Source organism: Hippopotamus amphibius, chromosome 10, assembly GCF_030028045.1.
Source record: "Hippopotamus amphibius kiboko isolate mHipAmp2 chromosome 10, mHipAmp2.hap2, whole genome shotgun sequence".
Lineage (NCBI taxonomy): Eukaryota > Metazoa > Chordata > Mammalia > Artiodactyla > Hippopotamidae > Hippopotamus > Hippopotamus amphibius.
Window position 1 is genome coordinate 102078979 of NC_080195.1, and position 71747 is coordinate 102150725.

Genomic DNA, 71747 nt, shown 5'->3' on the forward strand with positions numbered 1-71747 from the left:
TTCCGTATTCTGAAAACTAGCATCTAACTAGTTAATAACTCAGATTTAAATTTAAGTTGGGATAAAAATCTCTTGGAGAGTTGCACACTAATAAATGTGTTTCCATCATATAACTGCAGAAGTACAAAATCCGCTGTGTCATCATCTCCCTTCTTCATGCTGTCTATTCTCTTCTTAGAATCAGCAAATTGTCTATATGTCTAAAATATTCTTGGCTTCCAGAATAATGAAGCTAATACTTATGCAGTTTGTGCTATGTGCTGTACTAAACGCTCTCTGTACATTAATCATTTAATATTTACAGCTATCCTAAGAGCATAACCCTCTTTATAGTTGAAGAAACAAGGTCAAACGGTTAAGAAGTAGAGCTGGGATTCAAACAGTTCGGCTCTGGAGTCCTTGTTTGTAAACTCTATGCTGAAATGCCTTCCTACAAGGACAGGATTCCCTCCCAAAGCAGCCTGCATTGATTTGTGTTCCATCCACTTTCTCATCAATGACTCCCTGTCAACCTGTGTTGGACTAATAAGGACTCAAGGCTAGTATATACTTAGTGCCTGAACTTGGTCATTAGAAAGGAAGAGCAGCTTAGCAGGTGGCAGGAAGCCTAACTTAGCTTCCTCTTGGCTTCTGTTCTAGGCCTTCCCTGGCTTGCTCCATACGCCCTCCCAGCAGGACTCCACAGAGGCCAGGCTTTTGCCATTTTTGACCATCACAGGTAAAGCTGATTTACAGATCTCCTAGAAATCATTCTATAATAGAGTCGATAGACAATTTTTGCAGAAATGATCACAAATCATACCTAAAAAATAAAGGCTATAACTGCACATTGTACTATGTAAAGATTTAAAACATGCATATAAATCAGTGTAAGAGGACAATACTGAAATCCATGGATACAAATTTATTTACTTGTACTAATTTATGGGCTCCTCTGGGAAACTATTTCAGGTAGAGGAAAGGGCTCTTAGTCAAGGAGCCCAACGAGCTGCATGGCATCCTTCGCTAGCTTTTGGCCTGAAAACTCAGCTTCCTCATTTTAAAAATGGATGATTTCTGTATTATCTGCCTTAGAGGGTGGTGTATTAAATGAAATGAAATCTCTGAAAATGCTTTGTAATTTATCAAGTATTAAACACACACACTAGTATGTTGGTTGATAGAGATAGCTGAATCTTTCCTGCTTTTTGCACTTTTGTGGCATCTTGTCCTTTATTTTTCTACTAATCATGATGAATTTATAACTTCTTAGGATGCTATTTTCAATATCATACTCAAAGATGGATTTTTCATAAAAATTTTACTGAATAGGTAATACTTGTTTCCAAAAGCTGTGCCAGCTCTTGCAACAATCCTGAATCAGTCTCTGTCAGTATCCTACTATTTAGCACTTAATCCCCTTCTACTGTTCTTCCTGGCCCCATCATACCACTCTACGTGGCATGGCTCCCAAGAATAGCTTCTTTCTTCTACTTACTTCTACTTTCCTATAACAAATGCATTTGAACCCCATTCACCATGTGTATTTTTGTAAGCTTATTCTCACTAGAGTAATTGTGATTGTGCTTGAAGTTGGCTTAATGTACTTGCCCTTTGAAACAATTTTTAACAGAGAACTTCTGAATATTAAAAACCTTTATTCCTTTAAATTAATCTCCAAGGGATTTCAGGAACCGGGTAGAGATGTATGAAAGGCAAAGCTTGATCTCTCTGGATCTGGTAACATAAGTATGGATTTTTGTCTATTAAAAATGGTAAAAAATATCTACGATTATTTTTGGTTCCTTTCTATGTACATCATGTGGTGCTTGCAAATGGTTTTATGCTTGACCTCTCATTGCTAAGGATAAAAAGTCAAATTATGTTAGAGCTTGTTTTTGAAAACCCAAGGGGCACATGTAGTTTATTAGAAATATGCCCTAGGTTTCCTTTCCTTGTTTATCCTAAAGGATATTAAAAACATCCCAATAGAGTTTCTTCTGGAAATCTTGTTTAGCCAGGAGGCAGTTTTTAATGGTCTCGTCAATTTAAATTGATGCTTTTAGAACTCTTAGCTTAATATTAATTCTAAAGCCTCCTTTCACTTAGGAAAAAATTCTCAAATTATTAGTATAAAAAGATATTTCCTTCTACTAAATGGAATTCAACATCTCCTAATTCCTACAGCTTCATTGCATAGATGTAGATTTCTTTATTTTGGCTGCTGTAAGTCGATATGCCTCTTTCAATTCGTGCAATCTATGATGCAGACTTTGATCATTCAGTTATAAAATGCACAATAAAAGAGGAAGAGTTTACCGTATCAGAATAATTCCATACAATTTCTTATGCTTCCCAATGTTTCTGCAGAGCTAAAATCCATCAAATTGTTTTAAGAGATTTTGACTTCCTTTTTAGCCCCCTTTGGCAGCTGTCCCATGTTTCAAAGGAGCCATTTCCTGGAATTTTATCAGAGTATTTTTACTGACTGAACTGCATCTCTGTTTTCTTATTTGTGACCTAGTTATATCTAAGAGGATATGGCAATCCAGAAGTCACTAATATATAATATTCTTTGTAATTTCATAATAAGATCAATTCTTTGTCCTTCTAATACTCTCCACATGATCATACTGCTATTTACTACTATCTGTTTGCTAGCTTCTGGGCTCACATGCATAGTTTGTATATAAGTATAACAACTCTTTTATTTCCACATAACCTAGGATGCATGACTTCAGGGTTCTCAGTGTGTGCATTTACACAGAATGATATAGGGGACCTGGAAAAGCCTTGAAAAATTAAGAAAACATCAGTTAAGGCTGCATTTGGCTTCATGTAATATACGCTCACCTCTATATGCCTAACTAAATAGGGTTTTCTTCCTCTGGTGTGGTAAGAGCAGTGAACCCCACAACCATGGCTGGTCAGCTGCCCAAGGAAGCTGTCAAGGACCTGAGCTTTTTTCTAGCTTCCTGGTCTGCTATCCTTAGAGTGTGGTTCTCATCCACAAGGATGAAAGAAAAGAGCCCCACCGCAACTACACAAGGTAGAGAGGGCAGAAGGCAAAATTGCATACCAGCTGATTTGGTCTTTTGTTATCATGAAAGTAAGCGCTTTCCTAGAAGTTCTATTGAGTGCGTATATACTTCTATCTGGTTGACCAGAAGTAGGTCACATGCCTAAGGGAGTCTGGGGAGGTGTTTTCAAGTGTTTTTAAGCACACATCCAATCAGGAATAGAAAGGAAGAAGGGGGAATGGATACTGAGTAGACAACTAGCAGTGTCTGCCAAAAAGGGATTTAGAGACAGGGAAGTAAATGGGGAACAAAGTGTCCCTGATCTAAAGGTCACCTGTGATGAATATGGTGACCTTCACAGGAGGTACCACCTGGACCAGGTCACCCTGGGCTTTACCTTGTCACACTCAGTACGATTTTGTACTTGCAGACCAGAAATCTGAACTGTGGACCTATCAGCGGCGATCTGTCTTTCGGATGCACACTCAGTTGCCCAAAGCTGCAGAGGCGGGAAGAAAACTGGAAAGATGATTTATTAGTTTATGATGAGAATAGTTGCCAGCGAATGTACCAAATGTTGATGCTCATTAATCAGAGGGTCTCTCCTCGTAGGCAGATGTATGTGCAAAGCAAATCATTAGAGAGAAATCAAAGAGCGATGTAAATGGGGTGACCTAGGTGGCTAATCTAATGGAACCAAGACACGTATCGCCCTCAGCTTCCATCCTCCCCACGTCCTGTAGGTAACAGTACCCGAAATAGAATACAGGTACCCCACTTTCGGAAAAAGTTGAGTGTTTCTATGAAACCTTTCATAAGCTGAAATGACATAAAGTGAAGAAGTAATTACTTTAGGACACATCTTGCTAACAAATGCACAAAATAAACATGCTCAGACACAGGTCCGAGCTATAGTGGCTCAATGCTGAGATGCTGGGTGTAGTTCCCGGGGAAGCGGCTGGGTGGCGCCACTCGATGCTCAGGGTGCGCGCTGCCTCTACAGCAAAACAGAAGCGGAACGCTATTTTCACTTTTCCCTTTTTTCTCAAAAATAAAAATCCTCTTTAGATTTCTTTTGGTTATCAGAAATAAGTACTAATGTAGGTATTTGGTAGAATCAAAGTGGTGTAAAACGAACTTTTCAAAAGCAGGGGCTACCTGTACTGGGTCCTTGGCTGACACACCCTCACCCTCAAGTGTTGCCTGTGTTTGTGCCTCTGGCTCCCCTCTAGTTGGCTTCAGATTTTGACGTACTCCTCTTTTTGACAGTCACATTCTTTCCTTGTATGGGTTAATATATTTACTCTGGTTATCCCCAAGTCTTGACCTGGTGAATAAGCCCCGGAACTGGCAGGAAACAGGACTGCTTACAAAGATGAGGGCAGCTAACCGGCCAAGGGACAAGACGCACCCTGGGACTAACCAAGGTGGGGAGTTATCACCACACCTAGAAAGATGTTGCTTTGGCTGTCGCTCTAGGTAAAGGTTGCCTGAGAGCTGCTGGGCCTTTGTTAGAAGAACATAGCCAGTGCCAGTCTACCGCCGGGGAAGGGAGACAGCTGTGTTTGGGCTGATACCTCTGGTTACCCAAGTACCACCACGAAGTGAGGGAGCAGGGGTTCCTCTGCATGGCGCGCCTAGAGACCAGCCTCCCGGGCACAGAGCAGGGTGAGGAAGACTGGGATCAGGAGTATTCAGCGGCGAAAATCGAGCACCCCCAAGTGACGGTTCTATCTCTTTATGGTAGTATGTATATCTCTCCTCTGACCCCACAGACGTCTTATATGATAAATTTTAAATCTCAGAGGTTAGTCATTCTACTCTGTTTTCAAAGTACTTCCTACATATGGCACTCCAGTCCAGGAAACGTGGTATTGTGATGGGGGTCACAGGCTGTGTCCATTTTTTCTTCTCTCACAGTCCAGTACTTCTTCCTCCCACGGTGGTCAAGCCTATATAACCCCTAGTTAGCTCATTATCGACCTAACAAGTTTCCCTTTTCACCTGGCTGCTAGGAGAATTCTGGAGGTCATCGTCAAGGATACCTGTGTTGTAATACGTACTTCTAGCTCCTTCCCTGGCTCCATTTGTATTTTCTTTCCACTTACTTATTCCCCTTTATTCCTTCTTTTAATTTATATACACATTTCTCATATTGGAGCATGCATACATCTAAGTTAGGGTTTTTCAACCTTGACGTTATTGATGCTTTGGGCTAGAGAATTCTTTGCTGTGAATGGAGAATGAGTCTTTATTCACAAAGTATTTTATCCATGGGGACTTGCTGGTGCATTGTAGGATGTTTAGCAGCATCTCTGGCCTCTACCCACCAAATACCAGTTGCATTACCCTCCTCACCGCCCCCATGACCCCTGTCCCATATCAATGCCAACATCTCCTGGGGGGCAAAACTGGCCTCTGTTGAGACCCACTGCTCTAGGTGAGTGAAATGATGCATGTTGGAGGTAAAAAAAACTATGAGTTAAAATACGGCACCTCTACTAGTTCTGTCAGTTTTACTTAAAAAAAAAATTTGAGAACACTTTTATTAAAACAAATATATTATGAAGTAGAATTTAACCCCTGCATAAATTTTAAAGATAAAAGACCAAGAGCTGCAGGTATAATTCCAGATGTAAACATCAACAAATACATGTAACAAAGCTATCAGGTTGGATTTTTCTGCCCTTTGCAGACATGCGACTGTGCTTGAAGGCTCTACTTGCTGTTTCTGACTTAGCACCAAGTACAAACATCACTGGCTCCACAGGAAGGCACCTGCACCACACATTTAGTAACTTTACTTTGGGCTTGAGGGACTGGCTACATGAAGCTTTGTGCAGTCTTCTGCCTTCAACTCTCCTCTCTCCTCTCTCACCTCCCCAGTTGGGTGCCAAGCAGTCAGGCTACACTCAGAATCCTGAGGGTCTCACCTTCTACCCATAAGCACTTCTGTGTGTGTATGTATATATATAGATGTATACATATACATATGTGTATATGTGTGTGTATATATATTTTAGGTACAATTTTTAGCATTAGCTTTTGGGAGAATAACAATTTCTCTACTTAATTATATAAATATATACAGCAGAATGAGGGAAATTTGGGGCAAAATTAATTTGTAAAGGAGGAAAATCTCAAATGCCAGCTCAGATCAAGGAGCTTGACACAGGTTTAAAATTCAACAGTCTCTTCTACATATTTTCTGTTTTATTTATCTGAACTTTCCTCTAAGCCTTGACCATTGGCCTTGTGGGTCTTCTCACAAATTTAACTACATTTTCATGCTCTACTCTATCATCAGATATTGTCTTTAACCAAATCACTCCAAGACTTAGTGGTTTAAAATAGCAATCATTTTATTATCTTATAATTCTATGAGTTGACTGGGCTCTGTTGGGAGTGTTTTTTTTTTTTGGCTGGGGCTTGAGTCATGTATAAACTTGACTAGAATAGAACATCCAAGGTGGCTTGCTCACATGACAGATTTCATGCGACTCCTGGCTGGTTGCTCTGCTAGGGCTGTTGACTGGAGCAGCTACACATGTCCCTGCTGGACTTGTCACAGCATGGTGGCTTGTTTCGGAGAGGGAGGGACCCAACAAAGAGGAAGTGGGAGGTGCCAATCCAAAGACTAGACTCAGAACTAACAGAGCATCACTTCTGCAGTGTTCTCTTGGCTATGCAGTTACAGGGTCAGTCCAGATTCAAGCAGATAGAAAATGAATTCTCTTCCTTGATGGAGAAAGTGACAGAACAGTTGTGGCCACTTTTAATCCTCAGTTGGTGTTTGAAGGCACAAGAATTTTTCCCTACTAGGACCGTACATTGAACCATTTTGGTTGTCATTAAATCTGATATTTGAGTAGCACCTTTTTCACCAATTTGGCCCCTGTCACATTAAGTTCTTCTGCTCCAATATTGTCTTTGTTCTTTCTCTTTTACTGCCTTTTAAAAAAATTGAAGTATAGCTGATATACAATATTATATAAGTTACAGGTGTACAATATAGTGACTCAGAACTTTTTAAAGGTTATACTCCATTTATTGTTATTATAAAATATTGGCTATATTCCTTATGTTGTACAATATATCCTTGTAGCTTATTTTATAATTTCTGCCTTTTTTAAATCTTAGAAGTTGTGAATATTCCAAGTCAGAGGGTACATTCCTTCACCCTACGTTTCATTTTAGATAGCAGATAAAAACTAGGGTGTGTTTGCCCATCCTGCTCCAGGAAGCCTGTCTTCTATTATGTTCATTTTTCATAAAAATCTTTCAACCTGGGGTAGGGGTAGTGGGCTTTAATTTATAATTATTTTTGAGGGAAGAAGTGTGAATGGGCAGTTCTTCAAGTTGTGGCGACCTATTCTTGTTTTATCTTGGTAATCTCTTACAATTTAAAACTTAATTTGTTCCATCCCCAAATTTCATTGATTTAATTAGTGAATGAATATTTACAGACAAAAGGAGTTCAGGCAATGGAAACTGAATGAGTTTCTCTAGAATCAGCTTCTAAAAGCAATCACATGACTTAACTACCTTTACACACTCCCTTCAGCCCATGGTATGAGGTTCAAACTCTAGGCATGGTGCATGAAGCCTTCCCATTGTGACTTGGTTTTATTTCATTCTCTAGCTTTATTTTATTTTTTGCCCTGCACCTACTATACACCATAAGCTTTAACTCAGTGCTTCTCAAGTGCATTTTGAAGACCATTTGCATCACTACTAAAAATGCAGATCCTTGGGTCACATTCAGACTTACAAAACCAGAATCTTTGGGGGCAGAGCCCAAGAATCTGCATTCTTAACAAGTACCCCAGATTTTTTAAAAAAAATTTTTATTGTTGCTTTACAATGTTGTGTTAGTTTCTGTTGTACAGCAAAATGATTCAGTTATATGTATACGTATATCTGCTCTTTTTTGGATTTCCTTCCCATTTAGGTCACCACAGAGCACTGAGTAGAATTCTCTGTGCTATACAGTAGCTTCCCACTAGTTATCTATTTTATATGTAGTGGTGAATATATGTCAATCCCAATCTCCCAGTTCATCCCCCCTTCCTCCCCTCTTGGTATCCATAAGTTTATTCTCTACATCTGTGTCTCTATTTCTGCTTTGCAAATAAGTTCATCTGTGCCATTTTTCTAGATTCCACTTATATAATAAGTGATATTATATATTTGTTTTTCTCCTTTTTACTTACTTCACTCTGTATGATAGTCTCTAGGTCTATCCACACTATTTTTAATAATTGCACTATTTCATTCCTTTTTATGGCTGAGTAATATTCCATTGTATATATGTACCACATCTTCTTTATCCATTCCTCTGTTGATGGACATTTAGGTTGCTTCCATGTTCTGGCTATCCAGAGATTCTTACAAACACTAATGTTTGAGATTAACTCCTAACAGCCTTGATATTCTCAACACCTTGATATATCTTTGTAAGACTTTTCAAATACTTTAACGTATCAGAGAACATGCTAGAAACTTTCACTGACATTTAGTGAGAGTACAGAAGGAAGAGTTCCTCCCAAAGAAGAGGGTCTGTTCTTCCTCTAGAAGAAACTGCAAAGGCGTGGGAGGAAGACTAGGATTCCACTGGCTTTGGGTGGAAGGTGAGTGAAGCCTCAAAAACTCTCAGGTGCGTGTAAGAACCCCAGTTCTTTCATGTTTATTCCCAACTGTTCTTTCCTCCTTTCTCACTAAATATTTTTACCCCACCATGAACTCAGGCAGCCTGAAATGCCATCTACCTCCTGCGTCTGGACTACACTGCATATGTTCTTTCCTCCCTGGACTACAGGGCCCTATTCTTCCCAGTTAAGACCCAATGCAAATGTTACCCCCTGCCCGGATTCTGGGTCACAGTGAATCACTTCACCCCTCGGACTCCCACACAATTTCACTTGTAATTTTCTCGTGTATTTTTTAAAAATAAATTTATTTTTATTGGCTGCATTGGGTCTTCATTGCTCCAGGCAGGCTTTCTCTAGTTGCAGCGGGGGGCAGGGCGGGGGGGTGGCTACTCTTTGAGTGGTGCACAGGCTTCTCAGTGTGATGGCCTCTCTTGTTGCGGAGCATAGGCTCCAGGCGTGTGGGCTTCAGTAGTTGCGGCACTCAGGCTCAGGAGTTGTGGCTTGCAGGCTTAGTTGCTCTGAGGCATGTGGGATCTTCCTGGACCAGGGATGGAACCTGTGTCGCCTGCATTGGCAGGCGGATTTTTAACCACTGTGCCACCAGGGAAGTCCCCTTCTCATGTATTTTGGATGTAACTCAAATGTCCCTAAGTCTCACAGCCTGTGAGTACAAACGCAGTCATGTTAGTTATAATACCTGATTTTATTAACATGGTACCCTTTTCTTTTTTCTATTTTTTTTTTTTTTTTTGCTCTGGAAGGTCCTCCTGTGTGCAAGAATGAGCTCACACATTCTGGTGCTAATGCTCTCCAGCCATCAGTTTCTTTCTGTCTTTCCACCCGAACCCAAAAACCAAAGGCAAAATCCCTTTGCAAGACCCGGAACTCCAATCAGGTCGGTTGGCACACTGCCAGTGCGGTCGGGTCTCCCTTTAGATTGATTGGTAAGTGTAGGCTTTGCCAGGTGTGCATCTTTTCGCACAGTCAGTGCTTTGAACTCCACAGATGCTAAATGGCTTGGGAACTTAATTTTACAACTGACAGTTGGATAAACCGGAATAAGCAGCAGACGATGAAAGCCTGACCAGGGCTTGAGATGAGCCGGCTGACACCACTGGGCGCTGAACCTGGCTCCAAGTTTCCTGGCAGCCACCGCTTAAAGGGAACACCTGTTAGCCGACGCCATTGTTTTCACTGTCAGACAACAGCGGGGCTGCCAGATGCTTTCTACAAAATCCTGGATGCTCTTGGTGCATCCCTATCAGCAAGCTCAAATAACTTGCGCTCCGCCACCCCCGGGAGAAGGCAGCAGAGGAGCTCTGCCGCGGGGGCTGCCAGAAGCTATCCCCCGCTGAGGGGGTCTGGTCTGTGGAGGGACGTGGCCGGCGTTCGTCCTCCCTGCTGGTGTCCGCTGGCACTCGATTCCGGGTGTCCGGACAACACTGAAAGCGAGCAGGCCATCAGGCTTTTCCTTTCTGCTTTCAGCAGGAAGGGAGGAGGTGGTCCTTCGGTGGCTTTTTTCGTTCAGGCTGCGGGCTGTGCTCTCAAAGAGGCGCCGCCCACGGAGGCTGCGGGACCCCGCCACCGCCTCCCCGAGGCCTGCTCAGCCCCGGGCTCGCGCGGTCCCCGGCTGCATCCCCGCGCGTGGGCCTCAGGTTGAACTGAGGGAGCCGCAGGGAGTCTCGGGCGGAGGATTCCCGGCCGGCGGGGCGGGGCCGCTAGTGAGGGCGGTGTTTAGGCGCTACAGAGAGGGAGGGACGGGGCCTCACGAGGCAGGCCTACGAGGCGGGGCCTCGAGCGGGCGGGGCGGGGCCTCGAGCGGGCGGGGCTTCGGTGCAGGGAGGGGGTGGTGGCCGCGGCGGCGGAGGGGAGGGGAGGGGAGGGGAAAGGAGGGGATGGGAGGGGGCGGCCGGCCGCTGGGAGGGAGTGAGTCACCTGATCGCTGCCCGCGCGGCCCGCCGGGTTCGCTCGCTGCCGTCAGTCGGGCCGCGCAGCGCCTCGGCTCTGGTGAGTGGCTCCCCTGTCTCGGGCGCCCTTTCCCGGGAGGGTCCGCGCGGCGGCGGCGGCGCGCGGTCGGGGCCGCCGGCCTGTGAGGGGCGGTGCGCGGGCAGGCCCGGGGGAGGCGGCGAGGGCGCCCCGGGCGGCTGCTTTCCGGGCGGGGGGCAGGAAGCGGGGCCCGCGGGGGGCGGCCGCGGCTCCCGTCCCTGGAAGCGGCCGCCGGAAGGGGTGACGGGTCGGCGCTCCGTGGCCCCGCGCGCGGCCGGCGCCGCTGTGTACCCGCCCGCGCTGTACTTTACCCCGGGCCGGCGGGCGGGGGGCCGGGATGCGCCGGGGCGGCGGGGGCCCGGGCGCCCGCTCCGCCTCCCCCACCCCGCCTCTCGGGCACCCGGGTCCGAGCCCGGCCTCCCCCCGCCGCGCCGCCCGCCCGCCCGCCCGCCGGGGCTGTGACACATCAGCACCGCCCGCGCGGCCGGCGCGACTCCGTATTGTCCTCCCACCCACTCCCAGCACCCTCGGCCGCCGCCGGGTCCGGCGAGCTGTTTGCCTCCCGTCTGCCCAGCCCGGGTGCAGGTCGCGCGTGTAATCGCATAAGAAAGGCCGAGGTCGTGGGCCGGAGCAGAGATCCCACCTCGCGGGGCTGGGCTTAGCGAAGGTGGGTTGGGGGGCCCGGAGATCCCGGGGCTCCCCTTTGTGGGAGTTCTGCCCGCAGGTTGTAATTGAAGACTCCCGCAGTCGGGTGTAAGTGGCTGTGGATCGTGGAGACTCCAGCTTTGCGCTCGTCTCATGCAACGCGAGTGCCGCGGCTTTCTCATTCTTGCACGGCGGGTTTATGTCATTGAGTAGACTTGTGCAGAAGGCTTTTGTGCAGAGAACCTTCTGCGCTGCGTTTGGGCTGATTCAAGGTATAGCGTAGTAGTGATTGTGAAAGAACGTGTGTGGGAAAAACAAGCTACCATGTCACGCTTGAAGGAACAAAGGCTGTGTTGTAGGGATGCCTGTCTTTGGGGAGAATTCTGTCAGTATTGGGTCCGGAGGGTGCCAAAGACTAGGTCTTTGTTCACGTATTCTAACACTCCTTATATCCAGGAGGGTTTGCCTTTAGAGCGGCTCCGAAAGATAAAGGGTGGAAACACCGGACGTGTTAGTGACAGAGCCCTTGAGCGCTTCACATGGTCAAGCAGAGAAATGGGAAGAGGCCGGCTTGCTTCCTGGTCTTGGGTAGTGGTGCAAGGGCTGGGCTGGGCTGGGCTTGAAGGCGCTTGCCACCGCAGCCTTTGGATTAAAGAAGCCTGGGGGAGAAAGACACTTGGTGAGTCAGCTTGGAGTAGGATGGCCTTGGTTCAGGTGATCGCATGGCATCGTACGTTACTGTTGTTGTTTAACCAGTGGCTGTGTCAAGTGGCTTACCATTGTTCAGTTTGTTGGTTGGCTAACAAGGTAGATGACTCCTTAAAAAAAGTTGGGTTGCTGAGTCATTCGCCCCAGCCTGAGAGGTAATTAGGAACAGCTGGTGCTGATACGCTCATCACATGCCTGCACTATAAAAGGCCAAGGAGCACTCAAGAGGGGTTGCTTCAGAGGCCTGAAGCTGGGGTTGTCTGTGTTGATACAGGTAGTCAGTGGGTGAAGTGCCAGCGCTCTTAGGAAGTGGCCAAGTAGCGTTGAGGTGGTGTTTAAACACAGCGCAGCCTCGTGACCTGCCTGAGAAGTTTGTGCTGCAGAGAGCTTAAAGCTGAGGAAGAAATTTGCAGTTAAGAGTCAGCTCTTAATAGTATTGTAACAAAAATATTTACTCTTCTTATTGTACTTAGTTTTTTGTTTCCCTTTTGTGGTTTTGTTGTTGTGTGGTTTATACATTTGAGAAAGTGAACTTACTTTGTTCTTCACAAAGATTTGTTTAGGAGAACACAAAAGGAGCCTTCCTCTTGGTTTTCAAGGCCGCTGACTTTTCATGCGTACACTGGTAGTTTCTGGTGGCAGAGAGGAAGGAAGGGAGAATGTGGGTGGAATTAACGGGTCTCTTTGGGTCAAGTCTTGAAAGCGCTGTCTGATGAAAGGCAAACCATATGGACATCTGTCTCGTCTTAGTGATGGCACTGGTGTCTTTCCATCTTGGGTGATTACTTTTTTTTTTTCCACATCTTTATTGGAGTATAATTGCTTTACCATGTTGTGTTAGTTTCTGTTGTACAACCAGGTGGATCAGCTATATTTATACGTATATCCCCATATTTGGATGATTACTTCTTGCTTTAAAAATGAGCACAGGACCCAAGCATACAGTCCCTATTGCCAACAGAGTTTAGGGAAGGGAAATGTGGAGTGGGGAGATCTGGCCCTTATCTGTGGTCAGAAGAATGACTGATTCTTATTGATGGTAGTTCATCTAAAACATTTTGTAGTAGAAAAAGGTGCTTTATGTTTGGGACTAGAAGAGATTAGAAATCATGAATTTTTTAGGGATTAGGGTTTCTAAGGTGATGTAAGATGATTCATTTGGAAGAAAATAATAAACCGTTGATTTTTTGAAAATTCACTTTTCTATATAATAAGAAAGACATTAATCTTCAAGATACAGATTCACAGTAATACATGCATGTTATATAATGTGTATTTATGCTCCCCTTTTCTGTTGGGGAACATAAAGAGTTTGTTAACCACTGCCAGTAACACTCTTTCAACAGCTGAGGTACTTTTTGTTTTTTTAAAAAACTTGCGATTTCCTCTTAAAAGCTGTCATTTTTTTCAAATGTTCTTAATTCGTTTTAATTATTATTTCACATGTAGTTTTATTTTTATGCTGTATTTTAAAGATTAGCAGCTTGAGTGTAGATTTCTTATTACACTGTTGATGTAGAGAATGGAAATAACAAAAAAATACAGAGTTGCCCATTACATATGATACCATGTATTTTGAATTTGGAGACAAGCCAGGCGGTTGGTTTGTTTCATGAATACGATCTGAAGTGTAGTAATAGGTAAAAGGGTGTAATGGGACCACCAGAAGATAATCTACATATTGGAGTATAATTTGTATATAACAAATCCTTTGAAAAATTACTCTATACTGATACTCCTTGAAGTCTGCATTTTTTGGGGGCCAAGTTTACCAGGGGCCCCTTTAACAAGGATTAATAAGATTACATATCCAGCAGATCACTTAAGTGGCATTTCCCCCCTTAGGAGAATGTGATTTACTTGAAAATCAACCATACTGGGTGATGGTTACGTTTATCATTCAGTTAAATCCCATAGGCCATATGCCCTCCACACTCCTGTACTGGAGAAGTGATGCTGAGAATAATGATTGCAAAGCCCTGTAAAATGAGCAGTTGTCAGAGATTCTCTTCACAGTGCTGACCCTCTCCGAGACTTATGTTTTAGGAAACATCTCTTCCTCCCAATTTTCTGACTTATGTTCTGTTAATGGCAGAATTGCTTTAACCCTAAACTCACATTTCCTGAGAGTTCTACTAAATGAAGGGAGTATTTTATGTGGCGGAATGGATGACTAATGAAACTAGTTTGATTTTTAAAAATATGCCAAATAAGGTAATCTACCGAAGCCCAAGGTATGGGGATTTTGAGCACTCTTTGCCAGAATCCAGGCCCCTTGGAGAGAGTAAACATTTCATGACTGCAGATAAAATATAGCCTTACACAACCATGAAACCTGGGCTTCTGGCTTAGTGCATAGCATTAACAGAACTGAAGTTGTCGGTTTGATCACTGTACAGTTGACAGAGAAGCAGTAAGCAAAGTCATTCAAAGTGGGAAATCTGGAGCCAGACTGCTGAAGGTCAAGTTCTCGCTCTGTTACTTACTGGCTGTGAAGCCTTAGACAAGTTTCTTCACTTAGTCGTGCTTCTTTTTCTCATCTGTAAAATGGGATGATGATAATAGAATCTATATCATAGAGGTTATTGCAAATTAAGTGCATTAATATGTGTTAAGTGGTTAGTACAGTGCTGGCTCCATATTAAACAGCAATATGCGTTAGTCATTATTGTCTGTTCTTCAGAATCAGGGAAGTGCTTGGCTACACAGCCACATTTTGCGGCCTCCTTGAGCTGCATTTCAACCACTGATCAGAGGAAAGAGTGAGGAGAAGCTTGTGAGTGTGCAGCACGTGGCTGCTACTGGGAAAACAACTCAAGTGAACATTCTGACAGATCAGTAGCAGCCTCTCAAACAAACACCCAGCTTCTGAGCGCAAGGAACACAGGACATGGCCTTTTATTAAAGGAGTCTAACAGTCTCAGCAAAATGCCCTAGAGGCCGTTATTACCAGTTAATTGGAATTGGCTCTTGAAGAAATAAAAACACCTGCCATCCTGCATCTAATCTGTTCTCCACGGTGTAGGTGAGGACACTGGGGTCCAGCAGGGTTAGTAACCTGCCCACCCACTTCCTGCTTATTAACGTCAGGACGGAACTCAGTTCTTGATTCTCATTCCCAACTTGTAGTGAACGTTTGGAATGTAAATTTACCTGCCCGTTACTTCTGAGTATTGTGTTTTCTTTAAATGACATGTTTGTGCTAATATAGAAAAATTATCCATGATAAACAGTAGGTATGTTTATCATGTGCCTTCTTGCACCTGTTAGTAATTCAGAAAGGTTGTGTCAAACATATTGACCATCCTTTTGACTGGAGTGTGAGTTTCTTAGTGAAGATACCTCTGCTGTTTTTATCTCCGTGGAACACTGAATGTGCTTTGGCTGTGTTTGTTCAGTAAACTGTCATTTGCTGCACTGGTGGCATAATATGGATTCATTTTAGTTCTGTGGTTTTGAAACTTGGGAATTTTTAAAAGAATGAAGGAGAAAACAGTATATGTTGTACTTCTTAAATTATTTTAAATGTGAACCGAGTTGAAACTCTGGATAATTTAGAATTCTGCTTTCTGTTTCCGTGATTGGTGTGAGGATTGAGGAAGCAGCTGGATTTAAGTCATTCGTTTAGTTCGTCTCCTGGGTTAGAAAGAAAATTTGTCTTCTGACTTTTTTTTTCCTTGTAATTGACTTAGAATTGGATTGAGCAAAAGATAATTTGGATGGTGTAGATGTTAAACCCCTTCTACACCTCATACTTTCCTTTAACATGATCGCTCCTCTAGAACAGATCCTTTGTTTTATTTAGGATCAAGGACAGTGTAGAGAATATTAATAGGATCATAAAAATTGTCCCCGGGCAAATATAAGGCACAAAGAAATAGTGGTTGCCAGGATTTTGGTTGTTAATGGCTGTCGTAGGAGCACAGTGGACAGGCGGTAGGGTTGGTGGGCTGCTGGCTCCTTTCTCAGTACTGGCACTATTTAGAAAATGTTACCTCAGTGCAGCTGAAGCTGTGTGCAAATCATATTCTTTTAAAAATAAATTTATTTTCTTAATGCCTTAGGAAAGCTGGCAATCAAAGGATGTTTTTGTAAGAAGATAACTATTCCTAGCTTCTATCTGGTAAAGTCATTTTCACTTTTTTAATGTGTCATTTCTTAGATTGGATCAGAGTCATCGTGGTTAGCTGCGCTCCACTTCCCCATCCCCCACTGAAGTGAAATTGCATTAAAAAGTGTTTTACATAGTGGGGTCGTCTTTTCAATTCCTTTGTAGCCTGGACCTTGTCAGTAACCCCCCTCTAAGGTTATAGACTAACCTCAGTATGGGGAATGTCTTAACCTCCCTCTTCTGCCTTTTTGTTTGTTTGTTTGTTTTCCACCATTAATCTCTTCTTTTTACTGACTGGTCAGCCTTTAGGATTCCCAGGGGAGATGTTTTTGTCCTAAGGAGATGAACTCAGGCCCTTGTTGAAGAAATGGGAAGACCCATCCACTCAGCTTCCTACTTGCTGGTATCTTCATATCCTTAATGCCTTATTCCTCCTCTAAAATGTGCCAACGTCTTTTGGAAGTCAGTTAAGTCAGTGAGGAGACATACTTATCCATCAGAGAGTTTGCTATAAAATAGGTGGCTTTGAAAGATTTATTAGTCTTTCAGTGAATTTATTAGGTTGTAATTATTAGGTTGTCATTTTGGAGTAAGTGGGTTTTAGTAAGACCAGTAATTTCATTAGTGTGTATTTTACACTGAAATATTTTATAAAATGTAAAGTGGTTATCAAATCTTGGCCCAAGACACTGTTCATTTTCAAAGTACCTAATGTCTCTTTATTTACTCTTGTTTTTCTGAGGCATGTTCCCAGCATGGCTCAGTGTTGTCCTCTAGATGGGATTTATTAGTAAAATGAGAAGGGGGAGTAAGAAAAGAGCCATTGCTCTTTTAATCAGTTTTTTCCACATTAGTAAGAGACTTTTGAAGTAGAAAAGCATTTTGCCTGGCTGAATAGGGTTCTTTGCTTACATACCTTCATTCCCAGTTGTCATCCAGAGATACCGAAGGCACTGCTGGTTAGGGAGCAGTCTGCAGTGTAGACCAACTTTGCCTACTTCATTGTCTCTTGGACTGTTACAAGTACTGTTCAAGGTGTAGGTATATTTCTTTGGGTTTTTAAAAAAATGTGTTTTGCCTTTGGGGGCATGCCTTTTGTGGCTGGCCTGGCTGATTGCCTGTTCCAGACCGAGGGGGGCTGGGACACCTTTTCCTCTCTAGATCAGGTTGGCAGCAGTGCTCACCGGTGGCAGAGTTGCTCAGATACTAGCACGGCTCTCTGCCATTGCTTCTCAGACACCAGTGTGGAAACATCCTCCCCTTTCCTATTGAGTTAACTTTGACCAGCTCTCTGATTCCTGGAAAGTAAAGAATAATTGTTTTTAAGTTTCAAGACACTTGGGTCTCTTATCTCGCTGTCCATGCTGTTATTCTCCCCAACTGACACACAAACACATATTCTGGTGTGTGTAGATAGTAGGGTTGCTAAACTCATTTCAACATTCGCGGTATGCCTATGTGTTAGGTGTTGGGTTTACATTTGATTTATGAAACAGATGTTTGTGCCTTTATATGCCAGGAACTTTTCTAGATATTAGCAATACAGAACTTTTCAGAGGTTACAATCTGACCAGCAAACCATTACCATAATAGCATGTGTTAATTGCTAAAATAGCAACGTATAAGATGTGCCTTGAAACCATAGGATATGAGAAGCTTAAGTTTTGGGAAATTAAGAAAGCCTTAGGAATGTCAATGATGAATGCATAATTTAGTGGAGGAAGCAGCTTGTTTTGACCACTCTTTTGAGAAGCGTAGTTGTGAAGAGTAGAGAGAGAGATTTTAGTAGAGGGAGGTTAGGTCAGGAAGGTTGCATGTCTGTGTCTGTATGTATTTAAAAATAAGGTCAGCGGGAAAAGGTTGAAACTGCAGGATATGCCTTTATTTTGTCCATGGCTAGTTCCTCTTATGGTTGCAAGATGACTGCCACAAGTTCAAGCGTACAAGTAAATATGACTAAGTTTCTTGGAAGAAGACATTTTTTTTTTTTTCCTGTGACGTCTCTTCATCAGTGATAAAAGTCTTTTCCAAAGACCTCATAGTAGACGCCACCTCAGCCTCTCCTTTGTTGGGCCAGCATTGCATAAGTTTATGCTTAAATCAGTCAGTGTCAAGGGAAGTGGGACCACTGTGATTGGCTTAAATGGATTGCGATTCGTCTCAGTTTGGGACTAGGGTTTGCTACCCCAGAAGCTCATGGCCTCAGGTAGAGAGTAGATTTGTGGGCACAATCAGGATGTGGTTAGAAAAGGAGGGGGCGAATGGTGCTGGATGGCCAGCAGTGTCATCCTTACCTCCTACGTGTACTTATACCAGCACTGCATACAGACGCATACTTCTAAGTAGGAAAAGAAAATGTGGTTGTCTGTGGATTTGGAGTTTTAGGTGATTTTTTTCCTCTTATCATATTTCCTACTATCATCAAGTATTATTTTTACAATCAGATTAAATAAGTTTTATTTTAAAATGACTTAAAAGTGAAAAATTTCCCATTTTACCCAAAAAATTACATGTAGAGGGAATATATTTCTTTCAGTACTCTAAACAGTTCTAAAGTTTGCTGTTATTCTCCTAATACTTTCAGGGAAAGGAGAATATATAATTGTATCTTGTAGGTTCCAATTGTTTCTATACCAAGAGGACCACTCTCTCTCTTACGCTGTAGGGCATGCCCACCAGTGGTGTCTGTGGCTCTTACTGAGTGGTGAGGCCAGTCTGGCTTGAATGGAATGGTTGATTCATTGCTTGGATAGGCCAGGTTTCTTTGGAACCCACATTCTTGAATCTGGGATACAAACAGGAACATCACTCCCTCTTTACACACTTATTCTTCTTCTAGGAGGGAAATCTGTTCTATGGTTAGCTTATTTGCCATTCCTTTAAGACTTAAGAATAATTCCAGTTTAATTTTATACAGTGTTTCTGTAGCACTCCTAAACTGCTTACAGCACTTTGATATGTTTAGAGGACTTTACGTTTCATTCTTGTTCCTTCTCAGTCCCAGGTTTTGGTGCTTTGTATAGATGGGAAAGGCAAACAGACAATGTAAATGCATAAATACTTAGTGTTGTAAATTCATAAAATAGAAAATAATTGCTGATAGTTTTTTTTCTATTTGAGAATAACGAATAGCTGTGATAGATGGTTACGGAATGCTTCTGAAATGGTATTACTTTTTTGGATAGAACTTAGAAAGACAATACTGCCAAAATACTTTTCATCTCAGATAAAAAACAGTAGTATTTAGCTACTCAGTTTTTCCTCAGATAATATTTGAACTGAGAGATATTTCAGCATTTTTTTACAAGCCTCAAATGATTACTTATTTGACTAAATCTTGTGACTGTATATTGGAAAGCAGCTATTTGAGGGCTCAGGTGGAAAGTCTATAGCTTGTTAATCTCCATTTTAGAGATGGTAATTTTGACTTCCAAGTTAACATCAATAACAAGAAATAGATTTAAAAATTTTAGTTTTAGCTATGTATATTGAGATACTAGCCCTATAGTGCCTACTAGGGATTAGTGGATTAGGTTATCTTTAAATAAAGCATTTCCATTTAGTACCTCTACTGAAATTAAGAAGTTTCATATCTGTGATTCATTTTCTAATTGCTCTACTGTAACTGCTGTCTTATTTAATTAACGTAGGTACTGAACATTGTTTCCTCTTAACCTTTTTTTTGTGTGTGACTTAAATGTATTATGAATTGGGGTAAGAAGGTGTTTAAGGAATGGTTAGGACTTTGAAGGACACCTTTTTTGGTGGTTTGCTTGTTTTTCTCAGTTACTTTGCATACTATATTTGTCAACTCTTAGAGCTACAGAGGTCATTCTGACCTAGATCTAGTTTTAGGGCTTTCACTTCCTCTAGACAATCAGAAATAAATAATGTGAATTCACAGTTATAATTTTTACAGTTTGAAAGCAAAATGACATATGAATATTTCATTATGAATGTAGGACATGAACACTAATTATTCTATATTGAAAGTGACTTTTGGTGAAATATCTGACACTGTGTCCTACATAATTTTCCATATGTAGTTGGGTGTAACTGCAGACTTCGATTCAAGTTCAGCATAGTTTAGTGTCACATTATTTTAATGGTATATGAGATTGTTTATGTAATCCAAGAAGTGTTAATCAGAAATTAAACTAAATATTGAGTAATAAGGAAAATTTTCTATTCCTTAAATGCCCTTTTGATCTGTTTGTCTAACGTTGTTCTCATCACACACACAGAATACTTGAGGCATTTCCCTTTATTCTTTGTTTTTTCATCCTCTTCACTTTTACCCTCGCCTTCAACACAGCATTGCTGTTTAGGTCATGTAGTATGAGTTGAAATGTAATATTTGGACCTAGGGACAGAAGACCTTTTTAACCTCTAAGTTGCTGGACCCTCTCAGGGCTTCAGTTTCCTCCTCTGTATCAGAAGTGCACAAGTGGATTGTATTGGATGAATGTGCTCTTTTAGTTGGGAATTCTTTGGGTCTGTGAAATTATCAATTCTCTTGAGCAGACGTGTATAGCTTTAGTAGTTTCTTTTTATCTTGTTGAGATCTTTAGAGGCTTACTGACATTTCATTCTTAAAAGGTTCAGGAATCTCTGTATTTTGTAGCTTAACTCTTGGGTTTGTAGAACCTCTGAAAATGCAGTTTTCTTCTGGTCACTTGCATAAAGATGGCAATGATTATGATAAAATGTTAATGATCTTATGCTAGGCAGTGTGCTGTTAAATGCACCCCACCATTCAATTCTTAGAGTTAAATGTTGATTTTGTGTTCCTTATGGAGAACCTGGTGGGCGAGGTCAGGTATCTTACAGATCACACCATTGGTAATATCTGCAAAACATTAATTATATCCCAGTATTTCTGTTCTTTCCAATATCATGCTGCTGGTGGTATTAAAATACCTGAAATTGGCTTTCTTTTGCATTTCATAATTCTGTGTATTTGGTGTTTAGCACTTTATCCTTTTCAAAGGGCTTTGTGATGTAAGTAGGGCAGGGGCTCCCTCCTTAAGTCTCAAGGATGCACTAGCTTCACAGAGCTAGACCTGACCTGATGGGTCTTTTCTCCTTATTTTCCCATTACAGAGTTCTCTTTTTCCACATCAAAGCATCTTTTTATTTTAAATTTCTGTAAAATTTAATTGATTCTTTTGTGATTACTGTGACGATATCAGTGGAGGCTACTGTGTTTTAGAGTTGCCTGTGAATTTTCCAGATAGTGACAAACCAATATCTATTGATGAGTGGAGGAAATATCCATTATAAATGGGAATAAAAGTAATCCCAAGTAATTCCTTGGGAGCCTTCAAGACAGCGGAAAGAAATGTGAACCGCATTTTTTCCGAAGGCACATTTTTTTGTTTATGGTCTGTTGTCTCTTTGAACATTTTTCTGATTACAAAGTAATTTGTTTATGGTTAAGAGTTTGCAAAAACAAACAAACAAAAATTACCTAGATGTAACCATTGTTAATATTTTGATGCACATCCTAACTAGAGGTGGAGGAACCAAGGTTTCTGGACATGTTAAATGAGAGTTGCCTATTAGACATACAAGTAGTAATTTGAGTGTGCAGTTGGATACATGAGTACGAAATGCAACAGAATAGTGGAGATTGGACCAGATATAAATGAGAGTGTACAGCAAGTCCACGAGTGATCGTGTCCTCACTGTGAGTCTGGATGAGTTCTTGTAGGAAGTATTACAAAGAGGAGGAGAAATCTGAGGACCAAGCCCTGGCTCTCCAGCATTTAGAGGAGAAGGAGGATCTGCTAAATTGACAAGGGGCTGATAGTGAGGTGGGAAATGAGAAGCCAAGTGAAGAAAGGATTTCAGGGAGGGAATGATCAACCTGGCAAATGTTGCCACAGTGCTGTCTAAGAAGACTCAGAATTTGCCATTTGGCAATGTGGAGGCCACTGATCCTCACAGAGTGATTCCCATGGAGTGAAGGGGAAAAGGCCTGATTTTAGCAGGCCCAAATGAAATTGGGAGAGAGGGAAGTGGAGACAGTGATTATAAACAGGTTTTTGGGGGAGTTCTACTATAAAGGAGAGCAGTGAATTTTACTGAAGTTAGAAGGATGTGGGGAGGGTCAAGAAATTTTATTTTAAGAGAAGAGTCATGACAGTATTTTTGTATGACAGTATTTTTGTATGACAGTGGGAATGTTGTGTATTCATTTTTTCTCATATTTTCCTTGTCGAGACTTTGTAGAAATTTGTCAATTTTACTGGTCTTCTTAAAGAATCAGCTCCTGGGGGGAAAGGGGTGTAGGAGGGGTTGGGATTGACATATATATGTTATTGATACTATGTATAAAATAGATAACTAATGAGAACATACTGTATAGCACAGGGAATTCTACTCAGTGCTCTGCGGTGTCCTAAATGGGAAGGAAATCTAGAAAAAAGGGATATATGTGTACGTATAGCTGATTCACTTTGCTGTTCAGTAGAAACTAACACAACATTGTAAAGCAACTATACTCCAGTAAAGATTAATTAAAATAAAAAGAATCAACTCGTGGTTTAAGTCATCAGTTCTGTCAAAAGCAGCTGCAAAATTTTATTATGTGAGTGGTTATCTTGGTGGAAATATAGTAGATTTCTTTAGATTCTGTAAGTTGGAGAACCAGTGCTCTAATTTGGCAGTTTAACAGCTTGTTTCCCTAAAAGATATCCTTACATTTTTAAAGAATCTATTTGAATTGATATCTTTGTCAATATAAAATATTAAACAGTATGTATAACATTGTTGCCAAGCAAAAAGAAATCTTGCTTTATTTTTCTACCCTTCCTATCTCCTAGTTTTGTCAAAATGATCTAAGATTTTGGTTAAAGACTGATTTTTCTCTTTATCAAATTCCTTTTCTATTTGAAGAATCTGAGTTTCACTATGTTGAAATAGATGTTAAGTTTATGTTCTTACGAAGTATTACATGTTCTTGATTTAAAAACAATAGATTTATCATAAAGCAACCTCATCTGTTGTACACCTAATTCTGCTTCAAAGATAATATTCATCTTTACCCATTTCTGCTATTTAAATTTTTTGGTGGTTACCTCTGTGTCTCTAACATGTTTATACCTCATTTTATTTATGAACCTAAGATATTTGTGTACTTCCTGTCACCATAGATGTTGCTTTTCTTTGCTTCTACCATCCCATCACCTGTATTTATAATCATTCCATTTCTGTTCTTGGTCACCTCTACAATCCACCCCCCCAACCCCCGACCTTTTTTTTTTTTTTTTTTTTTTAATTCGGTCTCATTAATCTAAGGCAGTATCTTTTGACTCTGTACAATGTAAGTCATATAGAAATGCCACCTTTCCTTTCAGTTCTGTCTGATTCCATCTCTCAGCTGGTCACTTTTATTTTGCCAAGGTTAATAATTATATTTTATTTAATGACCATTAATTAAATCTTCCATTATTTGTTCTGAAAGTTGAAAACCAGCTAACAGTGTTCATCTTATTATACCTGTGTCAATATTAGTCACTGGAAAGCCAAGTAACATGCTGTTACACTTCTTTCTTTACAGTTTCACTGCCACCCTGTGCCACTCAAAAACATTTGTTTCTTTCTTCTTTTTTTAAGTGAAGTATAGTTGGTTTACAATGTTGTGTTTTAGGTGTACAGCACCGTGATTCAATTATACATATGTATCTATATCTGTATATCCTTTTTCAGATTCTTTTCCTGTATAGGTTATTAGAGAATATTGAGTATAGTTTCCTGTGCTCTGTGGTAGGTTCTTGTCAGTTGTCTATTTTATATATAACAGTGTGTATCTGTTAATCCCAAACTCCTAATTTATCCCTCCCCCACCTTTCCCCTTTGGTAACCATGTTTGTTTTCTATGCCTGTGGGTCTGTTTCTGTTTTGTATGTAAATTCATTTGTATCTTTTCTTTTTTTTTAGATTCCACATATAAGCGATATCATATAATGTTTGTCTTTGGCTTACGTCACTTAGTATGATAATCTCTAGGTTCATCCATGTTGCTGCAAATGGCATTATTTCATTCTTTTTTATGGCTGAATAATACTCCATGGTGTGTGTGTGTATATGTGTGTGTGTATGTGTGTGTATCACATCTTCTTTATCCATTCATTCGTTGATGGACATTTAGGTTGCTTCTGTGTCTTGACTGTTGTAAATAGTGTTGCAGTGAACACTGGGGTGCATTTATCTTTTCAGATTATGGTTTTCTCTGGATATATGCCCAGGAGTGGGATTGCAGGATCCTAAGATAGCTCTATTTTTAGTTTTTTAAGGAACCTCCATACTCTTCTCCATAGTGGCTATACCAGTTTACATTCTCACCAACAGTGAAGGAGGGTTCCTTTTCCTCTACACCCTCTCCAGCATTTATTATTTGTAGAGTTTTTGATAATGGCTTTTCTGACCGGTGTGAGGTGATACCTTATTATAGCTCCAATTTGCATTTCACTAATTATTAGCAATGTTGAGCATCTGTTCATGTGCCTTTTGGCCATCTATATGGCTTTGGAGAAATGTCTATTTAGATCTTCTGTCCATTGTTTGATTGGGTTACTTTTTATTTATTTATTTTTTGATATTGAGCTGTATGAACCGTTTATATGTTTTGGAGATTAATCCCATTGGTTGCATCATTTGCAAATATTTTTTCCCATTCTGTAGGTTGTCTTTTCATTTTGTTTATGGTTTCCTTTGCTGTGCAAAAGCTTTTAAGTTTGATTAGGTCCCATTTGTTTGTTTTTATTTTTATTTCCATTACTGTAGGAGATGGATCCAAAAAGATATTGCTGGGATTTATGTCGAAGTGTTCTGCCTGTATTTTCCTCTAGTTTTATAGTATCTGTTCTTACATTTAGGTCTTTAATCCATTTTGGTTTATTTTTTGTGTGTGGTATTAGGGAATGTTCTAATTTCATTCTTTTACATATTGCTATCCAGTTTTCCCAGCACCACTTATTGAAGAGACTGTCTTTTCTCCATTGTATATTTTTGTCTCCTTTGTCATAGATTAATTGACCATAGGTGTGTGGGTTTATTTCTGGGCATTCTATTCTGTTCCATTGATCTATATTTCTGTTTTTGTGCCAGTACCCATACTGTGTTGATTACTGTAGCTTTGTAGTGTGGTCTGAAGTCTGGAAGCCTGATTCCTCTGGTTCTGTTTTTCTTTCTCAAAATTGCTTTGGCTATTCGAGATCTTTTGTGTTTCCAGAAACATTTCTAACATCAAATTCAAATAATAGTTAACAGAGCACTCATATGTGTTAGGCACTGTCCTAAGGGCATTATGTATATTATTTTATTTGATCCTCACAAAAAAAGTACTATTCTTATCCCTTATTTCTTCCTCCCCCCCCCCCCCCCAAAAAAAAAGGAATTGTTAGAGGGATGTAAAGTAATTTGCCCAACTGCAGCGTTCTCATCAAGCTATAAAATACTATTCTCTGCTGTGCACCTCTGGTCATCTCTAGAGCAGCCAGCTGCCATCTTCGTGTGGTTCTGAGTCAGTCAGTCTCAGGTATGCTCTCTGATGATTAATCTCTGTTCTTCTTATCTCTAGCCCCTGATTGTGGGATCTTATAGATGTCTGGGGTGAATACTTTGAAAGAGGTGAGGAATGAGGGTGCCCTTGGAAGAGGCTGAGTGAGTTGGGGAATTTTACTCTTTCAGGGAATTTTTGGAAATTTTCACACTGCTCCCCACACCCCCCACCCCCCCCTTGAGTTTCTTATAGGAGTCCTAAGTTAACTGAGATAGTAACTACTGCACCCTCCTTTCTGCCCGTGAGTTGCTCGGCTTATAAAACCTACAGTCAACATCATATTTCATGGTGAAATATTGAACATTTTCCTTACAGCGGAATAAGGCAAGGATGCCCTTTCTCACCACTGTCACTATTCAGTCGTTGCAATAAGGGGTAAAAAAGAAGTAAGTGTAAAGGTGGGAAAGAAGTAAAACTGTCTCTACATGCAGATGACATGATTGTGTACCTAGAAAATCCTAAGGAATCTACAAGAAACTATCAGAACCAAGAAGTGAATTAAGTATGGTTGCTGAGAATTCAAGGTTAATATTAAGAAAAATCAATTTTATGTTTACATAGTAGCAACAGGAAGCCAGAAGTGAAGTTTAACAAAAAAGTCCATTTATAGTTACTATAAAATGCCATAAAATACTTAGGAATAAATTTAACAAAAGATATGCAAGACCTCTTTACTAAAAACACCAAAGTAATGCTGAGAGAAATTAAAGAAGACAAGTAAATGGCGAGATATGCCATGTTCACGCATCAGAAGGCTCAGTTTGTTAGATGTCGGTTCTCCCAAAATTGCTGTATAGGTTCACTGCAATTCTAATCAAAACTCTTCTGGCTCTTAAAACTGAAGAAGACAACAGCCCAGTTAAAAATGGGCAGAAGAACTGAACAGACATTTCACAAAAGAAGATATACAAATGGACGAGCATATATAGAGATGCCCAACGTCATTAGCCATCAAGAAATGCAAACTAAAACCACAGCGCTGTACCACTATATATTTATTAGAATAGCTAAGATTAAAAAGATTGACAATACCAAGGTTGGTGAGAATGTGGAGCAACTGGAGTTGTTATACATTGCTGGTAGCAGTGAAAATGATACAGTTAGTTTGGAAGAGTGTTTAGCAATTTCTAAGACGTTAAACAGAAACCCACTGTATCACTCAGCTTCTCTACTCCTAGGTATTTAGTTACCCAAGAGAAATGAAGTAATGTCCATGAAGATGTTCACTGAAGCTTTATTATGTTAATCCCAAACTGGAAACAATGTAGTTGTCCATCTTTTTTACAATAAATAGTCCATCCACCATTAATTGAATATACAGATGGTGGTACATGCATATAATGGAATAGTATTCAGCAATAAAAACCGCAGACATCTAATATATGCAACCTGATTGTCATTAAGCCGAGTGAAAGAAACCCAAAGCCAAAGTGCATAATGTGTGATTCCATTTGTATAAAAATCACAGAAAATGCACGCTGATCGACAGTGACATATAGCAAATTGTTGGTTACCTAGAGCCAAGGGAACAGGGAGGGAGAGACCTCAAAAAGGCATGTGGAATTTTGAGAAGTGATGGAAATTTATCTTGATTGTGGTGATGGTTTCATTCACATATACAGGTGTCAAAACTCATTGAATTCTCTACTTTAGATAGTGCAGTTCATTCAATGTAAATCATATCTCTAAGTTGATAAATAAAATAGTGACTGACAAGTGCATGACAGAAAATATATAATTCAGTAAATAAGTTGCATTGGTATGAGCCAATTCTTGTTGCTAGTTAGTATTTTCATAACATAGTCTTATTCCATTGAGGTATAATAATAGTCCTATTAAAAATCATATAGCTGCCAAGTGTGTTAAACAAAAGACTTCATTGTTTCTTAAGTTCTTTGTAGTGAGAAGGTATAACAGAAGAATCTATTACTCTTGTTTTGGTTCTGGTACTTGGATTTCCTGTGTTCTTTTTTCTTCCTTTATTCCCTTCCAGGCTATTTTAAACTTATTACCCAGAATTTAACAAATTTGAATTTGTTAAATTGGGAAGTAAAAAAACCTTTTGTTTCTGATCTGTTACTAGGTGAGTCCATAAACAACTTTAAACTGCTGTTGTAACCATTCAAACTTCTCCCTTCTAAGTATAACTTTAGCTTCATAATTTCACATATGGAATTAGACCAAGTATAACAAGATCCATGATTAAATATATAATTTTCAATAATAGGAAAGGTAAATGGAAAAAAATCCAGCTTTCCATGTATAGAACCTCCCATTTGCTGTAGTAATCATGAGCTGCAAAAGTGATCCCCTCACCCCTCCACCTCCATTTTTAAAAAGCTATAGCATCTGTTGTTACATAATTTTAACATAGATTGCCAGGTGGTTTTCTCATAGGTCACTGTAGAAGTCCTTGAAACACAATGTCATCATTTTTGGTGCTGCTGTAAGCACCTGTGCTACTTGCCTTAATTCAGACTTATGTTTTCCGTTTTCATTTAGCTTGTTATGGTATATGCATCCAAGTACCTTATCCGGTCATATTTAAGATTATTTTCATAAGGCTGAAAGATGTGGATTTAGAAAATGTGGTTAATGTTTAAGCAAGTGTGATATTTAGGATCTGCAGATGATGAAAGAAAATAGCAAATGTTGGTTCTGAGTTATTCCTACTGGCTCTTTCTGGCTGGCAAGTTGGGTCTTAGAACATCAGAAGAATGCAGATTTAAGTTATTGTCTGTGATTTCACTTCCCATATTTTTTGATGTTGAGGTTCTTTCAGAATTGGGGATGATAACAAGAAGATTGTTTTTCTTTCCTATGAGCATCTTTCCTATGAGCATCTCCACCTTAAGTTAAAAAAAATGTGTTTTAAAGGCCTTCAAAGAAAAGATAAAGGACTAAAGATGTAAACACATGATACTGTTGGGTCTTTGCTGTCCACTTGAAAAACAGAAGATAAGGCTCACCTAATTTCAGAACACTTAAACTCTGGGTATCTGGGGTATATTGTAACAGGTACTGGCTTAGAGGATTTTGAAGCTAAGGAGGGAGCCAAGAAGGGAGGCGTGGTAGGAGGAATTTTCCTATCTTCCGAAGATCCTGCCCTGAAGTTGAGTGAGGCGGAAGTAATTGACAGGGTGGTGGGTGATGGCAGGCAGAAACAGTAAGGAGAAAAAGGCAGAAATTGCAAGTGGCCACAAGAAAGAAGGGGAAGGAAAGTTGGGAGGGCACCGCTTTTATATAAAGGCCAAGACAGTTGCTCACTGCGCCATTTCTGATGTCCACGGTCACTAATCACTTGCGCCCAGCCATACACACGTACCCCGTTGGTAACAACTATTTTGAAAATAGTCGTTCTCATTAATCGAATATTATGGTTAAGTGAGAGTTGACCAAAAAGTAGTTTTTAGCTGAAGTCCTACTGCAGATACCTTTAGGAATGCCCACGTTCCTGTGTAAGTTGATTGTAGTGATTACTGCCATCTTTCACCCCAAAGTATCATTCACATTTTGAACATCTCCAGGGTATGTTCTTCTTGAATGTAGGGGCTGTCTTTTGTGTATTCATGGCAGCTAGTCTGTTGTGGGGCACAGGTAGGCCACAAGTGTAGAAAGAACATCCGTCATTGTTCAGTGAAGATGAAGGATGTTTAGGTGGTAAGTTTTTCTCTTTTGTATGAGTCCTTGGTGTCAGGTTACTCCCTGTGCCCTTCTACATCCAGAATTAAAAGACAGTGAAGTCCTGTGAGACCTGAGATGAATAAAAGTCCAGCTCTTTTGTACACATGGAACTTCATCATCATTCTGAATTTCTGTTCTGAAATACTTAGATCTGGCTTCATGATCCAGTATTCACCTCAGGATTTTAAAAGTTTTTTTTTTTTTTTTAAAGTAAATGATCTTTAAAGTTATTAAAATGTGATAAAGTAACAGCATCTTGTTTCTTTTAAAAAATGGTTTTGAAAGCATCAAGAGGTAAGTATTGAGACTTAAATTTATATTGTGAATATTGAGCAGAGAGCAGAAGTTATTTCCAAATTGAGATGCAGGAAGCTTTAAAATGCCTGCTCATCCTGTGTCAGCGTTACCGGGTGAGTCAGCAGTTTGCTCAGGTCAGTGAACCTTGATTTTGAACTGTAACAATAGTCTCTATTTCTAAGAATATAGAAAAATTGAGGTGTAACATAGGAATCTGAATTTGGTGTTAATACATGAACAGAATTTTAGGTCTGGAAGGCTCTGTGGGGGTGTTATATCTTACTGTTTAGGTTTGAGAAATGTTAGAAGGTGACAGGTATTAGAAGGATGTGTGCCATCCTTACTTGGTTTACTCCTTCCTTAGTTAATGCTATTTGGTAAAAATGGATTACTGCCCACTTAGTTAGATGGCTTTCAGAATTAGGAAAATTGAATTTCAGAACAACTTTTTGTAGTGCTCCATGCAAATGAGGCCAAGGTCACGTAGTTATATTGGCTGTGTTTATAGCTTCCAGCCTTTGCTCTTCTCCAGCCAGTTGTCTTGCAGGCATGCTTCTTTCTCCCAGAGCTGGGCCCCTCTTTTCTTCTTCTGACTCTGGAAAAGCTGTCCAAGGAATTTTCTCTTGAGTACTCGGCTCAGTGGCATTATTTCCTTATGTACTTGAATAGCTGACTGTGCTGTGTTTGGAAGAAGATGTAGATGATTGAGGTGTGGGGTTTATACTAAAAATGCCAAGTCATTCATTCAGAAGCAAGTACCTGCATTGGGTCAGGTATTCTGTAATATGCTTGAGTTGTGGCAGAGAACAAGTCAGGCAAGTTTTGACATTTAAGCTGAGACCTAAAAGGCGAGGAGTTAGCCAGCTGAAGAGTAGAAGTCCAGGGACTGGGGAGAGCATGTGCAAAGGTCCTGAGGTCAGAAGGAGCATGGTGCCTTTGGGCCAGAAGGAAGCATGGTCAGACTGGAGAAGAGCGAGAGAGGGAGACAAAGGCTTTGAGGTAAGGCTGGATTAATCGAAAACCTGACCATGCAGGTCTGGAGTACATGCTAAGGGTTTAGAATTGATCATAAGAAATTTGGAAGACATGGTGGGGTTTTCAGCAAGGGAGACATAACTTTGATGTAGGGGAATAAATTGGAGGGGATCAAGAGGGGTCTGAGGGCCTGAGGCTTTTGTTATTTATATTATCATCATCATTAATAGCTAATATTTGTAACTTGTTTGCTTTGGATCAGACACTGTGTTCAACCCTTTACCCTCATCTTCTTCATGTAAACCTCGCAACAACCCAATGAAGTGCTGTTGTTATCCTTGTTTTGCACGTGAGGAAACCAAGACCCAACCTAGCAAGGTTAAGCAGGTTGTCCAAGGCCATATAGCTAGTAAGTGGCAGAGCTGGGATTTGAACCCAGATGGTGTATGATTCTAGACCCTGTTCTGTGAGCCAGCGGGCTTGTGTTTTCAGTGTACAAGGTCGTGGTCCATTATTGGTTCTTGAAATGTGAGTGGATCAAAACTGGAATTAAAAAAAAAAATAAGAGTAGAAATTAGATTACTGTGCACTAGTAAGGATAAAATATTGATTTGTGAAACTTTCTGTCACTTTTCATTTTATATAACTATACTTGTACATGTGTGAACTTGTAAGGCATTGCAAGAGGATGAACAGCATTTGTCTAGGCAAGATAGTGATGCTTGGACTGGAGTTGTGGTGGTAAAGATGGAGACAGTGGGTCTCAGCTGTAAGAGGCTGAGGTACCAGGTCTTATTAAGAGATTGGACACTGGGGATGAGTGTGGGAGGTGTCAGGGATGAGTCCCAGGTTTCTGGTGGGAGCAAGATCAGTCCATTTTAAGGGAGACTGACCCTTCTTAGAGGGGTCGTCCCGGGTGGCCGTTGTACTATCTGCTTCTCTAGCTTCTCTCAGCTGCAGCTGATGGGACTTGGTGTTGGCATACGGCCCAAATCTGTAAGTTGGCCATGAACCTGTCACCCAGAACTGCTCAGCAGGGTGGTTGAGCTAAGAGTAAATTGTCTCTCTTGAATTTGAGGCGAGTAGTAAGCAAACTGGTGGCAGTGGGCCACAGAAACACATGCTCTAGAGTGAAGGTGTGGGAATTGGTCTTTGTTCTTTTTGTTTGTTTGCTGTGTTTTTTTTTGTGGTGCCGCGACACATGGGATCTTCCCGGAGCAGGGATCGAACCCGTGTCCCCTCCATTGGCAGGTGGATTCTTAACCACTGCGCCACCTAGGAAGTCCCTGGTCTTTATGTGAACTTGTCTCTCCATTTATTTAGCTGTTTTTTATTATCTTTCAATATACTTTTTTTTTAAATTGAGGTAAAATTGGTATATAAACAGTATAGAACCTTTAGCAGCTCTAGAGTTCACCATTATAATTCCACATCTACAAGGGTGAGTCAAAAATAATCTGCACTCTGGCTGTAGAATTTACAGAAGTTTTAATATAACTGGAGTACAGATAATATTTGACTCACTCTCATATACATGTTACAGAGTAATTACCACCAAATACCTAGTTTCATCGCCACCCATACAGTTGACCCTTCTCATCTGTTTTGCTCACCCCCACCCTGTTCCCTGCTGGTAACCAGCAGTCTGTTCTCTGTATATACGCATTTTATTTTGTTTGTTTTCTTTTAGACTCCATGTATGAGTAGGATCATATGGTATTTATCTTTTTTCTTCTGACTGATTTCATTTAACATTATACCCTCACGGTCCGTCTGTATTACAGCAAATGGCAAGATTTCATTTTTTATGGCTGAGTAGTATTCCATTGTGTATTTATGCCACATCTTTATCCATTCATCTGTTGATGGACATTTATATTGTTTCCATATTTTGGCTGTTGTAAATAATGCTGCAGTGAATATGGGGGTGTGTATATGTTTGCCAATTAGTGTTTTCATATTCTTTGGGTAAATACCCAGAAGTGGCATGGTTGGATTGTATGGTAGTTCTATTCTTAATTTTCTGAGGAATTTCCCCACTGTTTTCCATAGTGGCTTCACCAATTTATATTCCCACCAACAGATTATGAGGGTAGGACTTGTATAGTTTTAAGGGTTTGCAGGGCAGATGACAGGAAAGAATAGGAGGCTGGGGACTTGTGCAGGGACATAGCAAGGCAGGTGGTCAGCTGTTGAACCTGGCTTGGCTGGGGAGGGCATGCAGCCTCAGATAAAGTGGAGGCCAGCACCACACCACACACACAAGATACATAATTTCTTTGAATGATGGTTCCTCCTCACTGCTCCTAACACTAATTCCTTGTGTTGATAACTGAAAAGTTAAGACCCATTGCAAAAGGGAATTTACTACCTTTTCATATGAGCACAACCCAAAGGTCGAGTTAGGCCTAGGACATGATTTTGGAGTTGCTATGATTTCATGTGGTATGCTGAGTCAGTAAATGATAGGTTGTGGTCCTTGACCTTGGGTAGCATTTAACCACATGGTGAGAGATTTTATTTTCATTGACTATTTCTGAAGAACTTAACATTTCAGCTATAATGAGCACCTTAAAAATAAACACATAAGTGGAACAGAATTACTAACACCTTGTCTTCGAGGTGGAATTCATCCATGATTTGGGCCTGGTCTGTCTGAACTCCCCTTTCATTTTTCTTGGGAATATAGTGACTCTGAAAACAGTAACATTTATTCAGTCACTGAACACTTGTGGACCTTCAGGTTTCAGGCAGTAAGTAAGGTGTCCGAAGAACAAAAGTAAACGACACAGGATGACCCCCGTGAGGAGCTTCTCAGCCTCCACTGTGGTTGCCATGCCTGGTGGGGTGTGCCCACACACCTCCGGGTGCTCACTCCTGGCCATTGGGGACCGGAAGAAAACATGAGAACTTCTCTTTCAACCTCTTTACTTTCAGTCTCTGTGTGTTTTATAATGTACGTAATATATAAGAATGGTACATGTCTGAAATATATGGACAAACATACACGTATTGGGGCTGCCCTTTTTTTTTTTTCCCATAGTGTGTATGTGATCAAAAAGGTTTGGAGGCTACCGTATGTTAGTATGTATTTTTAAAAGTATATATTTTTGATAACTTCCTCTTACGTTTTAGCATTTTGAGAAAACCAAGAGTTTCTGTGTGTAGTAAACCATGTTCTTAATGATGGAGTAGTCCTGTTTGTTGCCTACATTTTATAGTGTCAAGTAAGATGTATTATGTAAAAATGACTCATTACTAAGATCCGGCCTGACAGACTTGAGGCTTTCAATCAAGGAAGTCCTTTTCGTCTTCGCCTTGGAGGGACTTTACCTTTTGTAGAACGTGTCCCCTGTTCTGCAGCACCAAGCCCTCCTACCTGCTGTCCAATGTTGGGGAATGGGGCATGGAGAATGCGGAGTGTCCTATGCCTGCTTCACTGTTTAGTCCCGGCCCTAAGTGTGACCTCTGGTGACACACATACACACACCCCCATTAATGTCTTAAAGCAACAGGATGGGGATGTGTCCCAGAAATTTCTCGGCCCTATCTGTCTGCCCATCGGAGCTGTTTTCTCTGTAACAAAATGTCTCATTTTTCAGAGAGCCATGAAATCCTTGTTTCCAAAAGGTCTTCCCTCCTTCACCCCCAAGAACTTCGTTAGAAAAAGTGCGTATCAGGAACCTATTTTAAATGCGGTCAAGTGAATACATGCTCCCAGGCTCCGGAGAGGCTGTCATTTTCAGTTGGGTGCTGGTGACGAGCGTCTTAATGCTTATTCGCCAGGGTCCCCTTAGCGAACCTCTTTCCCCCGGTTTTCTGTGAGTGACCCCTGGCCTGTGTCTTGGCAGGATTGATGACCGTCAGAAGCATGCTCTCTCGGACTCTCCCGACGCCACCTGTGCCGCAGAATGTCGCTGGGTGAGAACGCGGTGTTCGCCTACGAGTCGTCGGTGCACAGCGGCCACGTGCTGCGCAGCCTGGACGAGCAGCGCCGGAAGGACGTGCTGTGCGACGTGACGGTGCTGGTGGAGGGCCAGCCCTTCCGCGCCCACCGCGCCGTGCTGGCCGCCTGCAGCGCTTACTTCCACGCCAGGCTCGCGGGCCAGGCCGACGCCGAGCTGCGCATCACGCTGCCCGAAGAGGTGGGAGAGGTCGCCCCGATTTCACTTTAATCCAGTTGAATCCCTGCCAGTTTATAAAGTTAAAAGGAGACCCGGTCTCCTCGTCATCAGGCCGAGGAGCCGTTCCCGGCTTGTGCAACAGCACGTTGCTTTAACTTTCTTCGCACAAGTGATGATATTTTTCCACGTAACATGATTAGCTTGGGAGGGGAGTTAATATTTGTTGAGCAGTTGAATGACTTCACCACCTGTAATGTTGTTTGTTTGTTTGGCTGTGCTGTGCGGCCTGGGGGATCTTCGTTCCCCGACCGGGGATGGAACCCGGGCCCTCCTCAGTGAAAGCACAGAGAGTCCCAACCACTCTACCGCCAGGGAATTCCCAACCCCTTGTTATTTTTAATGAAATGATCCAGCCAGTGGATAAACAGACGTTCTGAGAGGTCATGCTGGGAGAGGCCACATCACCTGCAGTGCTCTCCCTTTGGACCCATTTCCTGTGATGGGAAACTGTGGCAGGGATTAGGTTCTCTAAAGTCTCCGTTTCTGTAGGACCCGCCCTCATGGACATGGGCTGGGAGTGAGCTGCAGGTGACAGCCTCCCTGTGATGCTCAGTTTAGTTGTTTGCACTGTGATGTCAGATTCGGAGATGCCAAGATCTATTAGTTTTTCAAGCAGCTCTTAGCTAAGGATTTTAGAATTGGGAGGAAACCTAAAAGATTATGCATTCCAGCCTCCTCATTTGGTCTACATGTGGCTGTTAGGTATTCCAGAAGTGTTCTTTCTTTCCCTTTCTTCTTTGTTAAGATTATGGCCGTGCATTGGTAAAAGAAAGATGATTTTGTGCCATATTTATAGAGCCTTGTTCTTACACACCTTTTGCCCACCAGCTTGTTGTGGAGCTCATGCACCTAGACATGTAAGTCCTTGTTACCATATAACAGCTTGCTTGGTTTCATTAGTAACTACAACTAGAAGAGTGCTGAGCCTGTGACATTGGGACACACATTAAAAGGAATTTGGACAAAGTATGTAGAACTTCTCAATGTACAACAGGTGTGTGTGGGCTGCTCTGTGATGCCACTAAGTCTACAGTTTAGCTTATCACTGGCCACATGTACATCCATGAAATTGTAGCTATAGTTTGGGGAGTCAAAAGATTGTCAGCTCTGTGGCAGAGGTGAGAGCAAATAATACAATACCCAGACAGGGACAGGAAGGGCCAACTATAGGTTAGCCATTGTTTTTTAAAAGGTAGTTACATGTATCATAATGGAGATATCCTTGTTATGGTCTGTAGTTTCAAATTACTTAAATAAGACTTTACAAGTAGACTTTCCAAGTAGAGTTCCAAATTACTTAATAAGACTTTCCATTCATGTGCATGGAAGGAAAGGTAAATGTGTGTGTATATGCCTTCATTCATTCTAATTTGAATGTAAATCATAACTTTTCAAATATGTGCAATTTCAACACAGTGACAGATTGAAAAGATCATTGTGTAACTCACAGTCTTAAAAGCCTCTTTTATTTTAACTTATTTGAAAAGTTTTTAATTGAAATATTTATTGAGCTAATTGTAAATTCACATGCAGTTGTAAGACATAATGCAGAGAAATCTCTTGTTGCACTTTGTCCAGTTTCTTCTAATCGTAACATTTTGCAAAATTATAGTACAACATCACAGCCAGGATTCTGACAGTAATACAATCCACCCATCTTATTCAGACTTCTCCAGTTTTACCTGTACTGAATTGTGTGTGTCTATGAAGGTCTGTAGAGGTTCAGTTTCTGGGTGGGACCATGTGTCCACCACCACAGTCAAGAGACTGAACAGTTTCAGCACCCACCCAAGGATCCCTTGTGTAGCCCTCTTTTAATCACACCGACTTCCTTCCTGCCCTCTGTCTGCACTCCCTTACCCCCCTCTCCATTCCTAAGCCCGGGCAACCACTACTGTCTTTTTCTAAAGTCTTCTCATTTCAAAAATGTTATAGAAATGGAATCATATAGTACGTGACCTTTTGCGACTGGCATTTTTCCGCTTAATTCCTTTGAGATTTATGAAAGTTGTATGCATTGGTAGGGTGTTGCTTTCTGTTGTATTCCATAGTGTGGGTGTACCAGTTTTTATTTAGCTATGGAAGGAAATCAGGCTAATTCCAGTTTTTGGCTGTTACAAATAAAGTTGCTGTGAACAGCTGTACGAACATGAGTTTTCATTTTTCTGGCATGAAAGAACAGGAGTGCAGTTGCTGGGACATATGGTGGTTGCGTGTTTAGTTTTATAAGAAACTACCAAACTGGTTTTCCAAATGGCTGCACCATTTTACATTTCCACCAGCAATGCATGAGTGATCTGATTTCACCACATCTTCACCAGTATTTGGTGTTGCTGTTTTTTATTTTAGCCATTTAAAAGCTAATTAAGTACTCCCAGTTTAGCAGGTTTTTAAGAAGATCACAAAAAATTATATCTTGATTGCTCTGATAGGAATTCAGTGTTTTAATTTTGTATTTTGTGCCCAGAATGAGGCTTTCCCTGCACTGCAGTAGGTTTCATTTGCCCCTCACTTTGCAGAGGCAGGTTCTGTGTAAGTGTACAAGTTTCTGCTTAAAGATTTTACTTAGATCACTTTTTAAATCTGAATCTTTAAAAATTTTATTAGAAATTTTTGGCATGAAATAAAGATAATAATTACCACTTACTGTGCATTCACCATGGATCAGGACTACTTTAAGTGCTTTTGATATGTTGCTTTCCATTCTTAAAAATTTCACTCTTGTAGTTTATACAAGTTGTAGTTTATAGTTTATAGTTGTTTGGAAGATAGTGACCACATGGAGCTGGAATGGCAACAGACACCTGGCCCTTGACTATGTGTTGACTATGTGTTGCAGATTTTATCCGTGTTGCTTTATTCCATAGATGATTTCTTTCAGCTAACGTGGAAAATTGTCGTAATGTTTATATCTTTACCTCATATGAGTAAGTCATAATCCATGCGTCATTAGGAGTGGAATCTATAAAGTGAAGGGTGTGGTACCAGTAAATAAAATGTGAGAAGCATGCTTTTCTAAATTCCCTTAGCTTTACATTTCCTAGAAGAATGTTTTTTTCTTACCAAATTAAAATACCCGTTTTATAAATATCACAAAGAGGTTACTCATCTTGCCACCTCTTTACTTCTCTTGTACTTATCTACTAGACAGCTTTCATGTGATGCATTTGTTTTTATTTTGTATATTAACAGGTGACAGTTAAAGGATTTGAACCTTTAATTCAGTTTGCCTACACTGCGAAACTGATATTAAATAAGGACAATGTGGACGAAGTGTACAAGTGTGTGCAATTTTTAGGTGTACCTGATATTGAGGAATCCTGCTTTCAGTTTCTCAAATATAAGTTTTTGGACTCCACTGCAGATCAGCAAGAAAGCCCAAGAAAAAAATGCTTCTCATCACCCTGTCAGAAACCAGATTTTAAATTTTCACTTTTGGACCAGAGGGATTTAGAAATTGATGAGGTGGAGGAATTTTTGGAAAATAAAAATGTTCAGACTCCTCACTGTAAGCTCCGTAGGTATCAAGGCAGTGCAAAAGTGACTCCTCCTCTGCAAGACAGTGCCAGTCAAACATGTGAATCCATGTGCTTAGAAAAGGATGCTGCTCTGGCTCTGCCGTCGTTATGCCCCAAATACCGAAAATTCCAGAAAGCGTTTGGAACTGACAGAGTCCGTACTGTGGAATCCAGCGTCAAAGACCTTCACCCTTCTGTGCAGCCAAATGACACGTCCGAAAATGAGTGTCTAGGAGGAATCCAGGAGTGTGCAGATTTGCAGGTGATTTTAAAATGTGAAGAAAAAAAATTAGCAATGGAACATGAAGAAGCCAAGAAGAAAGATCCTGCTCCTCAGTGCCCATCAGAAAAAACAGAAGCGACTCCTTTTCCCCCCAGTTCTACAGACCCCCATGGGCTCTATTCTCTGTCTCTTTTACACACATACGACCAGTACGGTGACTTGAATTTTGCTGGCATGCAAAGCACAACAGTGTTAACAGAAAAGCCTTTGTCGAGTTCAGGTGTTCGAGAAGAGAAAACTCTCAGTGAGCGTCAAGATTTGAAATCTGACTCTGGCCCCAGGGAGGATAGTAGCCTCACCTCGAGTGATCTGAGCAGTGTGGAACGAGAAGTGGCAGAACACCTAGCGAAAGGCTTCTGGAGTGACATTTGCAGCACGGACTCTCCGTGCCAAACGCAGTTATCACCTGCCGTGGCCAAAGATGGCTCGGAGCAGATCTACTACCAGAAACGGTCTGAGTGTCCCTGGTTAGGTATCAGGATTAGCGAGAGCCCAGAACCGGGTCAGAGAACTTTCACAACATTGAGTTCTGTCAGTTGCCCTTTTATAAGTACTCTGAGTACCGAAGGCTGCTCAAGCAGTTTGGAAATTGGAAACGATGACTACGTTTCAGAGCCCCAACAGGAACCTTGTCCCTACGCTTGTGTGATTAGCTTGGGAGACGACTCTGAGACGGATACTGAAGGAGACAGTGAACCCTGTTCAGCCAGAGAACAAGAATGTGAGGTGAGCGGAAAATGAGTGTGTCAAGTCATTGTTTTACCACCATTAATTGGAATTACTGTGTCAGCTCCTGTTGCATCACCGGGAGTGTGAGCTGGCTCAGAGAGGGTGGAGGAAACCCATACACAGTTCATTATACAACCACATGATAAATACCAGGAGTGTGTGATGAAGTTTGAAGGACTTAAGTGTTCATTTATTTCAAGTAGGTGTATTTATTATGTTAACCAGGGAGTGGATCCACACACTGGCAGTTTAACTGTTTAAATCAAATGCCGGGTCCCAAGAGGAAAAGGAATAATGATTCTGTAATCAGTACGTGATAGCTCCTGGTTAAATACAGCATATATTCAGTCTTATGCACTGCCACATGGATGTCTAGACGTGGGACTAGTCACTTGGCAATGACTTAGCAGTGACTGGTTGTAGGAATGTGGCTTCTGATCCAGAGTTTTCTTTTTTCTTTTTTTTTATCACCCCTCTTTTTTTGAGTACAGAACTAGTTAATAATTTTTAAATTAATTTTTATTGGAGTATAGTTGATTTACAATGTTGTGTTAGTTTCTGCTGTATAGCAAAGTGAATCAGTTATATATATATCTCCACTCTTTTTTAGATTCTTTTCCCATAGAGGTCATTACAGGGTATTGAGTAGAGTTTGCTATACAGTTATTCTTATTAGTTATTTATTTTTTGTATAGTAGTGTGTATATGTTAATCCCCATCTTCCAATTTATCCTTCCCCCCTCCCCGAGTTTTCTTTACACTATTTTCTCATAGCTATTAATTTTTTCTTATTTTCCCTTAGTCATTTCACCTATTAATTTAACGAATGTCTTAGTAATTTAGCTTGAATTACATGTAGCTGGTATGGTATTAATTATAATAAACTTGATCTGTATACTTTGTGTACAAATGTTTGTATTTGATAGAAGCTTTTTTTGTAAAACATTACTGTAGTTCCAGTAATAAGGGCGTGTTAGTTCTTTATCATGTTCTTTGGTTTTATAGCTGTTGGATGACGTAGTTTGAAAGAATGAAAGGTTTTTTTCCCCCTTGGCTTCAGAAGGAGTTTATTGGTGATTTAATTTAAGAAGTAATATGTATGCATGAGTTACATTTATAGATTTTTTGGGGGGGGCGTTGAAAGGGATCTTTTATTTATTTTTAAGAACTTTTATTGAGATACAGTTAACAGGCAATAAACTGCATATATTTAGAGTGTACAATTTAGTATCCCAATGTCCCAGTTCATTCCCCCCCAGCCCTCCTCGCTTTCCCCACTTGGTGTCCATATGTTTGTTCTCTGCATCTGTGTCTCTATTTCTGCCTTGCCAACCGGTGGATTTGTACCATTTTTCTATGTTCCGCAATATTTATAGATTTTTATATGATATTTATAACTCTAGTGTTTGGAACTATGAAAAGAATGTTAAAAATAAAACATTTAAGAAATTTAGAGTATTTTGTGTAACTAATTTTTTGTCAGCTTGAAAGACTTAAGTTGCCAGGGAAACTGACCAGTGTTTCGTTTGTGTTTTTGATAATTAATACAATTAAACTGTCCCACAGTTTTTTTTTTCTTTTTTAATTATCTTATTATTTTTTTCAAATTTAAGTATGTTGAAAATGACTTTAAAATAGTCATAAAGTTTTTTAACCATTTCTACATTGGCAAGTAAAATGAGTTATGTGAAACTGCCCTTTTCCTGACAGAAAAATAAATTTTCTGAACTGCTTTAGAAATTACTAGTGTTGTTATACCAGTATTAAATCTGTGCTACACAATAATATAAATGAAAGGATAAAATAGATTTTTTTTTTTTTGGTTTGGGGAAAAATACATTAAAAATACTTTAGAAGGAGCCTTAAAGATATCTATGGGTTATTAACATGCCCTAGTAAAATATTTAAATTGTTTTTCTTCTTAAATACATTAATATTTGTTAATAATGTTTGATTTGTTGAAAAAAATCTGCTTCTCAATTTATTTGTCTTCTGAACCCTCTCTGAAATAGAGTAGGAATATCAGTTAGATTATCAGTCGTTATTATAAAGGATTGTATAGAAATTGGGCATAGAGGTCTTTTTTTTTTTTTAAGTCTAAATGAAGTTCCCTGGAAAACATAGGTGCATATCTTTCTCTTCCTCGATTTAAGCAGAACTACAAAATATAGCAACTACTAATGTTTATTTCACCTTCTAGGTAAAACTACCATTTAATGCACAGCGAATAATTTCACTCTCTCGAAATGATTTTCAATCCTTGTTGAAAATGCACAAGCTGACTCCAGAACAGCTGGATTGCATCCATGACATTCGGAGAAGAAGTAAAAACAGAATTGCTGCACAGCGCTGTCGCAAGAGAAAACTTGACTGTATACAGAATCTTGAATCAGAAATTGAGAAGCTGGTAAATATACACGTTTCTTCTTATTCTTTTTTTTAATTTAAAGTGTACAATTTGATATATTTTTTCTTATTAATAATGTATATATGGTAATCCCAGTCTCCCAGTTCATCCCACCCCAATCCCCCCTGCTTGGTGTCCATGTGTTTGTTCTCAGCATCTGTGTCTCTATTTCTGCCTTGCAAACTGGTTGATCTGTACCATTTTTCTAGATTCCACATATATGGTATTTGTTTTTCTCTTTCTGACTAACTTCACTCTGTGTAACAGTCTCTAGGTCCATCCATGTCTCTACAAATGTTTCAAATCTGTTCCTTTTTATGTCTGAGTAATGTTCCATTGTATATATGTACCACATCTTCTTTATCCATTCATCTGTTGATGGACAGTTAGGTTGCTTCCATGACCTAGCTATTGTAAATAGTGCTGCAGTGAACACTGAGGTGCATGTGTCTTTTTGAATTATGGTTTTCTCTGGATATGTGCCCAGTAGTGGGATTGCTGGGTCATATGGTAATTCCATTTTTAGTTTTTTAAGGAACCTGTTCTCCATAGTGGCTGTATCAATTTACATTCCCACCAACAGTGCAGGAGGGTACTCTTTTCCCACACCCTCTCCAGCATGTATTGTTTGTAGATTTTCTGATGATGCTCATTCTGACTGGTATGAGGTGATACCTCATTGTAGTTTTGATTTACATTTCCCTAATAATTAGTGATGTTGAGCAGCTTTTCATGTGCCTCTTGTCCATCTGTATGTCTTCTTTGGAGAAATGCCTATTTAGGTCTTCTGCCCATTTTTTGATTGGGTTGTTTTTCTGATATTGAGCTGCATGAACTGTTTATATATTTTGGAGATTAATCCTTTGTCTGTTGATTTGTTTGCAAAAATTGTCTCCCATTCAGGGTTGTCTTTTTGTCTTGTTTATAGTTTCCTTTGCTGTGCAAAACGTTTAAGATTCATTAGGTCCCACTTGTTTATTTTTGTTTTTATTTCCATTTCTCTACGAGGTGGGTATTTCTTCTTATTCTTATTCCAACAATTCATTTTTTTTTCCCATACAGGAAATAGCTATTTCAATTCCTAAGTTAGATAAAATGCTAAATTATACATTAACTTTAAAGTTTACCAATTACCATTTTAAGAAAATTATATGACATTCTCAGAAAGCTTAGGAAATAAAAAACAATAAGGATTTTCGTGTACTATTTTACTTGAGTAAGTGTTCTATATATTTAGCATGATATGCAACCATATTTAAGTTGAGGACTATTTCTGTGTGCTTTTAAAAAAATGCCTTATAGATTAAGGATAATTTTACCATCTACCTGATTCTTGGTGGTTGAGTAAGGGTTAAAGATATTATAAAGCACTTTAATCTCTTTGTGCTGTTTCATGTCTATAAAAGCTGATGTTGCAGTTGTTAGTTTTAATGAACTAGTAACTTGTTTTAGTTGATACCAGAACAAACCAGCCAACTTGGATCTTTCATCTAAGGGAAAAAATTCACGTGCTGATATAAATAGAAAATTTTAAGATCTAGTGAGATCCTACGTGAGAAGAATGCTTACGTTGTTGAATCTTATTTTCTATTCCAGCATCAAAACACAAAGTTGAAAAATGGATTAATTTCCTCCCATGTTTTTCTGTACTCTCGTGGTTTATAGAAGAAAGCATTGTATGAAACAAGATAACCCATAGTGAAGGCCAGCTAAAGCTAAAAATACAGTTACAGACAGCAGGGAAAAGTGCCTAGAAGTAGTAAAAACATATATTGAATGATCAGTTTTGGGTGTTTGTTAATTATTGGTAAAAGTTTAAAATTGCAATTGTAGCAAATCTTTAAACATGAATGTCCTTAGCTATGAATAGTAATTGAACAGCAACACTTTAGAAAAAGGACACTGCCTTTACATGCCTTCAAAAAAGTGGAGAAATAAAAATTTGTTATTTATATAGGATTGTGATATACTTTAGGCAAAATATGAAGATTTATAACTGTGTAAAAAGATGAAGCAAACTGTATGAGAAGATGAAAAAGAAATCAGATGTTTTACACATGGAGGCATGAGAGATACTAAGAAGCCTATATGATATTGCTGAATGATGAGCGTTGTTAAGACCAAAGAAGAAATTGTACAAATTCAGTAATATTTACCCAGTACTCTTAGGGAGTGTATCAGTCCATACCTGCAAGCACTAGTGTCCTTTCTTATTATCCAACTTTGAATTAAACACTTACCTGCCTTTAGACACAGTACAACATTTTAGCTTTAGTTATTATTTTGTACTGTAATACAGAGATGCTTTTTATTTTTATTTATTTTAAAATTTTTATTGGAGTACGGTTGCTTTACAATGGTGTTATTTTCTACTGTACAGCAAAGTGAATCAGCTGTACGTACACATATATCCCCTCTTTTTTAGATTTCCTTCCCTTTTACGTCACCACAAAGCATTGAGTAGAGTTTCCTGTGCTATACAGTAGGTTCTCATTAGTTATGTATTTTATACATAGTGTATGTGTCAGTCTCAAACTCGTAATTCATCCCCCTCCCTTAGTATCCATACATTTGTTCTCTATGTCTGTCTCTATTTCTGCTTTGTAAATGAGATCATCTATACCATTTTTTTCAGATTCCACATATATGCATTAATATACGATATTTGTTTTTGTCTTTCTGATTTACTTCACTCTGTATTACAGTCTCTAGGTCCATCCACGTCTCTACAAATGACCCAGTTTTGTTCCTTTTTATGGCTGAGTAGTATTCCATTGTATATGTATACCACATCTTCTTTATCCATTCATCTGTTGATGGACATGTAGGTTGCTTCCATGTCCTGGCTATTGTAAAGTGCTGCAGTAAACATTGAGGTCCAGTGTGTCTTTTTGAATTATGATTTTCTCTGGGTACTTAATCACACTGCTATCTGTGGTACTTTGTAACTCTGGGCAGGCCGTTTAATTTCTCTGTCCATCAGATTTCTCCTCTTTAAGATGGGATTATACTAGTTCTTACTTTACAGAGTGGGTATTCATTTATGAAGATTAAATGAGTTAATACATCTAAGCACTTAGAAGATGCCTGGCACATAGTAAGCACTCAATAAATATTACCTTTTTCTTCTCCTTATTGTTGCTATACTATTATCAGTTTTCAGTTTTCTCCCACTTAATTGCTCCTTTCCTAATGTCTCTGCCTAAACTGTAAACTCTGGATTTGGACCTCACCCTTATATTGCCCCTCTCATTATAGAAAGTTTCCTTTCATATGGTCAATGGAATAACTCTGGTTAATTTCCAATAGAAGGGAATATTTGGTTTTCTTGCAGTTCTTATGAAATATAAACCCAGAGTGGTCAGTACCTTGTTTACCTATTGTATTAATTTGGACTCTTTGGTTGCAAGAAACAAAAACCATCTGAAACATGAATTACTGAGTTTGTTGTAAGAATTTACGTGTATCTCAGAAGCCAAAGAAGGGAGCCAGGCCTCGTAAATAGTGTAGAACAAGAAGGTGGAAAACCGTCAGGAACCCAGAGAATCTTCTTTCTCATCTCTATGCACCTGCTCACCCTCCACACTACAGGATGGCTGTGTGTGCCACCAAGTGTGTATGGGAAGAGTGGCCACAGCACAGCTCAGGAATAGTTTCCCTCTCCTCCAGGGACTAGTCTGGGCAGAGGCGTCAGTTCTGAATTCACAAGGAATTAGCCTGTTGGCCTGTTTTGGGCTCAGGTGTCCTATTCTGTGACTAGAGAGCAGGGACAAACAGCAGAAACAGAAAATGTGGCTGCCAAGAGCCCACCTCTCTGGGCAGGTAGAGCAGATAGCCTGACAGGGGTCTCGTCACCCAGATGTGCACCAGGCTGAACTTGGTTTCTTTCCTCTTCCAAGATATCCCCAGGTGAGACACAGTAGAATTTTTTGTTTTTTTAATCAGAGTGATTGACTTTGTGTTTCAGCTTCCTTGAATTCTGCTCTGTCTTTCGTACTGCTCTCAGTTGTAAAGTATAAGGGGCATGTTGTAAATTTCAGTCCTGTCACAGATGTCTCTCTCAGATGAAAATAAGCAGATATGTGCTACTTATTAGCTAATTAGAATTAGAAAGTTGGCTGACCCTTTTCCAGAGGTAAAAGAATTTGATGCTTAAGATACTTATTAATTAAGAAGTTTATTTAGGACTTAGAGCTTATTGAGTGATTATGGACCTTGTTGTCTTTTATAAAGAGAGAAGTTACCCCCAGACTTCTATCACAGGTTCCTATTTAGTAGTGTGGAGAGTTGAGAATATGGAAGAGTGGGACAGACTTTTTTTTTTTTAATTGGGATGTCACTCTTTGGAAGCAGTAGACAAGCAGTGTTTCCCAGTCTTTATGGTCTGGGTGGGATTAGCAGACCTATTTAAAGTAAATTACCTGTTTCATAATTAAACATCCATTTCAGTATAGCCAATGATTGATTGAAGTAACATATCAATAAATTCACAGTATACCCTTCTGGTAATATTCAGGTGAAGCATCCCCTAGTTTTGTAAGCTTTGGTCGTTGGCTGTTGACTGTGAACTTTTTGTAGTTGGTCCTGAGAGTAATAGCCTAATAGACTGTCATGCACATGAAGAAAAGTATTTGATTACAGTAAGAATAAGGATTCCAAAATGTCTTTAGTGTGGGTCAGTAGGGTAATTATCAGGTGTAAAGCGTGCTTTTATAGTCTTTATGTGCTGGGAAAGTCAAAGGGAGATGTTAGTTCGAATTCAATAAGTTAATGAGTTGTATTTCTCAACAAGAAGTTCTGTCAGAGTCAAACAGAACCTTTGAAGAAAAGGAAAGGTGTGTATTTATTTGGTTGATAAATTGATGGCATTGACTTTTAATGTTTGTTTTTAAATTTGATAATATGTGAGAGGTTAGGCATTAATTCAGTATTGCTTTTACTATAAGAATTGAATAGGCATAATCCACAAACCAAAAACATGTCTTTCTACCAGTAAATATAAGATCTTGAACAAAGTTCAGGAATCATTCAACTTCTCTTGTGTGTTTGACTTACAAAGCTCTTGCCTTTATAGGATTCTTTACAGGGTCCATGTTTATTCTTTTCTGTAAGATTAATTCAGAAGTTAGAAAATGTGCATCTCTGATACATTTTGGCTTGAAACAAAGGTAACCTTGAAATGAACCTGGCTTTTTAAAGAAAAAAAATTAAACTACCAAAATGTAATTTCTCTTAGAAAATATCAAGTATTGATTGGAAAAAAAATATTGATTGGTATCAGCTTGTAAGGATCAGAAATCAGTATTCACAAAGCTCTAGAACTCCTGGTTTAGGTGTTCACACATCATTTTGTTTTGTTGCCCTCATCCACTGTGATGGTGTAGGAGTCAAGTGATCTCATCTGTCTTTAGTGTTTTGAATTTTGTTGTGAAGATGGTTTTATTTTATTAAAAATAAACCTTTCCTAGTCACATTCTACTGGCTGCTGTATCACATGTGCACTGTTGCCTCCAAACCCTCTGATGAGCCCTTCTGGAACCTGTCCTCTGCCCTCTGCCTTCTGTGAGGCCCTTGAGCAGCCTGTCTTGAAATGTGGTCTGTGCACCATTGGCATCAGAGTTACCTGGCGATGCCCCCTCAAAATGCACCCTCCTTAACCCCAATTCCAGATCTGTAGGAGGGGCCAAGGAACATGCATTTTATGAAAGTCTCCAGGGTAAATCTTTATTATACACATTACATTTTGAGAACCTACTGCACTAGAACACAGAAATCAGCTGGAGGTTTCGGAGTCAAACAGCTGGAAATCCTGCCTGGCCCCTAGCAGCTTTGTGATCTGGAGAAATAATTTCTCCTCCAGTACCCAATTCCCTCATTGACAACATGGAGATAAGAATAGTATTTCCCTCAGGTTTGGTGGGAGGATCAAATGCCGTCAGGGAAGGGAAGCTCTTTGTACTCCCCAGCACATGTTCAGGGCTCAAGGAATACTAGCAGTTGTGTTTTCTGTAAGCATCTGCTGGTCGCTACATATTAAATGTACTGGGTAGCAGGAAATCAAAGATGGATGAGACATAGTGCTTGTCAATCAAATGCTTGTAGTCTCATAGACAGCCAGGTTTATGTGTTTTCATTTTTTCCTTGATGTTCATCTTCCTCCTCCCCATTCTAAAAATTTCAGGCTTTCAGAGAAGTTAAATGAGTAGTACAGTAAGCAGCCACATACTCCCTGGGTAGATTCGACAGTTATTGACATTTTGCCATCTTCACTTTCCCTCTCTTTCTGTGCGTCTTAGTCTCTCTCTCTCTGGCCAGGTGTGTGTCCTCTGTGCCGCTTGGTTGGTCTGTGGGTCTTTCTCTCTCTCTATCCCTCTCAGTCAGTCTTGGACTCCTAACTGCAGTTGGGTGATCTTGGTCTCAGTGTCTTTCCTCTCTGTCTCTATCACTCTCTTTTTATTTTCTGAATCATTTGAAACCTATCACGTTATGACATTTACCCCTAAATGCTTAAACATGAATCTCCTAGAAACAGACATTTTTGCATATCTTTATCATATATATTTACCAATATCTTTGTCACATCTGAGAAAATTAATCTTAAGTAATGTATATATAGTTCCCATTCAAATTAACCTAATTGTTCCCAAAAGATATTTCATCTGTATGCTTTTTTTGTCTCCACGAACTAGGATCCAGTCCTCACATGATGCATTTGGTTCTGTCTTTTTAGTGTCTCAATCTAGAACAAATACTCCTCCGTGCCTCCTCTTTTTTTTCTTTTTTTAAATGATGATAACTTTTTGAAGAGTCCAGGCCAGTGTTCTCATAAAATGTCCCACTCTTAAAAGTTTGTCTGATCACGTTCCCTTGGTTTTATTTAACTCCTTCCTTCACTGCTTGTATTTCATGTAAACTGTGATAGTGGGAATTTTTAGGTTGAGATTAAACATTCATCCTTGTATCCCTTCGTACCGCATCACTTGGGGAGGCACACTATCAGGGGGTCCTACCTGAGTGCATGGGAATTGCCACATCATTTCCAAAATTATTTATTTTATCTGTCTTTGTTTAGTAATCCATGGAGTGTTAACTACGTACTTTGTGAATATCCAGTTCCCAACACTCCTCTGTCCTTTGGTTTTAAGCATACTTTGGTGGCCTTTACCATGGGGATTGCAAAATCGTGATTTTTCTGATTCTGTCATTCTGCTTACATTTATCGGTATTCCTCTTTAAAAAGAACTTTCCTCTTTTCCCTCCCTCCCATCACACCCCTTTAGTATCACTATGGACTCATGGATTAATTTTTTTTTAATTTACTTTCTTGGAACCTGTAATAGTCATTGGTCTTCTTGATACGTTTTTTCAAACTTCCCTGGGGAGAGCCAGCCATTTCAGCCAGCTGCTGTGTGCTTTTGACACGACCCCATTAGTGCTTCTGTGCCCTATAGGACAGCATGTCATAGGCTCACCTTGTACCTCTCTTGTTCCAAGATTGGGAATCACCTGTTTCTCTAAAAATTCCTGGTTTCTTATAGCAGGTATTAGAATGCATGCTTTCTGCTGGAGTGTTGCTCCTTCTGGGAAATTGTGTGTGTGTGTAAAATCATGAGTGCATTCAGAGTGTATATCATGCTTCAGTAAATTGTAAAGTACATTAGAAATAATGAGTTCATGCAGATATTTCTAGTCAAAATTTAGCAGTATAGAGCATTTTTCTTTTTGCTTCTTTTATATATTTTCTCTCTTCATTGTAGGGAAAATCTTGGCTTTGAGTTATATTAATATATTAACTATTTGATAAATATATATATATAAAATGTATGTCATAAAATTATAATGTCAGTATTACTTTCAATAATAAAGAGATTGAGTAAAATTTAAAATTTCTTTGCTTTTTCTTTGTCCTTAAATACATTCCATAGCACTGAAGTTTAAAAACTATTCAAAGTAGTTCTTTATGTTAGCAATTTGATATACAACTAGCTTAATTTGTTTCTATTTCTGCTTCTAGAATTTACTCTTCATGTTTTTTAAGTTTAATTTTTGAATATGTAAAACATCTGTATTGTTTAAAAATTAAAACTATATTTAAAAAAAGCTACTCCAAAGTCTTGATCCCATCTTCTCCCTGTACCCTATTCATAGCTGTTTCCTGTGGCTAACTATTACCATTAACCTCTAGATTTTTTTCCTTTGTTTTTCTTTTCTAAAAACAGGTTAATGTTTTGTATGCATTTTTTTTAATCTTTTAAAAAAATTATTTATTTGGCTGCACTGGGTCCTAGTTGCGACAAGTGGAATCTTTTTTTCAGTTGTGGCATACAAACTCTTAGTTTTGGCATGTGGGATCTAGTTCCCTCACCAAGGATTGAACGCGGGCCTGCTGCATTGCGAGCTCAGAGTCTTACCATTGGACCACCAGGGAAGTCTCTTGTATGTATTTTTATTACCCTTTCTGCTACAGAGAAGTATTCTATATATACCATTCTGTATTCTGCGGTTTTCACTCAAGAAGTGATTTCCAGGAAAGTTTTTTCTTAGTTCATAGTGCTTGTCATTCTTTTTAAAGCTCCATAGCACTCAGTTGTGGCTGTAGCACAGTTAATCCAAACCAGTCTTTTCTTAGTGGACATTTGGGATGCTATAGTGAATAACTTTGAACACTGTTTTTTCTGATGTTTAAGAAGATGTGTCTTTAGAATAGATTCCTGGAAGTAGGATTGTTGGATCAAAAATGAATACATATGTAATTTTGTTAGATGTGATTGAATTCCCTTCAATAGGGGTGATGGCGTTTTGCTTTCCCACCAGCAGTTTGCCCAAAACCTCAGCAGAGAGTTTGTTGTCAGCTTTTGTTGTTTTCGCAATCTGATTGTGAGAATTGATATCTCATGGTAGCTTTCACTTTTCAGTCTCTTATGAGTGAAATTGAACACTTGCATTCATATTTTTAAGGCTCTTTTTATATTTCTATGAATTGTCTATTCAGAGGTTTTACATCATAAGGGACTATTAGTCACCATTTTCTACCAGTGAGTAAGTACCCTTTAATCTAAAATAAATTGTCACTGTCATCTGGCTCTTTTGGTACCAAATTCTTCCACTCCTTATCTTTACTGGGTGAGTTATATTTAGAATTTCTTTAAACTTCTTACATTTGAATGAATATTGTACACTGTTGAAAATGTAGATTTGTATGTAAATTTGTTTTCTTGCCATAAAATGCAAAATAATACCAGGATTCATTTTTTAAAAATAGATCTGTGATTAAAGCCATAGCACTTCAAGCTTAAGGTTTATGGAGTTGTGTTATAAGAAAAATAAATATATTGTAGAAGTAGGAAGCAGGGCACTGGTAGTATGTTTGGGAGGTGTCTTTAATGATGATATCATGAAGTTATAAAGTTGAATTACTTTAAACTGAGTAGTATTGAAGTAAATCTGTGTTTTAAAATGAGAGTGAAGTGGAAAAATCAGCTAACTACCTGGAGGCTTACCCGTGTAGGAGTTAGCATAAAGTACAGTGGAATAGAAGGGAGCATTTAACTTACAGAAATAATCATGGTAAGGTTTCAGGGTTGTGCCTCTTGGTTTTAATTGTTGTAAAGAAACTAGCCGTCTTGTATGGGACGTACTTACAGTCCTGCCATCCTTTATTTAGTGAGGTAGTAGTGAGGCTCTTTAAGATTGAACGGATACTTATGGAAAGAGATGGAAGTTATAAAATATTTGCCATTGTCATAGTATCCGTAGGTTTAGTAGTTCTGAGTTCTATTTATTATTTTCCTTAACCATATTTAATTTAGAAGACCAGCCAACAGTTGAAATTTTGTCTGTTGCTATCCATTTAGAACAGAGATGCATCTTAACTTTGATAGAGGAGTCTATGGCTGATATTGTTGTGACTAAGGAAAAAGCTTTCTTGTTTTTTTCTGGAAGCTTTGTTTCCATCCTCATTTGGATTGGCTTCTGAAGGCCATAAAGAAAAGCGGGTCCTGACTGCATCAAATGTGTTCTCTCTCTGGGCAGGAGGTAGGCACTGTTCTCGCCGTGCAGGCACCAGCAGACTCATTTTATCAGGAGGCTACAACTGACAAACTTTCTGTTAGAAAAAAATGTACTTCCTGAACACTGATCTTGCTTTTATTTATTTTATATATATATTTTTTTTTCCTTGGCCTATAGCTATTTTTTCAAATGAGAACAGATTGGAGAATACCTTGCAATGTAAAATTTTTACTGTTTTTTATTCATGACAGATTTTTTCAAAATATTAGATGGCCTTGAGATATTTAAAAACTAACTACCAATAGTTGGAGTCACACACAGTTTTATAGAAAAACTTTTAGATAAAACTGCAACAGAATTTTTGTGCAAAGCAGATTTCTTTTTAACCTTTTAGCTATTTTTGTCCCAGAAAAGCATCTGTTTAAAGATTGCCCATTGTAGATGATTGAAATATGAAATAACCTGTCTAAATGGTAACTGGCAACATGTAACAGCTCAGCTCTCCTGAAGCTGCCAACAAGAAGGCCAAGAGAGTTGTCATACATTTCACAAGAGAAGTCTTTAGCCCTCTGTCAACATTTATTTACTCTTACCTTATAAATAGCTTGATTGTTTGGTTTTCTAGCTCATACTAGATAGAAGCAATGCGGTGGTAGAATAGGAAGGATGAGGTGGGGCAATGATAGAAAAAAAAAAAAAAAACCTGCTGTCAGCAGTAACCAGTGATGGTGGACAGAAAGGCTCAAACAAGGAAAACTTGAACAAACGTCCATGGTAGACTTTCCTATGGGGATTAACACTTAAAATGAAAGTAATAACAGCACCAGTAGTAATAATAATTAACAAACACAAGTCCCACCTCTTCCCCCTTTACAACTTTAGTAACTCACCCACTAGCTTTCTGACTCTGAATGCCATCTGTCAAATGGATTTGATGTTACTGAAATCAACAGAGTCATTGTGAGGTTTATGTAGCTGAGATTACATATTTGAAAACATCTAGCACAATATCTGGCACAAAGAAAATGCCCAACTAATGTCAGTCATTATTAGAATCTTGCAGGAGTTACCATCACTGTGCTTATACTTTTTTTTTTGGTTGTATTCCATCCCAAAAGCCTACACTCGTTTACCTGCAGTCCACAAATCCAAAAAGCTCTGAAAACCGTGCAAGTTTGTCACAAACTGTTTTGGCCAAAAAACTGACACAAGCTGACATCAGGGTATATAGAGCCTTTATTTATCCTACTTTGTGCATTGATACTTTCATGTGTTTTACTTAGAAAAGTGAAGATGTTTGATAGTGGGGTGCTGTCTCAGACCCTGCTTGAAGAATTGTGAGTGCATCTGTATTTTGTTTCTAAAAATCTGAGAAACTCTGAATCCCAAGTTACATGTAGGCCTGAGAGTTTTGGATGGGGGCTTATGGATTGAATATAGGTATTGAATAAAGGTATTGAATATATTTTTGAATCGAATTGACAGGAAAAATGCCATGGGAACTTGTATGATGAGAAAACACTGTGGATATGATTGTTTGCTCACCTTAGGAATGTTGGTTGAGCTCATAAACCACAATTCATTGTGTTCTCTTTCTCACCCTCACAGCAAAACGAAAAGGAGAGCTTGTTGAAGGAAAGGGATCACATTTTGTCTACTCTGGGTGAAACGAAGCAGAACCTAACCGGACTCTGCCAGCAAGTCTGTAAAGAAGCAGCTCTGAGTCAAGAACAAATACAGATACTTGCCAAGTACTCGGCCTCTGACTGCCCACTTTCCTTTTTAGTTTCTGAGAAAGGCAAGAGTACTCCTGATGGTGAGCTCACGTTGCCATCGATCTTGAGTTTGCCTGAAGGGCCTGCAGCAGGGCCGCCTGCTGGGGGGCAGAGCCCTCGCTACTCCAGCGCCAAGGGCGGCGAGGCAGGTGGCGTGCGGGGCCAGGAGTCCCAGGCAGCTGCCGGTGCCCCCTCGGAGCAGGCCGGGCCTGGGGAGCAGTGTCGCCAGAGCGGTGGCATCTCGGATTTCTGTCAGCAGATGACTGACAAGTGTACGACTGATGAGTAACCCAGCTTCCAGTTTCTTCAGACCGTCTCGTTTTCTAGTGAAGTTTTGACGTTGTCTTGAAAGCCTGACGTAGCTGTAGCCATCTCTCTCTTTAACAAGATTGTTTTTCTCCCCTCGTAGTTTGCTGTTAAGGGAATTCTTCTGAAGTCAACCCTTGACTTTTCCCTGGTTTCCACAGGAGATGCAGAAATGACTTGCCTCCTGGAAACCGAAAAATCACATGTGGAAAAGTAGCAAGGCTTTGCAAACTCCTGTGTTTTAAAGAATGATGACTATTAGTAATGACTCTTCCCAGTATTCCAAATAAATAAGAAAATGAAAATTGTACAGTGTCACACAACAGGTAAGCAGCTGGAAATGTCTGCAGATAGTTCCTGCTATAAAGAAGTAGGCTGCAAAAGTTTAATAATCTGACCTTCTTAACAACATTCTGGTTTAAAAGAAAATTTCTCTCCAAGTAACGATGATAGAGTTCAGCTCACTGAGAAGCAGGTTGTCAACTCCTGGGAATATTGGTGTAGCACTGCAGTATGAAAAGATAAATCATCTTACCTGAATCTGGTGCTGTGCTCTTCAGCTCCTGCTAAAACCAGAGATTGGTTGGCCTGCGCTGTGACTCCTGAGCTACGTTGGGAATAGTTAGGAAACAGGGTCAGTCCAGGTTGGCCTAAGTCAGAGGCTTCTGCTCCTCCTCAGTGTCGACTTTCAAAGAGTTCTGGCTCTGCCAACGGCAGATAAGTGTCATTTCCCGTTTTTTCCTTTTTCTCTTCAGTCTCTTCCACATCTGGGTCCATCTTGATCTTTCTGTTTCCTGACATTCTTGTCCCCTTGGAAGAAGAACTAAGACTCAGGATACAGTGCCTGAGCTCGTGTGTTGGCCGTATTGTCTTAGCCTCGCTGGGATCCTGGAGAGCTCACCAGATGCTAGGCTGTCAGCCTGCCCACCATAGGTCACCCATGCAAGGAAACCAGATATCACGGGCAAAGAAGATTGCCTACTTTTATCAGGAGTGGCAGTTCATTTTCCATCCTGTTTTTGAAGTCCTATGGTTTCTTTGTAAAAGTGTCATGGTAGATAAAAATGTGTCTACAACTACCCTGCAGGTTTGTGAAATAGGATGAAACCTGATCTTCTTCCATTGTGGGTTTGAGTTTGGAAGCCAGATTGAGTCTTGCTCTCCTCCCCAAATCTAGTGTATAAGGGCACACAGATCATTTTGGACTTGGGCATTTTAAAATCAGTCTTTGTGTTTTAAAATAGTTTTAAAATAGTTCAATCCTGTTTTAAAATGGTTTCTTAATAATCCAAGCCCCTGCCCCCATAACATTTTGCAGTGATTCTTAGCCATTCTGCTGTTATGGGCTTGTTTGGGAGTCAAAAGAAAGCTATGGACCTCTCAACAATGAAAACAAACTTGCATATTCACATTCACTGAAACGTTTGCAGAAGCCAGTTTGAAAGGGTACAGGGAGTGATTTTTATTGTTTGGGTTAGAAAGTACTTCATTTCACCAAGGTCACACACCTGAGAGGAGACTTTGTGGCTGCTATCCTGAGTCTAGTGAAGGGCTTGTGTAGCTAATGTGGGAGACGGCCACCTGCCGTGTAGGAATGGGTCTGAAGCCAGTAGGTCTTTGCTGTGAGGGGATGTGGGGACCAGACTTCGTATTTCAGAGTAATTTGTCAAATGTTACCTTTTTTCATTGCGGAGGCGGGGAGGGTGTGGGGGGGGGGAGATATTGCTAGTATCTTTTCAGTGGTTTTGTATGTTATCTCTGTTATCAACTTAGTTGTAAAAGAAGACTAGTTGAGCTTGGTTATTTTCTAGAGGCTTTTATAAGTACACTCAAGAATTTGTCAGGGAGAATGGTAATTCTATGATAGTGCATCCCATATTACAGAAGAATGATATGTGTGTGTATTTGTGTGTATATATATATGTACTCCCATGTAGCTGTTCGATACTTGTAATTTTAAATTTTAACTTCAAAGTATAAAATAATATAAAACCTTTTCTGGTTTACAAAATGTAAAATCTTATACAAGCCAATGGACTCCTTGATTTCCTACCTCAGTGTACACTCAGCTGTTTGTCACATCAGTTTGTGTATGTGCAAATGTCAATCTTTTGCTTTAATTGCTACTGTAAATAACTGCTTTGAAAGATTACTTCCTATTTTATGATAAAACCTAGTTGTCTAGAGTTTAAATACAATTTTTAAGGCACTTGGTTTAAATTTCTCTCTACATATAAACAGTTTAGCATTAAGGGTTTATTTTAATGATATTCTGCTATTGGCCAAGTGTAATATTTCATAAAATATAGCATTACTTTTAATAGCCAGCATGTAATACAAGTAACTACACTACCTCATACCTACATGATTTTCAAGTTGTAATCCAGAGGGACAGAGAGAGAAAAAAATTTTTTATCTTTGTCTTTTGGCCATAAAGTGGGGAAGTTTTTTATATATTGCATAGCATTACACATTTATGCCTATTTTAGCATTAACTTCTAAAGAAGTTTTTTCTAAGAAAAGTTGATTTTTTTTTTTTTTGAGGCTGCCGAAGACAAGTGACAGGATTACGTGTATACAGTGTATATCTTTTCCTTCATGCAGAATTTTGGCAAGGTGGTTTGCAGTTTGTATATTGCATATTTACCTGATCATTGGTCTTATTTTATGAGTTAGCCTTTTCAGTCACCGCTTGATGATTTTTTAAAAAGCTGTTAGGTCTAACTCAGTAAAATAACCATACCTTAACATTTTTTTCATTATTTGAATCCTGCAGTTACAGCAGATGATTTGCTGTCAGATTGTTAGATTTATATCCATATTTGTTTTGAATATAAGTTCTCCATCTGTACATTTTATAACATAATTTACTATAGCTTAATGTTTAATTTAAAATAAGGAATCAAATATATATGATGCAGTAGACGATACAGGTTGCATGTGGACACTCAGCCACGTTAACAACTTGGAAAAAAAAAAATCAAAAAATGGCAATGTTATAATGAATTCTCAGGTGAACTTTTTTCAGTTCTGAAACATCTATTTTGAATTTGTAAATATTTTAACTGTTTTATTAAGGCATGTAATAAACTATTCTTTGAAACCAGTTGGGCAGAATGAAAATTTAAAGCCATAATGGCAAAAGATGGCATACTGATTGTAAAATAAACAGAAATAGTAACAGGTATTGATTTTTTTGTATCTTTCATAATATAATTTTCTAACAGTACAATAAAACCACTAAATTTATATATCCATGTCCTATTAAGATCGTTTCATTAAAAGTGAACTTTCATAGTATTTAATTTACATTTTCTTCCTAATGTGCTTATCCAAATGTAGCAAAACTAGAAATGTTAGATGTTGGTAATAAAATGACCATTCAATAAAATTCTCTAAAATTGCTTCTGATTGACTAGAGTTGTACATTACATTTCCATTTTTTCACCTCATATGAGTTTGCCAATTTTGGTATTTTTATCAATACACAGTGTGACTCTGGCATTTGTATGAGGGAGTCTTTCATTAGTTGATTATTGTGCCTGAAAAGAAAGTTCCCAGCAATCAGGTGTTTAAGGAAGCACAGATTTTAGCCTTGCTTCTGATTTAATTTTAGTCTTTGGCTAGAGCTGTAGGGTTTTTTTTTTTTTTTAAAGAGGTAGTATCTGTTCCAGTCCTCAATTTTAAAAAATTTATCTGCGGAGTCCATTCTACCATGTTACATTCAACTTATAACCAGGCCCTTGTAATCAAACTTTGAGCAGCTGCTCAGAGGTATCAGCAATCCAGATCAGGGTCTTATGGTCTAGTAATTGTCTCATCTTGGGGTGCTGTTGCATCCTGTGTGGAGTCTTAGTTTTGGCCTTACACATTGATCCTTTCTGGGGGCCGGGATGTGGGTGGGGAGACTGCCATTGCGTGATACCTTCATTTCCGTTTCCCCTTCCAATGGTATCTTTGGCGCCAGACGATTGAGTGAGAGCTCCCTCTAGGGGCTCCGAGGCTGCACTCCTGTGAACAGGCATTTTCAGGCCTCAGCCTCAGGGATGTGTAGGCTGCGCCTTGCAAAGCAATGTCTGTACCTAGGAAAGAAGTCTCCCAGGGATATTTTCTCCTTTACATGGACTTCAGCAATCCAGAGGCAACTAAAGAGAAGCCATGTGGATCCAAGGTTGGTCCTTCAGCGTTCCCTCCTTGGGCCTCCATGCAGAATGGAATTTGGGGCGGTAAGTGTAGCGACGGTGATACTGGCCTGGCACTACCAGTTAAAAGCTAGAACCTCTTGTAGGGCATTGGGACCCAGCTACCCTGAGAAAAGCAGCAGAGGAACACATATTCTTCCCAGTTCTGCCTAACAGCCTGCGGAGTCCTTTTCCCTGGAGGCTGCCTGCCCTGGCTGAAGGCTGGCTGCTGCGGGCTTTTGCTTGTAAGGCTGCAGTGCTGTTGGTGTTGCAGAGGACACCCACGAACCTGCTGCCTGCAAGTTAATCTATGCCACATTGCACACATTTTCTAAGGCCTCTTGAAGTCCACCAAAGTGTGTGTGTGGCGGGAGGGAGGCATATTTCTGCCAACTGAATTTGAGTTGATAGGCAATAGATTTTGGCAAGTGGGCATTGACTGAACTCAGAGGAAAACTGATATAAGGAATCTCTGCAGGCCACTGGGTGTCTACCACAGCCTTTGGGTACACTGGGTACTGTGTTCAGGGCATGTAACTTGTCTTGGGATGACAGCTCTAATCGTTGGATATTGGCTCGTTTTCAAACCAGGTGGCATAAATACTGTGATAACCTTGTGTGTGTCATTATTAACTCTGAGTCACTTTAGACTCTCGGCATGGAGCCATTACAACATCTGAACCCCTGAAGGAATGATGTTGGTTCTCTGAGGGGCAGCCCACACCTCTGCTGAGGTCTTAGCGCCTGTGGCTTAGTGGTGCCTGCTCAGCCTTTTCAAAAGGCCAAGAGGGGCAGTTGGGAGTCCACAGAAAGCCACATTTTATGAGTAAAATACCATAAGCCACAATGACCCTCCAGAATCAAAAGGCTCACAGGCTGGTTTAAAAACCTCTCACCCAGGCAAACTGTGCTACTGTGAAAACTCACTGAGCCTACTCCAAGCCTCCAGGCAGTACCAAAGTTAAAATTCCCTGGCCTCCACTGTGTCGTACAGTGCCATGAGGTTCCAGATCACATGTATACTTTACTACCAAATTCCATTCTGATTTTGATTTTTCAGTATCTGTAAAAACTCCCACCCCCTCCCACCCTTCTCCTCTGGGTTTCCAGAGGAGCATTTCATATTCGCTTCCTGGGTTAAGAACAATTAGAGAAATAAAATGAAGGAATGGTGGGTGGAAAACCAAAATAAAACCTCAGTAAAGAGTAGCTGAAGGAGTAGCTTGGAGAGAGAGCCTGGTGTGAACTCCAGGATGAGGCAAGTTTATGTCATCAGTCTGTTTCCTGTTGGAGGGAATTAAATTTTCCCCACTCCTGGTTTCCATGAAGAGAGATTTTCCTCTAAGCAGCACCACGCCACCTATACTGCCCCTATTCTCAGCATGGGGGTGCGGCAGGGATGAGCACAAGTGGGGCTACAGGTGTATCCCAAGAGGGAGAAGCACCATGCCGAGTGGAGAACAGCCAGTTATTTTTTCCGAAATCAATCAGCTCCCACCTTTCCAGGGACGGTGCGAGTAGAGAGGTTAAGGGAAGATCTCCCAGAAGCCAGAGTGTAGGAGGTTAAGGAGAAAACGGGGAGAGGAATTATGTGGAGGCAGTGAGTCAGAGGGCTTTGGAAAGCTTTCAAGAAGAGAAATAGCAAGGTATTCAAAGGAGAAGCAGGCCGCCATGAAGGTCATGAACTCGCCCTCCCAGACTCCCCTAGTGGGAACGTAGGTTCAAGTTTAAAAACAGAGTACTACCTTGTGCTTAAGCCCAAACACCTTTTTTCCCCTCTCCTCCACCTCTGTTATCTACGCTCTTCTAGAAGTTTAAAAGAGAATGGGACTTTGCTGGTGGCGCAGAAAAGAATCCACCAGCCAGTGCAGGGGACATGGGTTCAATCCTTGGTCTGGGAAGATCCCACATACCGTTGTGGAGCAACTAAGCCCATGTGCCACAACTACTGACCCTACCTGCTGCAACTACTAAAGCATGCTCACCTAGAGCCTGTGCTCTGCAACAAGAGAAGCCACTGCAAATGAGAAGCTTGCGCACCTCAACGAAGAGTAGCCCCTGCTCACCACAACTAGAGAGAGCCCGCGTGCAGCAACGAAGACCCAATGCAGCCAATGAATAAATAAATAAAATCGGGGATATGTGTATAAAAACAGATGATTGAACTTGGTGTACCCCCCAAAAATAAAATAAATAAATAAATAAATAAGTAAAATAAAAGAATGAAAAATATTAAAAAGTTGATTATTGCATATTTCTTTTTCATTTAAAAATAATTGTCTTTTCAGCAGATACTGTTTTCCTTCTCCCCTCTTAGTTTACATTTACTCACTGTCCAGAGAGCCAGCTGTTTCCGAAACAGTTAATTTCCTTCTTTCAGGAGACTAGACCTAAATAATTTTCTAGATACCATCTTGTTAGGCAGGTTTCTGGTGTGATACTAATCTCTTGCAAAGAAGTCCTGTGAATAATACTCAGAGCACTATTAAATATGGAAATAGCCGCTATAACGTAATCTTTCTAAAGTAATACCTCTTTGATCCATCTCATAAACTTGGAGTCTTTTTGCTTTGAACTATTAATTTCAAAGAATTTTCCTCTGTGAAATAAGTAAACTTCTGTTTCACTTGCTTTGATTTAAATGATAACCTTAAATAAACAGAACCACGACTAGTACCCTTAAAATAAATTTTTCTAAAAAAAAAAGGAATTTTTTAAACATTCTGTTTCGGGCTTGTCTGAGATTTTAATCTGTGTTTTTAGAAGACCTCACCTACTGTGCTCAAAACCTGATATTTGAGGTATCTGTTATGGGAAATTGTGGAAAATGTAATCTGCCAAGAAGTCTTCCATACCGTTCCTAGAAATCTGGGTATCTGCTCAGACAGCACTGTTTCGGCCAACTGGGTAAGTGAGTGGCCTCTGGGAGGGAAGCTTAATGTGGAATCAAGGATGGGGTTTGAAACTTACAAGAATGAGGAGTGGAGCATATATAAATTAAGGCGATCAAGCTGCTAAGATAAAGTAGTACTTGGCTAGTCCAAGCACTTTGTAGACTGTGCTTGTGTTCACTAGAGTCTGGGAGAGTTGACAGCTGCAAACATACTTGAAAGAGGCTAAAAGCGAAGAATGCATTTACAGACTAAAGGAATTGTACGAATTTAAGCAGTGACTCAGGCACAAATTCAGGCCTTTTCAGAAAGAAGATTGTGGGGATGAATAGAAAGAATATGAACCTGGAGTTAAGATATATGTTTTGAAGCCTGGCTTTGACACATCACTGAATAGCGATAGAAAATTGCATTTAATTTCTCCCAGAGTTCCCTTATCTGTACATGTTTGTATTGCGTCTTCTGGCCCTTGAGATCAAAGTCAGATTGACTCAAACTTTCATTCACACGCTATGAAAGTCCTAATCAGCTATTCAACATGTATTTATTGAATGTTCTCCTCAAGCTGGGAAGCAGGGGTGGATTTCTGGAGAGTGAGTGTGGGTATTTGTGGTTGAATTGGCTTAAAGTCTCATGGTATTAGAGTCTCATGGTCACCCTGTCTTAGGTACCTGCTTCCATCCAAATAGTTTAGCTTATCATTTGTTTTATTTGTTTTTGGTTGTGTTGGGTCTTCGTTGCTGTGCATGGGCTTTCTCTAGTTGTGGTGAGTGGGGGCTTCTCTTTGTTGCAGTATGCAGGGCTTCTCAGTGTGGTGGCTTCTCTTGTTGTGGAGCATGGGCTCTAGGTGCGTCGGCTTCAGTAGTTGCAGCACTCAGGCTCAGTAGTTGTGGCGCACGAGCCCTAGAGCACAGGCTGAGTAGTTGTGGCACATGGGCTCAATAGTTGTGGCTCTAGAGCGCAGGGGCTTCAGTAGTTTGGCTCACGGGCTTAGTTGCTCTGTGGCATGTGGGATCTTCCCGGAGCAGGGCTCGAACATGTCCCCTGCATTGGCAGGTGGATTCCTAACCACTGTGCCACCAGGGAAGTCCAGCTTATTTCTTGCGCTGCATTTTACACATTGTTGATGGAGTATTAAACTCAATAACTTCCTTTAGTTTTACCCAAATGAATAAATAAGCAGGTAAGTAAAAGTAAGTAAGCAAACAAACACACAAAATACCTAGGGGTAAGGGATTAAGAGGTACAAACTATTATGTATCAAATAAGATACTAGTACATATTGTACAACACAGGGGCTATAGCCAATATCTTGTAATAACTGTAAATGGAGTATAACTTTTAAAAATTGTGAATCACTCTATTGTACACCTGTAACATATAATATTGTACACCAACTATACTTCAATAAAAAAATTACCTCTGGCACTAAACTTGTATGGGTAGAGTAGGCTTTATTGAAAATTTGGGAGATATATTTCACAGCAATACAGACAGCTTCAACGTGAACACTGTGAGATAACTCTTGTCTTGAGGTCTTCCCCTCCCCTGGGGGATTTTCACAGCCTGCCCTGCCTCATGTTGGGTCTCAGCCTCACACCAGCCTGCAGGCTCCTCGCTCTTTCATTCTCCTCCCGATTGCCTGGGGAGCCCACCTTTAGCTCTCTCTCCATTCTCAGGCTCTGAGGATGGCTTTGGACCATCCCCTCTTACAGAGCCACACAAGGGCTCAGCAGAACAGAGGGCAATTCACAGAGCAGGATCTGTCTCGTCTAGAAGGTTAGCTCAACATTCATTCACCAAAAACCTAGTAAGCTCCAGGAGGAACCACTAAACACTGTTCTGGGCTCCAGGGATCCGTTAGAGAAAGAGAGAGATGAAAATCTCTGTCCTCGCTGAGTTTACATTCTAGCCCAGATAGATGGACAATAAACAGAATTATAAAGCAAAGAGTATATTAGATGATGAAAAGGGGCGTGTGAAAAATAAGCACAGAAGGAAGAGCAGGGAGGCAGTTTTGCACAGGGTGGCAATGGGAAGTCATCTGAGAAGACATTTCAATAAAGAACTGAAGGACATTAGATGAGCTTTAGTTGGTTATACATTGAAAATTATTTTTGGCTTAAGTTATAAAGTAAAAAATGGAGAAAATACCAATCTTGTATGGCTGTAGTAAGGACCAAATGAAGCAATGTGTGGAATAATTCCTTTCAGTAGACCAGTTAGTACATAGCTAGCATGTAATAAGTTTTATTGTATAGAATGCTGCCCTCCAATACAGTACCTGCTAGCCACAAGAGGCAATTTTAACTTACATTAACTCAAATTAAGTAATATTATAAATTCAATTTCTCAGCCTCACTAGTCACATTTCAAATTCTCAATAGGCACCTGTGGCTGGTGGCTGCCAGTTTGCACAGTGCAGACGTGGAACGTTTCTATCATTGTAGAAAGTTCTACGTATCGTGCTAAATAGACTAACGTTGATAAATCCAAGAAAATACAGTTTTATATATAACAGGATTGTCATGAGACTTTGTTGTCTTAGAATTTCAGCTCAAGCCTCATAGCTGAGGACAGTGGGAGACAAGTACTCCCACATTTTAAAGAGAGATGTCAGCATAGACACATCTGTGCAGGGCTTACTCGCGGAGGCCAACTGAGGCTTTTGGCCAGACAATGTCTGGTCTCCAGCTTAGATAAGAGAAGTCTCAGAATTCATTGAGAGATTAGATTCTTTCAAGTGAATTCATCAGAGTAGAGACTGCTGTGGAGTGTGGAGGGGGAGCTTCTGATTCTACAAGTCAAGTGAAGGGGCTGCCAGGAGAACCTCGCGCAGAGTAGGGTGTCTCCGGTACTTCCCTAGCGGCGCAGTGGTTAAGAGACATGGGTTTGATCCTTGGTCCGGAAAGATCCCACATGCCACATAGCAACTAAACCTGTGCACCACAACTACTGAGCCTGCACTCTGGAGCCCGTGAGTCACAACTGCTGAGCCCATATGCCACAACTACTGAAGCCCGTGTGCCTAGAGCCCGTGCTCCGCAACAAGAGAAGCCACCACAAGGAGAAGCCTGCACACCTCCACGAAGACCCAACACAGCCAATAAATAAATAAAATTAATTAATTAAAAAAGAAAGAGATAGGGTGTCTGGTGCAAGGGGAGGCTGACGTCTACTTCTGGCTGGATGTGTCTGGGCTGCAGAAACTTGTGTGTTTTCCCCTGGGCTGCTCTCAGAGGCAAGTAGGAAAGGGTTCTTGGGTGAACCTGGTGTGTGTTCTTAAGAATTTGGGGGGCCATGGTCTGTGTGAAGGGAGGGGTACCTGCTCCTCAGTGCAGAGGTCTGATGATGAAGAGGCTGGCTGAGTTGCCTGTGAGAACAGGCAGGGGAGAGCAGGGCAGGGAGAGCCTGCCCTGTTGCTGTGGCCACCACAGAGGGGCCCGCGTTGGTGCCGAGCGTGAGCCTAGGGTGTAGGGAGGCTAAAGCCATAGAACAACCTGCCTTCATAACAAGGGAGAAAGTCTTTATTTGTACGGTGAAGGCAAGTGTCTGTCTGGAGCAGTAGCTGTCAGATGTCAGTTGGAAGGTGCCCCACCCAGGTCCCTGTGGTAGATCTCTGAGGAGACCACAGAGATGCTTCCCAAGGGAAAGCTGACATCTGGTTGCCTGCCTCGATGAAACAGATCAACAGTAAAGAGAGAACTAAAAATGGCCCAAGGGCTTCCCTGGTGGCGCAGTGGTTAAGAATCTGCCTCCAATGCAGGGGACACGGGTTTTATCCCTGCTCCGGGAAGATCCCAAATGCTGTGGAGCAACTAAGCCTGTTCACCACACAACTACTGAGCCTGCGCTCTAGAGCCTGTTCTCTGCAACAGGAGAAGCCACCACAATGAGAAGCCCTTGCACCACAATGAAGAGTAGCCCCCGCTCACTGCTCACTGCAACTAAAGAAAGCCCACACACAGCAACAAAGACCCAATGCAGCCAATGAGTACATACATACACACACACACACATACATACATAAAAACAGGGGCCAATGAGGAGGAAGCAGAGCCAAGGAGTGAAAGAAGAGACCACATGCCCATCCCCTGTGGAGGGTCCCAGAGCCATGAGACCAAGCAGGTGAGGTTAATGCAATTCACAAAACAGGATGAACAGGGCCATGGGCTGCAGGCGCTCACCTTGTCCAAAAGGGGCAGGTGCTACTGGGTTCCTATCATTTCTTGCAGTGCAGGTCCAGTGTTTCCAGATCATCAGGTTTTCAAAAGAAGCCAGGCTGCTGGATTTTTGTGTGAACTATGCGATTTTCAAAATACAGTATATATTTTGAACAGTTTCTGTTCTGGGTTTTTGAACCTGAAAATAAAACTATTCTTTTAGTCAAAAACAATGGTGAAGTTTTGAGTTTGCCCGAGCTACCACCAGAGGGTAGGGAAGAGACATCACAGAGTATCAGAAGTGATCGAAGAAAAACCAAACCATTACGGGATGGTGTCTTCTGAATTTGGCCCATTTAATACACTAGGTATGTATATAACTAAAAGGTTTAGTTTTTATTTCAGGGTCCAGTATATACTGTTGCACAGAGGCATTTGCTAGTAAAATGTGCAGATTTTCTTCTCTCTTACCTAATTATAGTCTCATGGTTTGACTTTTCTCTCCATCTCTCTCCCTTGAAATTGGTTTCTCAGATTCACTCTACAATGATCTGTTCTTCCCTGCTATTCTCACACTCCACCATCCAGCAGGGGCTGTCCTAGGGATGGCCACAGATTCTTTGACACTCCTCCAAGGAAAAGTGGGATCTGTGTTATGTCCCCTCTCCTTGAATCTGGGTGGGCGTGTGACTGCATTCACCAATAGAACAACACAATGGAACTCATTCTATGAGATTTCTGAACCTAGGTCTCAAAAGGCCATGCAGCACCTCCCACCCCCCCCAATTCCTTATTTTTTACCAGAATATTTGCTTTTGGAATCCTGGGTCACAAGCCCAGCTACTCCAAGGCTCTCAGGCTGTGAGAAAGCCCGAGTCACACGGAAAGGCCCTGTGTAGACACGCCCATTGACAGTACCAGCTGAGCCCAGCCCTCAGGTCATTGTAGGCTCAGTGCCAGATATGTGAGTAAAGAAGCCTCCAGATGGTTCTACCCCCCCAGGCATTCAAGCCATGCCCAGCTATTTGAGTCTCCCCAGCTGAGGTCTCAGATATCATGGAATAGAGATGAGCCATCTCTGCCCCTGACTCATAGATTCCATGAGCATAAAGAAAAATTATAGTTATGCCAGGAAGTGTTGGGGGTGGTTACATAGCACTAGATAACTGGAATGCTGGAACATCTGGTAGACTCCAGCTGCCTTCCTGACCTCTTCGTTTAGATGTCTAATCATCATCTCAAAATTAACAGAACCAAGACAGATTTTTGAATACTCTTTTCTGACTGGAATCCTGCTCCCTTTCCAGTCATTTTCATCTCAGTAAATTATCCCATTGCTCAAGGCAAAATCCTTGGAATCATCCCTCATTTCTCCCTTTACTTCATTCTTCACATCAAATCCACCAGTAATGTCTGTTGGTTCTACTACAAAACGTAGCTTCAGGCTGATTGAGTGGTCTTCTTAGCTGAGTCAACAAACTCACCTGAGCCGTTCCCATCTCTCCACTGAGCCACTGAGATGCTTTCCACCTTGTCTCCTGGTTTACCTCTTGTCCAGTCCATTCTACACGAAGGAAGGAGAGTGACTTTTATGATATGTGAGCAGATCATTTCTCTCCTCTACTTCAGTGGTTTCCCTTTTTTAAAATTAATTAATTAATTACTTGGCTGCGTTGGGTCTTCGTTGCTGCATGCAGGCTTTCTCTAGTTGCAGAGAGTGGGGGCTACTCTTCGTTGTGGTTCGTGGGATTCTCATTGCAGTCACTTCTCTTGTTGCAGAGCAAGAGCTCTAGGCGTGCAGCCTTCAGTAGTTGTGGCTTGAGGGCTCAGTAGTTGCAGCTAGAGGGTTCTAGAGCACAGGTTCAGTAGTTGTGGTGCACAGGCTTAGTTGTTCCGTGGCATGTGGGATCTTCCCGGACCAGGGCTCGAACCCGTTTCCCCTGCATTGGCAGGCAAATTCTTAACCACTTCATTGCCAGAGAAGTCCCTCTCATTTTTTTTGAAAAAACAAAACAAAACAAAACAGAAATACACACTCTTTACCATGGTCTTTGTCCTTTCTATCCCACTGATTACATTTTACATCACTCCCCTCTCTTGTCATTATATTTCAGTGAGAGGTCCTCTCTGTTTCTTTGTGGGAAGACATTCTGGAACCTTTTTGAAACATTGAAAATGTTGAAGTATGTGGGCCGAGCGATGGGATTCACAATGTCCTGCTTGAGCAGTGGAGGAGCTGAGGGTGCGGGGCGTGGAGACTAATATCACCCTGTTTGGTCCTGAGGGATGGCTGGTTAGCCAAAGACGGGTAAGATTCCTCAGAGGAGGAACAACCTAAGACAGGCACAGCCGCAGAGGGACCAACAGGAATGGTGCATAGAACCTTCCTTATATCACCGTGTTTGGCCCTGGAGGATGACTGGTTAGCCAGAGACGGGTAAGATTCCTCAAGGGAGGAACAACCTAAGACAGGGACAGTCGCAGAGGGGCCAACACGGGTGGGGCACAGACCCTTAATCCTTTTGAGAGAGGTCTCCTGCCCCCAGGGCTGTTTTGCTCTCCACCCCCAGCTCAAATCCACACCTGCTCAACTCGGACCCAGGAAGTAAACAAAGATAATTGCCTCAGTCATGTGAGGCCTTTGATTGTTTATGAGTGTAACCTGAGAATGTTAGCCCACGAACTCAATAAAAGCAACCTGGGATGAGTCAGCAGGGCTCTTGATCCGAGAGGTCTTGAGCCCCCCGGTCCCACTTTTCTCTTCAGTCTGTGTCTGTGTCTTCTTCAAGCTTGCGGCATCCGTCACTCGCCTCGAGTCGCCGAGCTGGTCTCGGCATTTCTTCAACTTGCCAAAGTCTTCCTCTGTTTCCTACGCAGCATTTGAAAGGAGCTGACCAAAGAACTGGTTTAGGAATCCTTAGCTGACCACCCACCTCCAGCCTAGGAAGGTGGTTGAGAAGACTGAGAGGAATTTGTAGGAGAAGATAGAGAATTTTTTTAGAAACAATTATCATCGTGTTGGGAATCTAAGCATCTTAAGCTTAGTGAGAGGGGCTATGAGGGACCCACTAGGTAAGCCTTGACATAAGTCACCTGGAGTTTGGGGGATGCAGAGGACTGGTACCTGACTCATGAAAACAAAAAGCCAAAATGACCCTGGAGTGGAAGATGGATGGAACACTTGTGGCAGCAGAATAGAGGGCTGCATTTGGGGAGAAGTGGGATTTGCTTTGGTGTGGGTCAGAGTTGTAGGATTCTAGCCACTAGATGTGGAATCCAAGGGAGGGCTATTTGTCCTTTGTCCTCATCATCCTGCCAGGTGATGAGGCAGCTTTGAGAGAAAGAAGCTGAGATTTACCATCAGGTACAGAAGCTGAAGAGGGATCGCAAGTGGCCAACCAGTGGAGGTCTGAAAGATGAGCCAGCAGCTGAGTAAAAGGGTTGCAGAGGAGAGTTCTAAGCCTCGGTGACTGTATGTGCAAAAGCAGAGGGATAAGAGAGGGCCTGATTTATTCGTAGACCTGAAATGTGTCTAGCATGATTGAATGCCGTGTGTGTATGGTTAGGGGGATGATGACTCTGTGTTGGAGGACTGGCACTCAATAAGCCGAGAGAGGGGTGAGAAGAGTCCAGCCCTTCTTAGGTATGTTGTAGGATTTGGAATTTATCTTAAAGACAGGGGAAATTTTTGAAAGATGTGATATGATCGGTCTTGTGTTTTAGGAAATTTTCTTTGGCTGTAGTGAGGAGAGTAGACTGTGGAGTGAAAGAGTGGAACTTGGGAGCTAAATAAGTGACCGTGGCTATAGTCAGACAAGGGATCATGATGGGTTGGACGAAGGAAGCGCTAGTGGGAAAACAAGGCAGCAGCCAGATTCATGAAGCAGGTAGGGAAAATGTGACTGATTTGAGGTGGAGAGAAGGGTTGGTAAAAAGGACAGAAGAATCATGGACTATTCCCCGATTCCTTTCTTGAGTCACAGAGTAGAAGACATTGCTGTTCAATGAGGTGGTGAAGACAAGATCAAAGCAGGTTTGAGGAACAGATGCTGATTTCAGTGATGAGTGTACAGCATCTGAGGCACTACGTGTGCTCTTGGATGCAGAGGTCAATTTGGGAATTGATATCCAAGACTTGTGCTCAGGAAGAAGATTTGCAACAAAGCTTTATATTTATGCCATTAACATATGATCCATTTTTAAAGCCATGTGAGTGGAGTGTGTACAGTGAGCAGAGAAGATAGTCCAGGACAGACCCCAAAGGAGTAACGATGTTTAGGAAAGAAGAATCTACCAAGGGGACAAGTAGGAACACCAGAGGAGAAGGAAAATCGAAAGGCAAGAAGTGTTGGGAAGGAGATGCAGTCCTTCTGTCAGATGAGGACCAAACATCTCCACTGGTAATGAGGTGCTCAGGGTGAGCTTGACCATGACCAAGTCTAGGGGATAGTAGGGAAGACTTTAGAAGTAGGAAGAGTTAATTACAACTAGTTATGCTAACCTAGAACCTATTATGTCTCTTCCTTTAAATTAAAAAAAAATCTTTTTCTTTTTTAATTTTTTGGCCATGCCACACAGCATGTGGGATCTTAGTTCTATGAACTGGAACCAAACCTGCACCCCTTGCATTAGAAGCACAGAGTCTTAACCACAGGACCACCAGGGAAGTCCTTTGATTTTTTTTTTTGCTTGTAAGATAGAGAAAATTTGAGGCTTACTTCTGACTACATAGAGCCGTATAGAGCAATGTGTTTTTTAACATAATTTCCATTAAATCGTTTATTTATTCTCCAATTCATCATTAACTTTTACAGGAATTTATTACATATAGTAGTTCAGTAAAGTGGCTATCTATGAGATATATAAAATGAGAAGGTTTTCTATTCATCACCAATAATTGGCTAGAAAATATCCTGATAAAAAAGAGTTCCAATACGTAATGATGAAAACAAAAGTAGCCAGTTCTAGAAATAAAATTGTGACGAGAAATGGCTGGAAATTATTTAAAATAAATTGAAAAGCTGTTTCTGAGAGATGTAAAGGAAAATTTAAATAAGTGGAGTACTGTACCACATTCCTGAGTGGGAAGAAGGGCCTATTAGTTAGCTTGGGTTACCGTAACAGAAGACCACAGAGTAGGTGGTTTACATAACAGAAATTTATTTTCACCGAGTTCTGAAGGCTTGGGAAAGCAGTTTGCTGTCTAATAGACTTTAAACTAGCTATAACCTTTGACCCAGTAACAGCACTCCTAGGAATCCATCCTGAAGAATAATCCTACAAATTCTTCTGTGGACCAAAATGTTCATCATAGCATTATTTACCTTCATATAGTAAATAGTAGTGAATAAACCTTTAGAAATGGAAAAAAGTGACTCCTTATACACCTACTCAGAGTTGAGGTTTATTGAGGGTTTATCCTGTGTGAGACACTAAGTTCAGCTCTTTTCATGATTTTTTCACTTAATCCTCATAATAATTTCAAAAGGTAGATATTACCCTCTTTTAGGAGTTTTACTAAGCCAATAAGCTGTCTATAATAAACATAGAATAACGTAAATGCTCGTGATATGCTAAACGTAAAAGCAAGACGCGTATTAAGAATGATATTAACATCTATCTGTGAAGAGACAAATATTGAAGTCCATGAAAGGTGAACACTTATTTATTCCAATTTGCTTTCACAGTACACATGAATCTTGAGTTAATAGCCATCATCACAACAATAAAATTATCAAACATGATTTTAAAAACAAAAACCAGAAAGAGAAAAATTTAAGGGTAGGTCAGCCCGAAACTAAAAAAAAAAAAAAACCAAAAACAAGACGTTATATTTCACTCAGCTAAAAGCTGAGATCTTGATGGTGGTCCCTAGGCCTGCTGTGGTGGGCTCCCTCCCCTCCTCTCTGGTCTTATCTCCCAACCCTCATCCTTTCTTGTGTCCCCAGCTCCACAGGCCTCTTCTTCCTCAACACACCAGACACTGTGGCCTTGGTCAAGGGGTCCTTTATTCCAGAATGCTTTTCTTGCAGCTACCTCTAACCCCTTTCCAGGTGACATTTACCCAATGTCACCTTCTCAGTGAGGCTCCTCTAGTTAAAATTGCACCCTATCTCCATCCTACCTTCCTATCTCAAACCTCTGTATCTTGTCTTTCATTTTCTCTTTCCATATCACCTGTCACCTTCCAACATACTAGAGAATTGGCTTATTTCTTTTTTTCTTTTCTTTCTTTCTTTCTTTTTTTTCTTGGTTGCATTGGGTCTTCATTGCTGCACATGGACTTTTTCTAGTTGTGGTGAGTGGCGGCTACTCTTCATTGTGGTGCACGGGCTTCTTAGTGTGGTGACTTCTTGCTGTGGAGCACGGGTTCTAGCCATGCGGACTTCAGTAGATGCAGCATGCAGGCTCAGTAGTTGTGGCTCACGGGTTTAGTTGCTCTGCAGCAAGTGGGATCATCCTGGAGCAGGGATTGAACCCATGACCCCTGCATTGGCAGGAGGATTCCTAACCACTGAGCAACCAGGGAAGTCCCAAGAATTGGCTTATTTCTTTTGCCTAGTGTTTATTATCTGTCTCACTCCGCTAGAATGTAAGCATCTCAAGGGCAGGAGATTTGTGTGGTCTACGTTGCATCTCAAGTATCCAGGACGATGCCTGGAATCCAAAAATGTT

At 40.5% G+C, this 71747-nt stretch overlaps 2 protein-coding genes across 4 annotated transcripts; one reads left to right on the plus strand and one right to left on the minus strand.

The window, feature by feature from the left end:
- Positions 1 to 8973: 8973 nt before the first annotated feature.
- On the minus strand, positions 8974 to 11436 carry LOC130829887 (proline-rich protein HaeIII subfamily 1-like). The gene is made up of 2 exons (XM_057696433.1): positions 10586 to 11436; positions 8974 to 10092 (listed from the first exon to the last, which is right to left on the minus strand). The coding sequence occupies exons 1-2, from the start codon at positions 11434 to 11436 to the stop codon at positions 9921 to 9923; spliced, it is 1023 nt and encodes a 340-aa protein (XP_057552416.1). The 3' UTR covers positions 8974 to 9920.
- On the plus strand, positions 10532 to 57229 carry BACH1 (BTB domain and CNC homolog 1). Of its 3 annotated transcripts, none has more exons than XM_057697438.1 (5): positions 10532 to 10657; positions 34476 to 34769; positions 38001 to 39335; positions 41539 to 41745; positions 53365 to 57229. In XM_057697438.1, exons 2-5 carry the CDS (start codon positions 34536 to 34538, stop codon positions 53818 to 53820), a joined length of 2232 nt encoding a protein of 743 aa, XP_057553421.1. In that variant the 5' UTR covers positions 10532 to 10657; positions 34476 to 34535; the 3' UTR covers positions 53821 to 57229. The 3 variants fall into 3 exon arrangements, with proteins under 3 accessions (XP_057553421.1, XP_057553422.1, XP_057553420.1); XM_057697439.1 differs by lacking the exon at positions 10532 to 10657 and adding an exon at positions 11226 to 11303; XM_057697437.1 differs by lacking the exon at positions 10532 to 10657 and adding an exon at positions 30479 to 30648.
- Positions 57230 to 71747: the final 14518 nt, after the last annotated feature.

Bases quoted from the DNA above. Each gene is read 5' to 3' on its own strand.
- BACH1 (XM_057697438.1), top strand. From the start codon at position 34,536: ATGTCGCTGGGTGAGAACGCGGTGTTCGCCTACGAGTCGTCGGTGCAC. The intron at 34,770-38,000 runs GTGGGAGAGGTC...GTATATTAACAG, and splicing joins GCATCACGCTGCCCGAAGAG to GTGACAGTTAAAGGATTTGA. The intron at 41,746-53,364 runs GTAAATATACAC...TCACCCTCACAG, and splicing joins AATCAGAAATTGAGAAGCTG to CAAAACGAAAAGGAGAGCTT.
- LOC130829887 (XM_057696433.1), bottom strand. From the start codon at position 11,436: ATGAGACGAGCGCAAAGCTGGAGTCTCCACGATCCACAGCCACTTACA. The intron at 10,093-10,585 runs GTGACTCACTCC...GCTCGCTTTCAG, and splicing joins GCCGCGCGGGCAGCGATCAG to TGTTGTCCGGACACCCGGAA.